Raw genomic sequence first — 66,291 nt, 5'->3', positions numbered from 1 at the left:
CCTATAGGATTTACACGGTGAAGAAACATGGATTTATTCACTCACTTCTATTGTTGGTTGTAAAAGCATATATAGTATGAAACATATGATATGATGTAGTTTTCTTTCAAAAAGGACGTATGCCTAATTTCAATATACCGTATAAATTTTAGTCTAATACTTGTCTTAGCGCATAACCCGAGTCCTCTCATTTGCTTGCTATCCAAAGTACCAAAGAGTATATCACATCTGACTAAACACAAGCTATATAGATTGTGGGTTATTCATGTATAGTTTTAACAAATAACAAAAACATTATCTTAGCCTAGCTAAGATAACATATATATATATATATATTTGTGTAAACCATCTCTAGATGCTACATAAACATCAAGGGACACAATGTTGCATATCCGCTCACTACCTAAGCGTTAGAGGCGATCGCTCATGTGAGTGAATTGATCTAAATCTGTCGAAATACATTGTTCACTATAACCTCCAAATTTATGGTGAATGTGTGTGCTCACTAAATGCTCCCAATCATACCACACGATCATAGAACACACACTATCATGTGTACGATGAGCAATATTATCTTACTATGAGGGAGAGAAATCACATGATCAACTATAAATAATTCAACCACAAATTTCAAGTGGTGCTTTAGGACAATTTCTCTCCAAGCGTAGTTTCATATGCAGTAACATTTAAACAACACGCACTCATCAAAAGACTCCACTTTTATATATAAAAATATTTTACACAACCATAAAAGTTAGTAATTTATCATGAATCTCATTTAGGATAAAACTCACAATACAAGCCTTAAATTTTAATCATCAAGCCCAATCACGATTCATAGGAATCCACAAGGTGATCATATATATCATTCAACAAACCTAATTTGCGACTTCATTGATTCAAATGAATCTTTTGTAATCAAACAATATGTGAGATAACTAAGGGGAAGCGATAAGGGCTTTTGCCCTCAAGGACAATCACAATAGTCTAGTCATTACTTTAATAATTATTCTAAATCACAACACAAACTCACTCAATTAATTAAGACATATTTACCCTTTAACTAAATCTTAACCTCTAACTCCCATGAGTAAACTATAATAGAAATACCAAATAGTATATGTTTTTCTATACAAAATATAGCTTCTTTGGTATTTATCATCTCAGTAATTGCGTGGATTTTGAACAAAAGTACTTAGAAACTATTTCTCTTGTAAATGGTCTCACAAGACATCGGGGATATTTGGACATAAAGAAGAGACATAGAATTTTAAAAAATTCTCATAATTTCATTCCCAAATATCACTTGAATATAAAATACTTTTCAATTTCAAATTTTTAACCTTTTCATCTAATAATTACTTAATTATTATCCAAATACAAAAATCAATACAACTTTTACAAACTTTAAAATAAAAATAATTACACAATCATTCAACCTCACTAAAAGGATAATGAACTTAATCTAACAGGTAAAATGTTTGAATTAATGTTGCAAAGCCATATTACATCAACTCAAGTCTGATGTATCAACTGCTTTGAGCCATAATTCAATTATAACTCAATTTTTATCAAGTTATAACATTGCAAGATAAATAATCTTATCATATACTTCATACAATTGCGATTCAGAAAATATTTTATTTGAAAAGTATATTTTCCTCTAGTTTAAAAATTTTTAAAAATAAATCATGGAATCACATTTATATGATGAGATAGTTTCTCTTGTTTTCTTTCCTTAGAAAATATTAGTGTGCATGTATAGGAATTTTAATGTAGAAAATGCTATTATTGCTTTTTCTCGTTGACTTTGCTAAATAAAGTATAGGGATCAAATTAGCGACAAAACTTTCAATTTCTTAAATTTCACACCCATTATCTTATACCTCCATGACATATTTTAGTATATCATCTCTCCACTCGAGAGATAATATCACTAAATCAAAAAGTGACTATATATCTAAATTCTAAACCTCTAGCTATGAATCTAAAATAGACTACATAATTGGAAGCGTCTCAATTAAGCAGCAAATCTCAAATTAGATGCGGTCGTTCCACGGATTTTTTTCATGGGTCTTGTTCGTTCGAAATCATCTTTGTTGATAGTGGAGTGTCCTACATGACAAGACCAGAGTAACAATACTCACTCACATATTCCACAACTTAAATATTGGGACTAAAGAGATCAGTAAATACTTAAGAGATAGAGAGTTAATTTCTAACTTGTGCCAAGAATCTATATACCTAAAGTAGGGAGGGACTATATAAATACTACTCATAAGTTTAATCCTAAAAGGCCAGGTATCAAAATAGTCCCTACAGTGTAACCCCATATAAAAGAAACCCATTGATTGAAGCCACTTCATATATGTGGCCATACTAAGGAGTGTCGATCGAGTACTATAGTCTATGGTGACCCTTTATTACAATACTGAAGCTGATATATACATATGATCCTCAAAAAGATGACCTTTGTCACTACGCGGTGAGTCGATATATGTACCCTTGTGACTGCAAGAGAGAGCTGCATGCACCCAGCCTTTTCCGTCCCCTTGCTGCACATATATATAGATTTAACATATATATATATAGTACCGATCATGAGCTTCGACACGTGCATAACTGCACATGATGCATGAGTTCACTACCTAGCTCTCTCTGAGCATGCAGTTAGATGCGCATGTTCAAAGTTGTGTCTGCTTGACGGCACCGCACTCATACATTCATACTCGGACCGCCAGCATTCGACACAAGTGGAAGATTCTGACAAGTAATGAAAATTAAAGAGTACTTACGTACGTACTACGGCATATATATATATAAACCACATCAACTATTTTCAGTACCTACCAAAACTTATCAAAAAAAGTATTTTCAGTACCTATCACACAGTATTACTATATATATATATATAGAGGAATCATTTAATTACTATTTTTTTTTAATTATAAATCAAATACTTCTCTAATATTTTAACTGCACTCACGGAAAGAAAATTATTTATTTATTATTATCTCTGTTAAAATAAATCTATTCTCATCGTAAATAATTATTATTTTTATTGTAAATAAATTATCATAGATACTCATTTGTCTTATGGTGACCATGCATCTTTCCTTAACCAGCTTTATGAGATTGATTAATGTATAAGAAATAATATTTTCAATTTTAGAATGGACAAATTTTGTGCACTTTTTTTGAATAAAAAGTTGGATAAATCCGATACGTAGATAAAAATTAAATTATGTTTTTTAATGATAGACTCTATTTTCTTTCAAATAGAGTAGATTTGCACACTTTAAAATTATATATAGTATTACTCTTAATATTATATATATTCTCGAGTTTGCGTGCAAGTATTTTTTGTTTTCTTTTCATGACTTACTCTATATAAAATTGAAAGAAACAAATTATCATATTCATGATCCATACCCGCACCCATGCAAATGTAAACTATGATATTATATATATATATATATATATATCATGTAGACCACATGATGTACGGGTGCGGGACATATGGACTGTCCATTCATTATTGCAATTGAAAATTAGTTTGGAAACATTCATTTAAAAAAAATAAATAAAAAAACAGAAAATAAAAGGAAGAAAAAACCCAGAAAGGCTTATTGGGACAAAAATAACAAGTAGTACACCCACTCCAAAATTCAAAGAAATGGAAAACCGTGATCGAACACTAGCCATATGAGTTGCCCCAATATTGAGGGACAGTCCATATGTTCGACGTCCATAATGCACACCATCCAACTGCATGCATGCCTCGACCTGGCCACCACTATCTGGACTATTTTTTTTCTTTTTTTTAACAAAGATTCTGGACGTACGTACAGCTTGATCTCATTAAATTAGGTCAACAACAAAATTAAGGACCAACCCTGATAGTAATTCGACGGACCCCACTCCATGCATGCATGATGCAAGTTGCAACATTATGCCCATTATTGCTAGCTATATTTTAATTTAATGCTGCGCGCGCGAGCAATTAATTATTAATTTTCTTGCCTTTAGAGAACAGTGAGATGCCCACGCGCTAGATCTCACAGACAACATGTCAAACTCCCCCTACTTCAATATTGATCAAGATCATGGTGGCCGGCCGGAGTCTTAATTGTCAGTTTCTTGGATTGCAAAAAACCAAAGAGCCATTAAACCGGCCAAGTTGCCAACCACTTTTTAGCTAGAGTTGGGCATTAATGAATTATTCGATCGATCGACGAAACCATTAATTCACTGATCATCAATATATATATATTTATTTAGGTACCTTGTATTTGGATATTGGATCACACGTTTTTGGACCATATATTAAAATCATGACATCATGTAACGCATATAGATATATCACCTGTAATGCATTTAAGTCACTTCAAATCTTTTTTCTTTTTTGGATGCTAATAGCTAGTCACTTAAAATCAGGATGTTGTAGTGGAAAGGGATGGAGACAAATTAGGAAACCATACATGCATGCATCCTAACTAGAGATGTGAACAAAGTGGGAGGCAGGGCGGCCTAGCCTAGCTGAAGGCTGCCCACCAGCCATGAAGAAGCAAGCTAACTAACAATGAGATGGTGACTCATATATAGAAGATTATGACATTTGTGGCATTACTCATATATACCTCTCTATCTATACCCTATATGATTGAACGCCAACAAATAACGTCGTGACCACACTCATCACGTATCTGTCATCATTCTACTCTCATTATAATTACACCTAATCTATTCTCCTATATATATATATATACACACACACTCGAACGAAAGTTTGTCCAATAACGTGTTGGTTCTTTGAGAAAAATATAAAATATAAAATTTTGAATAATGCTAAATATAATTTTAAGGTGTAAATTTTACTTACTCTATTTTAAAATGAGAAAACTCGCCATCTCTTGAGACTCGGAGGTGAGATTGAAACTCCTTAGTGTGGGATGGGGTGCGGGGAAGGTCGACCCCATGCCGCACCATGAGGGTTACCTCTTTCCCTCCTCTTTGCCTCACATGAATAATTTGGCGCGTAGAGCCCACGATAGTAAAAAAAAAAAAAAAGATTATTTGACTTTTGACTAATTTTTTTATTTATTTATAATTTTGAAGACGGTTTACCGTTAATTGTCATTTTCATCGTAATGGGAAGCAAATCCAACACGCGCGCAATTGATTAGGATATTCTACGGGTGTGTTTTGCAATCATTACGCTTTTTCAAAAATTAAAGTTTAGCCGCTAATGTTATGCACTATTATAGTAATAATAATAATAAGAAAAGACATGCTAAATGTCATGCGATAATTACTTGTCTCGAATTGATTGGATGGACCAAAATACCTTGAAGGTGTGTCCAAGACAATAGACATGGATGTCCGATCGAGTACAAACATATATGTATATTTTTATCTCCAAAATAAACGTTTCGATGATAGATTATTATTTGATTATGGCTTACAATTATGTTCCTACACTTGGCCTTTTCCACCCATAGACAATCTTAATTTGGTATCAATGTTGCCATTAGACATGTTAGAAAATGCCATAATTTCTTATTTGTTGTCATCCAATATAAATAAGACTAATCCACTTCTTATTGATCAATGATAAAAGGAGTGGATTGACCAACTTTAAGAGGAGTGATGATGTAAGTCAACTATCTGATTTCTCCTTTATAGATAGTTTTATTTTTTAACTAATCATATTAAAATATATTTATTTATAAAAGATAATTGTTACATCTACATAAAAATTACACAAAAAAATTGATACAGTTTCATCTGATCTGTTAAATCTACTTTATAATAAAAGTAACTTTATAATTTGATGAACTACATTAACTATATCAATTTGTAAGATTACTTTTATATAATTTTTTTATGACTAGAATATTTCTCTTTATAAAATATCTTTTATTCTCGTTTGTTTTCAGAAATGAAATGAGATAAGTTAAGATTAAAGTTGAAAGTTAAATAAAATATTATTAGAATATATTGTTTTAATATTATTTTTATATTGAACTTTAAAAAAGTTGAATTGTTTATTTTATTTTGTGTAAAAATTTGAGAAAATTATAATGATTAGATAAAATGAAATGAAAATTTTTGTAAAAGTGGACGATAAGTTTTTTTGTTTGTTTGAAAGAAGGGTGTAAAGTTTAAAAAAATATATAATTAACATTTTACTTTAGAGAAATACTTTAATTATAAAAAAATTATATATAAGTAAACTTATAAATTAATGTAATTTTATTAAATTATAATATTATTTTTATTATACAGTAAATTTAATAAATTATATAAAATTACATTAATTTATAAATTTATCACATATCTTTTATCAGAAGAAAGAGAGAAAAAAAAAAAAAAAAAAAAAACTGCCGCACGACAGAATTTGATCTCATTCCATGTACGTTTGTAGACATGAGACGAGAAGCTGAGAGATGAGATGTCTGGACAAATAGGGTTAGGGTGCGGTGCGGAGGCCAAAAAAAACCCTCCCCAGAAAAAGAAAAAGAAGCTTTTCTACCATGGACGTTGGATATATAGGAGTATCCCAGGTGTGGGCCCCACATGACCACTGATGTCCGTTTACCCCACAAGATGTACGCTCTTATCACCAACAAGAAGGCGATCAACGGTTGGGATCGAATGGGGACCGATATTCATATTCCCCAGTACTCGAATGTGTTATAACCGGCAACGCCTAAAAAAGAGAGGAAAAAAAAAAGAAAGAGAAGTGGACTCGGGAAAGCAAAGTACATCGGCTTGGGTACATACCGTCAAAAATCCATTTCGTCTGTTCTTCAGATTATTCGGGGGGAGAGAGAGAGACCTTATCTTTGTACTGCTGCTGCAAGTTCACAAGAGAGCAACACAGACAAACAGCCAACGTACAGGAAATTCTTCTTCCTGCACAATATTTTTCCCCATTTCATACTCTCTCACCTGCACAGATAATCACAGAAGAAAGAGAGAGTGGAAGAGAATCTTTAGAGTTTTCTAGAGGTGGAAAGAAATTACCGCAAATTTCTCCAAACGCGTTTACACTCAGAGTGGTGGAGGTCACTTCTGCTTGCGGTACTTTCATGAGCAAAAGTTAAATCCTCAATATTCGATCCGCTATGGCACCGTTACACTTCTGATGATGACAAATTAAACTTTTTCTGACGGTGAGCGGCTAAATAAAGCATGGTTTTTGCTCATCAATCGCAATTTTCTTTTTTCTTTTTCTTTTCTTTTCTTTTTTAAAATTTAATTTTCTTTGTATTGCTATTGGAGTTTTAGTTTCGGAAAATAGAGGATGTATCACTGCGTTCCTGATTTTGAAATGGATGACGATTACTCCCTCCCCTCATCGTCTGGCGCTGCTCGCCCCAGAAAATTGTCCTTGTAAGCGTTTTTCTTTCTTCTTCACTTTCTTTGTTCTTTTCAAATTTCAGTTATTTCGAATTTTTGAATGGTTTTGATGGAGATTAATGAGTACTCAGGCCCGAAGATGAGATCGTGGAGCTGTTGTGGCAAAACGGCCAGGTGGTGATGCAGAGCCAGAACCAGAGGTCGATGAGAATATCTCCACCTTCCAAATACGGCGACGCTGTGATCCCTGCAGAGCAATCAGCAGCCAGGGAGATCCGATCCTCACAACAGAAGCAAGAATCGGCCGCAAACCAACACCAGAATCTCAATCTATTCATGCAAGAAGACGAAATGACCTCGTGGCTTCACTACCCTCTTGTCGACGACGACCCTGCCTTGGAGCACAATTTCTGCGCTGACCTTCTCTATCCTCCGCTTCATCAGAGCTGTAACAATATCGGTAATAACAACACTAACCCTGCCATACGTACGAGCAGCGTCACGGAGCTCCGTCCAGCGGTGACGGTAGGGGTGGCGGCATCGAGGCCGCCGATACCGCCGGCGAGGATGACGGAGCTGGCTGGCTCGAAGATGCAGAACTTAATGCACTTCTCGAGGCAGAAGGCCAGGTCTATTGGAGGAGTTGACCAAACGGAGCCGTCAAGCTCGAAGAGCATGGTGGTGGTGAGGGAATCGACGGTGGTAGACTCAAGCGACACACCGGTGGCTGGACCAGAATCTTGGGCGAGGAGCGCGGCGGAGGCGTCCGACTTCGGTGATAGGGGTTGCGCGACCATGAGCTGTGGTGATGTGGCGGGCACGTCGTCCGCAGGAGCTACTGCGAAGGAGATGATGTCGTGTGAGGTGACCGTGACGTCATCACCGGGATGCTCCAGCGCCAGCGGTGAGCCGTCTTTGAAGCCGCCAGCTGAAGATCGCAAGCGCAAAGGAAGAGAAGCCGAAGAAGCCGACTGCTATTATGAGGTCAGCTCAGTCACTACATCCTCTCTCTCCCTCTCTCTCTGACACTCTCTGCGTTGGTCTCGGTTACCGTGCACAGGTGAGTGACGTCTATTAACGTGAGCACCCTCTATCTACGGGATGCTCACCTTAATTTGGTGCATGTTAGAATATGGCCATTTACGTGGTCTCCTCTGACCTTAAATCTTCTAGGGTACACGTGGCGGTGGTGGCTTACGCGTGTGTTGCCACGTGTGTGATGAAGTACTGAAGTTTATTTTGTGAAGAATTTAGTGACCGCTGATTGTAAGTGATGTAGGCTGCAGTGGCTCTAACTGACGGCGCGTATCTCGGGACTGGTTTCCTCGTCCCATTGCTTGATTTGGCATTTATTTTCGTAGTTAGGGTCATCCAGAGCAGTCCAGGATTAATAGTTTGGAAAATGTTCGGCCGGCCGAGCTAACCACGATTGTCGCGCATTTACTAGGTCACATGTCACAAGTGGAACTCATCCTTTATATGGATCCCCACATTTGTCCGAGTTGCGAACAATCCACGGAGATTTTTCCTATGTAAATAAGGTTTAGTTTAAGGAGAGATTATAATATAGGATTTACAGCATTGAACATGTAATATTGTATATATCTGGATTATAATATCTGATTCGAGTGGAGAGAGTCTCAATTCTCGTAAATAAATAGATGGAAGAAAATATTAGCATAGGACTTGAAGTGACACATTGTCTGGTGTAACGGGTATTATCATTCTATTAGTTTGGCTCAAGCAGTAAAGACCATGGGCTTAGGGGTATGCTCCTTAGGTTTAAGGTTTAATTCTCTTTGAGTGCAAATAATTTCTAGGGGTTCGGATGGGGAGATTTTCTTCTTAAATTACCCAATATGGCCTACATTTCACGTTCCAGTTTGGACCACTGGTTTCTATTCATGTGTTGATATTTTGGTATCTGTGTGCAAATACATGAACTAATTAATTGTGCAGTTGGGACCACTGCTGCCTCTTGCCATTTTTTTCTTCATTTATTTTCTTTTTTCATTAGCCGACATTTTTTGCCCACGATCTTTAACAAGTTTTTAGTCTAGAAAAGAACTCTTCTGGTAAGGCATTAAATAATAGGGCACCCTACTGAGTTGGGATCATAAAGAAGATCCAAAACATTAAGTTTAGGGGCAGGAGCCAGAGCTACTGTACTCTGAAGGTATTGAAAAATCAAGATAGCTTGTTGATTGGTGGTAGTTGGTGCCTGCCGTTCATTTGATCACTTAAACTAGAGCATAAAAGGATTTGAGGCTTGACTAGAATGATGTCTTGTCATGCCATAATGACCTCACAATATTTAGGTTTGTTTAAAGGTTGACATTTTGGATATAGATCCAGTCTTCTTACTTGATTTAGTATTAGATGATAAATGCATTTGTGCATCAAATGCTAAGATCTCAAATGTGATATTTGATTTCTGTGAGACAATTAAGTGGGAACTAGCTCACTGCCTTGACTCAACAATTGAGGAAGAATTGCGTTACATGCCCAACCAATTGACCACGTGACTGATTTATTTGAATAAAATAGATGAGACAATAATATGGATAAGATAAATATGCCAAACGTTTATTTTAGTTCCTATGTACATGGGCTTCGCCTATTTCATTCCTTTAATGAAATTGGCTTTCTTACTTATAAAAAAAACATTTTATTTTAGAGGGCACCATAAGCATATAGCTGTTAGGTAGTCGCTGCACGTTACTCATCTTCCCAGCTGCTTATCTTTGTTGTCGTCATATCACAAGTCTCCTTTATCATACAAATATCCGTCTTGGATGTGTTTATATCCGTTGGTTCTTCATGTGGCTTAGTTTGGGATTTGTCCTCTTCATTAATCTCCATGCACCCAACTGAGTTTCCCATGCAACCCTGCCATCTTGTGCCCATAATGTAATCTATGGAAAACAAGGGCCGTGTGATACCATCCAAAATGGAAAAAAAGAAAACTGATGGTGTACATAAGACAACCATAGTCAAAGAGGCTCCGGTAGTCTCTTGCAGATTTCAACACAAGTCTTTGTTCCTTCTGCCACATGACAGTCAAGGTTGCTGAAGCAAGTTTGCAAGGAATACCGGTTGAGGGAAGACAATGTTATGACTCAAGTTGGGAGAGTCTTCTCTTGGCGGCATGTGCTAAAAATTTCGGTCGGGGTGGAAATCCATTTACTTTATTAATTGCTTTATTGTTTGTAGTGTAGGAGTTAGACTTGCAGAAGGGTCTTTGTTTAAGTTGGGAGTTTTATTTATTCTTTGAATAAGTGGGTGATTTTGATTGTAGTTGTTTAGGTTGTTGGATTAGTATAGCTATGCAGCTAAAGGGTAGGCTTGTTATCCTTTAGAGTTGTATTTCGTTTCATTTAATTTTGGAAACATGATTTAATTGACCATGGTCCATTAATGAAATAAGCTTGAAGCATTAGTAATCAAGCCTTTGCATTTATTAATTGGGAGACCTTGAATCCTTGATGTGTTCTATCAAAGGAGACACCTGGATTCTCTGAATAACTCTGTCATTCCCATGCAACATGCTATTAGTCAAGCACATAACAAATTGATTTTGTTCTACCTATTCCTTTTTTCTTGGCTAGTAGTTCTACCTATTTATTTTATTCAAAAAGTTGGAATTAAACATGGGGCCATGATGATGAACATTTCTTTACTTCTCAGTTAAATTCTTTTGAGTCGTGCCAGGTCCACAAACCTCAAACTTACATGGTTTGACGTGATACATCAAATCTACTTTACAATAAAAAGAGCTCACAATCTAAGATACCACATAAGTCACATTAGGTTGTAAGCTAATTTTTTGTAATTCTTTTGTGGACTAAGCATTTATCTTGAGTTTTTAGAAGCAACATATAATCTGTCTGGAAAGCTGAATAGTGAGAGCCAAAGGAAATGCCTTCCTGCAATCAAGTGCACTGTAGCACTGCTATCTTCAAGAGGGTTAAAATGTGCTATTGTCTCAAAATTTCTTTGAGAATAGTTGTGGGGCAAAATATTTGAAAACTGATAGTTTATTCTTTGTAAATTATGGTGCAGTTTATGCTTCCAGTTTAAGAAACCCGTAACTTATTTTTCCTGTTTATTTTTTTCTGCTTAAAATGAACTTGTTTTGTTCTTTAATATCTTTGTTTCAACCTGGTTGACTTCATATAATGTTATTACGAAAGGATGCCGAGTTTGAATCTGGGGACACAAAGAAACAGGTTCGTGGATCAACATCTACGAAGAGATCCCGTGCCGCAGAGGTCCACAACCTTTCAGAGAGGGTCTGTATATTTACTATCATAGTAGAAACTTTGATCAAATCTGTCTCTATTTCTCGTGGTTATCTTCCGTCAAATAGTGAAATAGTGCATTCACGTGTAGAGACGTCGAGATAGGATAAATGAGAAGATGAGGGCTTTGCAAGAACTCATACCTCGTTGCAACAAGGTTGTCACACAATTATTTTCAGAAGTTTTTTGACTATTGAACAACCACCTCTTTTATACACACACACACACACACACACATATATAGGTGATTTTTTTATATGGTATAGACTAGTTATATACTTGTTCTTTTTAAATTTCAGTCTGATAAGGCTTCAATGCTGGATGAGGCGATTGAGTATTTGAAATCACTTCAGTTGCAAGTACAGGTATCTTATTGTTATCTGGATTCTTAAACTTGTTTCCTTGGATGGTCTATGTGCCTCATCATACTTTTACACGTGAGTTGTTATGCAACTTCAGACCTAAAGAAAATTGTTCTCACTGTATTGTGAGTTTTGTGTTCATATTACAAGTTTTTGTAGACAGAACAAAAGAGTCATAATCCTGTTAGTGCGACACTAAAGGCATAATAGGCCAGGCCTCTTCTTCCTTCTAAATGCTTGCATGAACAAAAAGGTGTGTTGTGATCCTTAAGGTCATGTGCTTGTCTTCCGATAGAAGAACACATGACAAAAGGCATATCAATGTGAACATTTTCTTCCAAAATTATTCAAATATCAATATGACAAAAGGCATACCAAGATATTGCCACCTAAAGACAGCTGGAGAATCTTCTATTTTCTTCTAAATAGGTTGAGTTTGTTTGAGGGAATGTTCCCGTGCTCCTGACTTGAGCTTCGTATTATTAGGAAATTATAAACTAGTTTCATCAATACCTAAGCTTTAAAGAACTCGATTGGTGTGACAATGGCTTGTGTGGGTGTTGTATCACCTTCAACCTTGACATATTAGTTTGCTAAAATATCTCGGTTTTGCTCCTTAATTCTTCTTTAGTCAGTATGAGATTCTCTTTTACTACTTGGCCCCTACTCTGGTAAATTGTCTTCCAAACTCCTCTAACTAGATAAGTAACATATGCGTTTCAGCTTCATCTGTTGACTCTTAACTGTACCAGAAGATGTCTAATTATGGATGATAAACAAGTGAAAAGGGCGAATTTTTTTAATAAGGTGTCATTTAAAGTTAGCAGGAGTCTTTGGTTATTAAATCTTGATCCCATCTAACAGTATACTTGAGCCTTCCAGCTCAGTGTTCCCTCCAAAGTAAAGCTTTCGGAGGTCAACATTTTGTCCCCTCATTTTCCTCATCCTTGAAAATTGAGTTTTTACCTTCTTTGGGCAGGGGGAAAAAAATTAGAGAATTTTAGTTTCCATATATTCAACCCATCCTATTCTACTCTTGAAAGTTTTATTTGAATTGAAGTTTATATATCCAGAATGAAGATGAGTTTTTAACAGCATGCTTATGTAAAAATGATTTGGTTCATCATTACACCTTGCACTTAATAAAGTCTTTTGGGTACAAACATGCATCTTCAATACTTTGTGCATCTTCAATACTTTGTTTTATTTCATGCGGTTCAATATCTTCACCAAGGAACATTATGACCTCATGCATTCATGACAAAGATTAGGTTGTAAACACTTTTTTGCAGATGATGTCTATGGGTTGTGGCATGGTCCCCATGATGTTTCCTGGTGTCCAGCAGTATATGCCGGCAATGGGGATGGGAATTGGGTTGGGCATGGGCATGGAAATGGGCATCAATCGTCCCATGATACCCTTTCCCAATTTGTTAGCTGGTTCAGCATTGCCAACATCAGCTGCAGCAGCTCATCTGGGACCACGATTCCCAATGCCGGCTTTTCATATGCCACCTGTTCCTGCACCCGATCCTTCCAGAATCCAAGCAACCAACCAGTCAGAACAAATGCTACACTCAATTGGTACACAGCACACAATCCAGCCACGGTTCCCACATTTTGTTGATCCTTATCAGCAGTATATTGCTGCCCATCAGATGCAGTTGCCAATACCACAGGTATTTATATCCTCTTAATTGTACCTCTGAATCAGAACTTGGATGTGTTTATAACTTCTTGCCACCTCTATATATTATACGACAATCACTTCCATAGTTCCGTTACTTCTCCAAAACACTATAGGTCCACACAAACCAATTGAAAGTTAGCATTACCTAAAAAATAGATCCATGCCATTGGACAATGAATCCATAGTTCTGTCGTTCTCTGAAACACTCTTGGCCCATGTGACCTTAATTTTTGATTTGGAATATATCTGGTTACAATCTTGTGTAGAGCAATTTACGGTTCCAGTTTGAGTTAATCATTTTTTTTTTTTTTTTTTTCAAATTTTATTGTTTCTCATTACCAAAAGTTTGAAGAAATTGTCGAATCCATTTTTAGCTTCCCACATGCTTGTCTCTTTTAAGGTTAATGGGCGCGGCTCTATTCTATCACCATTCTCATGGGATTGTTAGAAGTTGAAATCAATAACATTTAATTCCTTTTGCAGAATCAAGTGCTGGCCCAGCCAAGTAGTAGCAAGCCAAACACCAGTAGGGGACCTGAAAATCTTGAGAATCACCAATCAGGTAGGTTTATTGCATTAAAGATTTCGTCAATTATGTAGTTATGGGAAAACAAAAGGGTAAAAGTACTGGGATCTTTTACGAGGTTATTACGAGATCACAAATAAAAGTACAGGGATCTTTTATTTGTGATCGTTCTTTTGCGTTTTAGAAACACTAGTTGTGCACCTGCATTATTCACAGTTGATTGTGGAGCAATATGGACAGTCTTTTTTTATTATTAACTGTAATAAATTAAATAGAGAAGAAAGAAGGAACAAAGCTCAATAGGAAATGAGCAATATGAACAGTCTTTTTTGATTGTTAACTGTAATATAACCTTTCATATTATTTTGAGATAGACATTCACCATAAAAGTATTTAACTTAAGAATGGATTGGGTGGCTCAATACTAGTCAATAGGAAGAAAGCTCCTGCTTCGAAAACTATATATGTTACAGATTGGCTAGGCTCTCTTGACACACCTGTTACGCATTGATAATGAATGGGCTTCTCACCACATCTTGACTGGTGTGGCAGCTGCATGTTCAAGGGCTATCACAAACTATGATTCAAGTTGATCGAAGTGTTTGAATGACAACAATAATGGTTTAATCCAAGTAACACTCACCATCCAACATGGGATATCATGTCCTGACTCTTCTCTATTTTTCTTGATGATTTCCTTAGGTACAAGATAGGTCAATGGCTAGGAACCCTGGTTGGCCAGTGATGCACAAGTTGTGGCAATCCTTGCTTTACTTGGTGCCAGCTACTCTATGAATGGTAATTCCTTGTGATTTCTGAAACTAAATGAGGATTGCGTGGGCATGGCATGAAACTCAGAATATAGCAATAATGAGATTTTTGTGCATTACAGGTCGGCTCTTGGTCCAATGGATGACAGGACTCTTGCCTGCTAACTTTTGTAGTACAAGAGAAATAGCGCATTTCCGAGATAAGTTTTCCCGGATGGCCATCACTTATAAAGCAACTAACATGTAGTTATGGATACTCGTATGTAAATTAAAGTTCTATTTCTAATATAAGTTTTGTTGCCCTTTTCTCTCTCTTTTTCACTAGTTTATTCGAAGATATGAGAGATGCTTATAGTTTACACTTATAGTTAAAGAGTAATGCTATATACAATCTTGGAGTGTGTAAGTGTTGTACAATCACTTTGAAAAAGAGTGGAATTTACTATTAAAAAATTAATTTCTTTTCATGTGAGTCCTGTATTTATTCATTTTTTTTAAAGTGATTGTACGACACTTGCACACTCACAATTGTAAGTATCATTTCTCTAATTTAAATTTAGTGATTGCGATATGCCTATAAATGAGAGATGTGGCCTTGGGTCCAGGAGGAAGGATGCTGATAGAATTCTATCGTCTACTATGTCATTGTCTGCCTTCAACTTGCAAATGTTGCAAACACAGGACCAGTGAAGGAAAGCGAAAAAGGTGTTTACGATAACACTATATTGTTCTTATTGCTTCGGATTCGTGTCATCCTTTCATTAATTTTCATGAGTTCTAACCCATTAAACCAATGAGGTCGTCAGCTTTATCTGGCATCATTACGTATGTTAAAATGGCCATTAGTTGTGGGGTCTCATACCCAAAATTCTGGTTATTTTGTCTATCATCTTTATGAGAAGTTGAAAATAAGAAAGTGTGGATCAAGAACATATTTACAGCTACCATATATGCAAGGATAAGGTGGGGGAGTTACTTTTTCATTTTTGAAACATGAAAATTGTAAACTAGAAGATATTTTTTTATTTTATCATTCGACATGTCACATGCATATTGCATACAACATAAAAGGAAACAAGGAAAGCATGTGGGGGGAGTCGGGACAGTGGGTAGGCCTGACGAAGAAAGCCTCGCCTTTCATGTTTGCCGCATTACTTGATTTATACAAATTTCAAATAGACAAGCTTTATACAAATCCTTAAAAAAAAGTGAATCCTACCTAAACAAGTGTAAAAACAATTATTATTTATTAGTGAGACTCAATTATTTTTTTATAAAAAATTGTATTAGATTTGTCTATTAGAAACTTGTACCTAAATATTTGGAGGAAAAGATTGTATCTTTAAAACGAACGTTTCTAAATGCCAAATAAATAAAAGTGCTAAAGGTAAAGATTGGAGAATTCCGGCCACAAGTCCACTTGTGTTGCAGTGGTCAGCAGTCGCCAATAAAAGTGGAAGACGTACGGGTGCAGCAAGATAACAGTAGGAACAGCTACCAATGAATAGCATAATTCTTTTTCTTTTCATGATCCTCTTTCTTAGGGTTTGTGTTTGATTCAAAGACCATAAATTATCAGTTACCATGGGCAGGCAATGGAAAGCAATTTTGGAATTTGAAGCTGACACATAACTCCTACAAGGTAATATCTCAGTTTCTTCATTAATTCCTTAACTTTTTATTATATTAGAATTTACCCCCAAAATTGCTAGCCCAAATTGCTTAGCGGATCATGTGGTGCAGTAAGATTTTCTGCGAAACTATAGAGAGAGCGTGGTGGATTCCATAAATTGAATGGTTATCTTTTATTTATTTTTTCTTTTTTCTAAGCAACATTAAATCATTAGTATTGGAAAGAAAAATACGGAGGGGATGAGTGGGCAACAAACGACCCAAAATGATGTTGATGTGTGATGGAAAAAATCTTTTCAAATTGTTGCCCAAAGTTAAAAGGGCTTTAAGTTGGAGAGACATAAGATTCAATGGTGGGCCGATGACTACATATTGGACCACTCAAATACAGCAATATGGAGAAAAGGAGGATAAAGCTGGGAAGGGAAAAAAAATAAGGCCCGAGGGGAGAGAAGCCTTCTCCCTCCCTGAGAGAGAGAGAGAGAGAGGCAAAGCTTCCATCATCATCAAGGCAAGGCCGTTTAGAACCATGCCTGCAAAATAAATTCCAATTCCTTGCCGTGCACCTTACCTTCAAAGGTTTTAATATACGAAACTAGTTAAATCGTTGACTTTTCACTAGAAGTGTGATTCCAAAAAATTGTTTGTATTTATGATGTGTTGAACCTTGAACCTTAAAGGGAGTACTACCCCAAGACCAAGGCCTTCATCATCGTCATATTCTTATTTATTGATGATATTAGGCAAGAGAAATTGGAGCCGTTTTGCTCCTATCCCATCTACTATTTGTACAGAAAAATTGAAACTTGAAATGTACTTTTTAACCAGACCCTAAATTGAAATATTCTCAACCTATATATTACACCAGAGGACTCCTATCGATAGACTTGCATGAAGCGACACTCACGGAGCAAGGGATGTACTAGCTGCCAGCCAGATTGAAGTCAAACTAGAAGTTGATTTAACAAACTGCTGGCTTTGTAGAAGAATCTTTAACTTCCTGTAAAAATTTCATCTTCCTCCTTTAGTTATAGCTAGTTGGAGCTACGGGTTGATGATGGATAGAATCTGAGAAAAGCTAAAATTGAGTAAGACGCTTCAAGCTGGAGCACTAAGATTTCCTAATCACATTGCATGCAAACCTATTCTTATGAACGCTTTTGCATTTAAGGAGAGTACAGTTAAGGTAGCAACAGATGGCAATACCTTGTCGGTGAACATGCAAAACGCCTCCACTCCCATGGCTTTCTCAAGTTCCTACCAAGTGACAACAGATTTCAGCTGATTTAGCAATGATCACGGCATCAAACGAGTATTATCTAATGCAGAAAATACTGGTGTGCTGATTTCAGAATTGAACTTCTTACATTCTCAGCATCTGGGGAACAATCAATATTGCGGATGATTTTCTGCAGGTTTTCATCCTTCAAAGCATCACGGATTTCACCAGAAGAAGCTGCACAAGGATTTCCAATGAATTTACAACCCAAGGGAATTGATGATTTCAATCAGAAAACTTTCAAAAGAATTTATTTATTTTTGATACGTTAAGCAGATTTTTATTAATACGAAAAAAAAGACAGCCAAATACACAGGACGCATAGAAAAGAATTCTAAATAATCTCTTTTATCACAACAAATTCTATTATTGGTAAATGGTAAGTCACACACCAGTGGGTCTTGTATATAGGACCTCCACCTTCCATTTTAGAATTCCTTTCATCCCAACAAACTGTTATTGGAAAGTCACACACCAGTGAGTCTTGGATATAGAACCTCCCCTTCCATCCCATTCTTGTGAAAAAAGAAACGACATTAAAGCCATAGTTCCTTAACACAAAAAAAACTTTAATCTGTTCCACCATATGCCCATATACCATGTGGCAGGAGTTTCTGGGTCACATGGCTAAATGCAGCCACCCAATTAGCAGATACAGTAAAAGCACTATGACATAAACTGAACAACAGTTTAAATTCATGCCAGTGATGCCCGGCACAATATGTTGACAGAGAACCTAGCTACCAACATATACAAAAAAATATCTACCGACTTAAGCTAGCACAAATGACGAACATTTTAAACTATGAAAGAGACAACATGGGATACCAATAAAGAGTTCTCTATATACAATTGGATATTTTTTTAAAAAAGGCTTTCAGGGAAAAGCTAGGGCATAATTAGTACAAGTAATGAGACTGCTAATGCAAAAAATTGCACAACATACTGAAACGGAGGAAGGAATTACCCCCAGGCTCATGAAGATGATTCGGGCTTCGATACGGTACTTTTCACGTTCATATATAAAAATAAATAATAAATAACAGAGACAGATATATGTGGTTCGGCCTAATGCCTACGTTCACGAGTTGTTACTTGTTTGGGGGCAAAATCCATTATAACAGGTGAGTTTACAATCTCTCATGGCCTCACATATCTTACAACACAATGGAGGAATTTAGGATTTCGGGAGGTTGAAGAAGATGCCTCCCTTGAGAGAAGATTCTTTGGAGTCAATGTGCATAGTGGAGCCTGTATGTAGAAGCTTCTTTAGATTGGGGGAAACCTTCTCCTTATATAGAGGTCTATTTCTTTAGAGTGATTGAGTCCAACTTATCTTGTGAACCCATTTCCTTTTAGAAGTATGAGTCTCTTTTCTTTTAGGAGTCTAAATCTCTTTCCTTTTAGGAGTTTGAGTCAATTTGCCTTATCCTTCATTGGCTTTATCTCTGTGCTAGATTCTTGACTTTATCTCCTCTTGTTTTTTGTGATAGACTAGACTAGCTCAATTTTATCCCAACAGTTGCATGCGATTCTTAAGGTCAATTTGCTCAACAAGAGAGCCTTGAGAATCTTCACGTCAACAATCTGTATAAAAAATAAACTTTAAAAATTGGTCCTTGGTTTTTTTTATGTTTTGTGCTGAGCATTGAAGAGCTCAGCTTGGAGAGCTAGGCGGGAGATGTGCTTAACCAAACTAGAGGTAAGCGTGGAGCTTGGCTAGGGGTGAGCTTTGGCCGGTCCGGGCCGGAAAAACCGACTAGACCGGCCATTTTTGGACCGGACCAGACCTGACCGATTTTGGGAGAATCGAATTCATTCGGTTTGGTCCCAGTCCAGGGGTTTTTCACCCTGGACCGGACTAGACTGAATGAAAAATTAAAAAAAAAAATTATATATATATTTTGATAAGTAGTTTATATATATTATATAAATAAATTAATTGTATAAATAATTGTATATAAATAATTATTTATATATCAGACAATTATTTCTTTAAATAATTGTATAAATTAATTATATAATTTTTATATAATTATTAACTAATGTTAATATTTATAATTATATACTAATACTAATATTTATACTAAAACTAATAGTCTAATATGGTATCCAAAAAAAAAAAAAAATTAATACTTTTTTTGAGAAAAAAAAAAAAAAATTAATACTACTAGTCTGATATAGACTATAGTTATACTTATACTAATATAGTTATAATAAATCACTATAAGTAATACAAATATACAGGCTTACAGCTATACTAATAGTCTACTATTAATACTATTATATAGTTATACTAATCACTATAATTAATACTAATATATAGCTATACAATATACTTATATAGCTGTACTTATATACTTGTATGTATAATGCTATGCCGCTAAAGTTTCTCCGCTGGTTGTAGGTGCTTGCATCGGGCGGCGCTGCGTTGGAGTCTTGGCCGTCAGTTTGTTCTGGCCGTTTGTGGCCATCGGTGTCCTCCTATGTTTATTCTATCCACGTCCATTGTTATGCAAGTGCATGTCATGACGTGGTGGATCATTGCTAGCCATAAGTTGTCTGCCGTTCCCCTTGTGTGGCTCACCACAAGGAGTGGCGAGTTATTGCCCGATGTGAGACTGGCGAGATGTTTGTCGCCATGAAGGTGGTGAGCTGGGCAAGCAAGCATTCAGCTCATGTGCACGATTGCATCATGCGTGTTGCTTGAGTAGGCTCGTGGTGGTGAACAACAGGGCTTTGCCTGCCACAGGGTGGCGAGCTGGGTATGTTCAGTGTTCACCACCAAGAAGCTTCTTGCTCGCCTAGGGTCCATGGTGGCAGAAAACACTAACGGTCTAGATGCTTGGCACTGGTGGCTTCACTCGATCATGGGCGAGGAAATTCTCCATGATCCAGTGTGTAAAAGGTCGATGAGGGTGGCGAGGAGCTTCTGCGGTGTGAAACATTGGTGGGGTTGGCTAGGAGCTTCCGTGGCATGAAACCTTCTCCATGTTACTGCATGCTCGTTGCTTGCTGGAGGTGGTGTGCTTCTTGTCCACCACAAGGGTGGCAAGCTTGGGGGGAGTGTTGCTGACTACCAAAGGATGTGTTCCTTTAGGTGAGGCTGTTGCCCGCAATTGGGGTGGTGGGGACCGTGGGAATGTGTAGCTTTTTGGCATTGTTACTCATCTTTGTGGAAGTTCGCCAGTGACAGAAATGATCGACGCTGGTCTTTGTGGCTTCTCTTGGTGGGAATGTGGGTGCCCACGCCATCGTGTAGTCACCTGAGAGAATATAGCTGACGGGTGGTTTACCCACTGGCTTCCAACTCTTGCGGTGTGCTTGTTGCCTGCCACAAGGGTAGCAGGCCATAGGGAGCGCCAATGAGTTGGTAGGGGCTGTTGTGGCCAAGGACTTCCTTGTCGGCGCCAAGCCTTGTGTGATCGTCTTGGCGGCCAGATCTAGGCCACATCATGCACATAGGTTGTTGGCAACAATACTCCTTCGTAGAACTATGTATGGAGATAGAAACCATCGGGAGGGGCCTTCGTGGCTGAGTACTACCTCACCGGTGTGACAAAAAATGCTGGTGGGTTAGGAGGCAGCAGGTGGTGGCCTCGCTGGCTCATGGATGTTTGGCTCGCGAATACCTAGGGTGCTTCCTCTACATGCACTGTACACGGCGTGCACAATGCGCCACTGCGGCAAGGAATTGGTGGTGGAATTCTTGTCGCACATGTCTGGTCGTCTGCCTTTGTGGTCGGCCTTGGGCCGTGCTGTGCATGAAGGTGGTTGACCCTACACATGAAATAATTGGGTCTGCTGTGCATGGTGTGCATAGTGCATTTGTCACGTGCATAGTGCATGCCATGCACTCCACTAGTTTACTTCTTACTTTTTCTTTTTCTTTTTCTTTTTTCCCTTTAACAGGGTTAATGAAATAAAAGGAAAAATAACATATTAAAAACGAAAGATCTTATCTGTTAATTTGGAGACAATCTCATGAGCCGAGGAATCATCATTCTCTCATTTTCGGTACATATAAATAGTTGATCCCAAAGATGGTGCCAATTGTTAATGCCAAAAATTGCACAAGCAGCTGGAACGAAAGAATGAATTATCCCCGGACTCACAATCATGATTTGGGCTTCGATACGGCGTTCTTTGCGTTCATCCATGAAAATAAATAATAAATAAACATATAAAAATAAATATAGAGAGACAGAGATATACGTGGTTTGGCGTAACGCCTATGTCCACGGGTTGTTTGGGGGCGAAATCTACTATAATGAGTGATTTTACAATCTCTCATGATCTCACATATCTCACAATACAATGGAGGAATTTAAAATTTTGGGAGGTTAAAGAAGATGCCTCCCATGAGAGAAAATTCTTTGGAGTCATTGTGCATAGTGGAGCCTATGCATAGGAAGCTTCTTTAGATTTGTGAAAAACCTCCTCCTTATATAGAGATCTATTTATTTGTAGTGATTAAGTCCAACTTGCCTTGTGAACCCATTTCCTTTTAGGAGTCTGAATCAACTTGCCTTACAGCTATAAAACATGAATATTGACCTCTAGAACGTACATGCATGATGAAGTATGTTATAAAAAATAAACTGAATAAAATTTATTGAATGAAAGAAAAAAGAAAAAAGAAAACAAGAAGTGAAGAAACATGAAGAACTAGAGCACACTGGAAGCAATGAAAATGGTTCCCCTAAAGTAACAAAGTCACAATCTAAAGTTCAAAAGATCCAAAGATTCCAAGGAGAGGAAGATGGGATGCTGTCTAAAGAAATCTACCAATCAAAAGAAAGAACCAAGGGACAAGGTTAAGATTATCCTGAGATAACACTAACATCAAATGTTTGGCTCATCCCTTCACCCTAAATCGCCAATTAGACAGGGAACAACTATCCATAATCACAGTACTTCTAATACCATTAATCATTCATTTCCAAACACCGTGACAACTCCAGAACTCTCTTAGATATCACCCACCAGACCCAAAAGAGAGAACGCTAGAACACTGTGACCTAAAAAATCTATTACAACTAAGCAGTGCATCAAATTATGGGTCAACTGTTTTGCCACTAACTTTATACAAGAAATCATTCCACTGGTCTCCATAGGTGCCTTAGTTTGGGAATATTGTTTACAATATCTAAAGAAACCACCCAATGCAACATCATAAGAATAAAGGCACCAGACATACCACTGATCGTTAAACTATAGCAAATTCTATCTTGTCCTTCATAGACACCTTGATACGGAAAATACCGCATTGGATACCTAAAAATCACATGTTGCAACATCACAAGAAAGAGGGCATCAAACAAACCATCCCTTGTTAAACTCCAGCAAGTTGTATACTCTCCTTCACTATTTCCCAATTCAAATACAATCATTATAAAAGAGAAGCAACCAATTCAATTTCCAAATATTTAACCCATCTGACAAACTTGAGATTCCAATGTAGAGTTCCCTTGATATGCCTTGGTAAGCAAATATGAAACCTATCCTCAAAAGTTCAAAACAAGTCAGGGAAGAAGAATCACAATCGGTTCCAAACTAAAGATATGATTAAGTTGCAACCTCCATTATACGTTTTGAAGGGCCCAGGCATGAAATTCTTCCCTCCAAAGTGAAAGACCACTAACCGAAAATTTCTTCATATGTTTACAATTTTCATGTTTTACAGCCTATGCAACAACAAACCTTATCATCTATGATACCTCATATTGACTTATAAGTTATACCCCACATTGATTGTGAATGAGAAATTCTTGCCTTTTATAATGTTTTAATGGGGCTCCAATTGTATTATTGACTAATCATTTTGGACTATAGACCCATAGGTGGCTTGGGCCCCCTTGGGGGGGTTTGCATCATTTCTCATACTTTGAGGACTCTACGTTGTCTATTGACATCTGTATTCTAAGATTTAAAACCCTGCTCATACTAGTGTGCAGCAGCACACTTGCCCAATTATCACATTAGTATTGTATAAAGGAATATATATATATATATAAATTTATTGATAGGTATGAAACTGCAAAATGAGGAATATTTGAGGGGTAAGCCTCTAAGTGAGTCAGACAACTCATACCAATAGCCTCAAGTTGCAACTTTTGTAGCACATCATCTGGTTCTTCAACATTTAATGGTCTCTCTACATGTGATTCTGGATCGAGAGCTAATGAACATGAAAAACAATTCTCAGAAAATGGAAATAAACTAATTAAGTAATCAAATTTAAATGACAAAAATAGGTTTCACATGAAAATTATATTTTATATCGGCAAAATAAAGATTCTATTGATGAAGAATAGGTATAGGCAAAGTACACGGGACATGTACAAGAGCAACACCCAGACATGATTGACTAAGGATACAAGGAATTCATGAATATTCAAACCTGAAGTCTATTACAATTGGCCAATGGAGTAAAATGTCCTGAAAAGTATATATTTTTTTTATAAGTAAAAATATTATACATATCAATAGGAGTAACCAAGTATACTAACTGTATACAAGAAAACACCTAGCCCATATTAGAGAGCCCCTAATGACCCAAAAAGCCCGTGAAAAACAACCCAAAATACACCAAGCCTGAATTGGAAAGGAACACACCTCCCCGACCCCAACCCCTTGTTTCCCGTAGAACTAATACTCAACCCGAAACCCCAACCCCAACCCCTTGTTTCCCGTCTTCACAACGCCCTCTCTTTAGACTTCCCTCTACTTGAGCTTCCACCCTTAGCGTCGTAGTTGATTGCTCAAGAAAGACACTGTAACTCCGTATATCAATGAAGCAATCCAAGATTAACACCAGAATTTGCACTTATGTACATGTGCATTTTATGAACAATGAGTTCCTTTAAGATCAAATGATTGTCAAGAGTCAGAAGAAAATTAAAGGTCATAAAGAAGCTTGAATACCAAGTGTAAAGTGTATTTTCTTGCCTATATCATGATATCAAGAATAATTTTTTTATTGAATCTATCATTGTATCAAGGAGACTTTCATTTGAATAGTGAAGATGACATCATCTAGTCTGCAAGACTAGTACGTCACACTAGACTTCAAAGCAACGTATTTGAAGGTGAAAAAAGTAACAAAAGAAATAGAGGGAAATCGTAATGAAAGGTGAAAAACTGAGGGGTTAATAGTCCAAAGAAACAAATCTTCCACAGTTGAAAAGCCAACAAGCAACCTGTCTGTAGAAGGAAGAGGGGAGAGGAAGGAGGGAGGGAATTCCCTTCGTATAATACAGACTCCACAACTATTTCTAATAGCAACGAACAAGAGGTTATAAATCTACAACAAACCAAAAGCAACCAGAAATAAAAGAATATGTAGCCTATTAAAACGGTAGTCAGGACATGATTAGACTAATGTAACTCTTATTAATACAGAAACCACAATTTTTCTAATAGCAACCATCTTGTTATAAGTCTATAACAAACCAAAAGCAACTAGAAATAAAAGAATGTGTAGCCTATTAAAACTGTAGAACATCACAAATGTTGAATACGTTAGGCAAATGAAACTCTTACTTGACCTTTCAGAAGATACCGGCTTAGCACATGGGATTTCTGCACCATTCATATAAACGCACATTAGTCCTCATTACCAGAACCAATTCATACTTAATTTATAGGTGGTTGTTAAATTTTAATATTTAATTACGTTAATTACGTCTCTCTAGCTTTATCCAGCAACCAACTAAAGGACACCCTTTTGCTTTTCTCCCTTGTGATTCCTGGTATTACAGGCTCAAATTTACATAACCTCTAACTCTGGAGTAAAATAGTGCCGCAAATGGAGGTGCCCATTCTGAAACCTAACACTGCAATAAATTTGCGTGTTTGGACAACCAAGAGACATATTAATGACACAATCCAGCAATCAACTGGGGTTTCTAATAGGAAGACGACACCCCTATATAAGAGTGAGAGTAAGAGATACAGAATTTACAAAATCAGCAACTTCTAGTTCTTAAGATTTTCTGCTTAGAAACTTCCGCGTAATTCATTAACAGAGAAATAGTAGTAATACAAAAAAGTGACATACCTTTGTGCTTCTTGAAACAGACCACAGAACAACTGAAACCAGGAAAATCAAGAAAAAAAAACTATCAGTTGAGTCAGTGAAATTTGAAAGTATTTTACAACAAAAAAGCAAGAGGATTTTAGTGGCTTCGGATGGCTTACTAAGGTGCTAGACATGAGGGACACTTGTATTTTGATTGTGCTTCCTTGCAGACTCGACATTGTCGAGGGCCCATTTCACTATTCCCCTTCTAGCTATCAAAGAAAATATTTTCAGAGGAAACAAAGTAACAAACGCATAAGAAGATGAAAATCAGGCTGTTACGAAATCATGAAACCAAAAAAATCGAAGTTGGCTTTGGGCTTAAATATACAAAAAAAAAAAATCAAAATAAGGTTTTGATTTTTTTTTTTTTTTTAAATAAACCGTAATGAGAGACTGAAAGAGAGAGATACGAACGTGGAGCCGGAGGTGCTGGGACGTCTCCACTTGCGCGACTCGAGAGAGTTTTGGACGCCGTCTGGTCTGATTGAGCGACTCCCTTCCTGAAACGCAGCGCTTTGCCTCATTTGCAAAAATCTATTATGACGTGGCGAAATCTTGAGCGTCGACGTACTTCGAAGTGCAGAATATCATAATACATGTGTGCGTGTGAACTTGCGGAAGATCTCAAACGTCGATACCAACGCAAACCTTTTACTTCTCTCCCAAGCACTCTCTCTCTTTCTCACTCTCGCCCTCGCAGAAGGAAAGCATGGGTCAAGGAACTCCGGGCGGTTTGAACCGAGGTCTACCCGGCGATCGAAAGGCGGATGGCTCCGACAAGAAGGAGAAGAAATTCGAGCCCGCGGCCCCGCCGGCTCGAGTCGGTCGCAAGCAGCGGAAGCAGAAGGGCCCCGAGGCTGCGGCTAGGCTCCCGACCGTGACGCCATTGACCAAGTGCAAGCTCCGGCTCCTCAAGCTGGAGCGCGTGAAGGACTATCTCCTTATGGAGGAAGAGTTCGTGACGAACCAGGAGCGGCTCAAGCCGCAGGAGGAGAAAGCTGAGGAGGACAGATCCAAGGTAGACGATCTCAGGGGGTCGCCGATGAGCGTTGGGAACCTGGAGGAGCTCATCGATGAGAACCACGCGATTGTGTCGTCCTCGGTGGGGCCTGAATATTACGTGGGGATCTTGTCTTTCGTGGACAAGGATCAACTCGAGCCTGGCTGCGCCATCTTGATGCATAATAAGGTAACGGAATTTATTTTCTATTTCGTTGCTAATTGAGTGTTTGGTGCCGAGAAAGTGATGCGGGGTATGATAATAATTTGCTTTTATCTGGGCTGTTCAATGTGAAGTGCGTACTAACGAAAATAGAAATCTTAGATTGTAGTAACGTGGGGTTAGGGTTATGTGTTGGGGATTTTCTGTCTATTATGTGTGTGTATCCGCTCTTATATTAATATTATATTCGATATTCTGTATCGACTGTTTTCTTGCTGTGAATAGTTAGTATTGAAATAAGAGATTTGGCGTCCCATTTTTGTGTGTTGCTTAAAACAATTTAGGATTCTTGTGGGGCAATCTTAAAAGCTTGGTGGTGCATGGTTTAGGCACATATATGTGTAGGATAGAGGACCATTTTGTTTTGGGATAAACTCTCTACGCATTTAAGGTTTCAAATAAACTCTACACAAATTTAGGGGTGGCAAGAAGCAGGTTATTTGAGTAATTTGAACTGCTCTGCAGAAAATGGTATCGGTTAATTTTCTAATGATGTGAACTTATAAAAAAATATTAATGATGTGAACTGATACACCTGAATCTAGCGATTGAGTGAAGCAAGTGGTATTGGTTAGTTATTTGATGATGTGGACCCATTGGCACCTGAAATTGATGATTTTAATGAGATGTATTAGTAGTGAACCGTTGTTTATGAATCAGGAGACACCTGAGACAGCCAGCACCTCAGGTTTGAAAATTTTTGATTGATTTGGGGCTAGTGTACCTTTCTAAGCCTTAAAGGGCATAAAGTTTCTAATTTCGTTACAATTCTGACACAATGAAAAACTTATTAAAAATTACAAGGGAAAAAGCAACAGTTTTTGGTTGGTTGGAAATTGGCCAATTGTGTCGCTTTACCTTTGCTGCTTGAGACAGGTGAAATTCCAATTGCTTTGGGTTCGCTAATTTACAGTAAAAAAGAAAAAAAAATATTTGGGTACTTTAGTAGGCAGTTGGCGTATAGAATGTTATCTTAACATATTCATCATAGAGAAGTTTGGAAATCTGGAAGGCTTAAGGAATTGGGGGATTTGGTTGTCTTGAATCTATGAGGTCTGAATATTCAGAAGATTGTCGAACAATACGGTTAGACAGACCAAATCAATCTTGATGAAGTTCTAGTTCATCTTGTTACGCTCTCTATTCTCCCAAAAGTGAAAACCATTCGCCTTACTGTGTTATTTGTTTTCCTGTAATAGCTATGCCATTGGAGAAGGAAGAAATAATCTCACCTTCAATATCTTTGGTCCCTCTCAGGTTCTTTCTGTTGTTGGGCTTCTTCAAGATGAAGTTGATCCAATGGTGTCTGTAATGAAGGTTGAGAAGGCTCCTCTAGAGTCATATGCTGACATTGGTGGCCTAGATGCCCAGATACAGGAGATTAAAGAGGCAGTTGAACTCCCTTTAACGCATCCTGAATTATATGAAGACATTGGTATCAAGCCGCCTAAGGGGGTCATATTGTATGGGGAGCCTGGAACGGGCAAGACTTTGCTTGCGAAGGTGTGCACTTGTCTTTCCTTCTGTCTGCTACTTTCTGTTGATATCAATTACTGCTTTTTTTATGTTCCCTTCCTTTTCTCTGAATGTGATCTAGCTAGCACCATTAAAATGGACAAAAAACCGCTTAATTGAGGAGATAGTAAATGATGCCCATATCCTTCAACCCTTCATTGCTTGCGTTAGGTTTGTGCATCAAGTTGTGTATTGTTACAGTCTACATATCTAAATTGTTAAATGTACAGACACATCGTGTGAGCAAAATTTCTTCTCTTCAACTTCAACTTCCTAGTACCTAGCTTCTAATTATCCCGGAAATGGTGTTCTGTTCTTTATCTTTTCTTATAAAAGAAAACAACATTCAAAAAAAGAATAATACCTCCTTCTGGTGTGTACTTACTGATGAAAGCTAATTGCATTAGAACAGATATTGGAACAACAATTGGGAAGAAATGATGGAACCATGTGATCATTTTGGTGAAGCAACAAGTACAGTGATCCACCATATTGTGAAATATTCTGTACCAGGCAACCATTTTATATTATTATAGAGCTAATATATATTCTCCATTGAGGTGTATGTTTCCTCCGTAACATGCATTATGAATTGAAAATTGTGTTTCTTGGTCATTATGTAAATTTCTTGCTTTTATGTGCCACCTAAATGCAGGATGCCATGGACACCTCCCCCCTCCTTGCTTTTTTTGTACATAAATATCGGCACCTTATTGGATTAAACATTTCAAGATGTTTTTCATTTGAAATGTATGTGTAATATATATGTGGACTAAAATGGTTGCACTGTTGAATTTTGATCTGCACCATCATGCCTCCTATGGTTTTTCTTGTAATGGTTGCACTGTTGACGTAGTTTGAACTTGTAAGCTTATTGTGCTCTTTTCAGGCAGTAGCAAACTCAACATCAGCAACTTTCTTACGTGTTGTTGGTAGTGAATTGATTCAAAAATACTTGGGTGATGGCCCAAAATTAGTGAGGGAACTCTTCAGAGTAGCTGATGACCTCTCACCTTCAATTGTTTTCATTGATGAAATTGATGCAATCGGTACAAAGAGGTGAGTTAGTGAACTTTTAATGGTGGCTACTCAGGTGTGAGTGTTTCTGATCGGGCTGTCCCACAGGTATGATGCCCACTCAGGTGGAGAACGTGAAATTCAAAGGACCATGCTGGAATTGCTGAACCAGTTGGATGGTTTTGATTCAAGAGGAGATGTGAAAGTGATTCTTGCTACAAACAGGATTGAAAGTCTTGACCCAGCTTTACTTCGGCCCGGCCGAATAGATAGAAAGATTGAGTTCCCTCTTCCTGATATCAAGACAAGGAGGCGCATTTTCCAGGTAAATGTGATTGTGCGAAAGCAGAATATTGAATGTATTTTCTCCTAGTCTTTTCTATATTGAATCTGACATTTTTGCTTCATTATATGAATATTTAAACCTTGTATTTCTGGACTGCAGATACACACATCAAGGATGACATTGGCTGATGATGTCAACTTGGAGGAATTTGTTATGACTAAGGATGAATTTTCTGGAGCTGATATAAAGGCAATTTGCACTGAAGCTGGCTTGCTTGCTTTAAGAGAACGCCGTATGAAGGTGAATTCTGCTTTGATTCTTTATGACGTTTGGCAAAGAGGTTCTTTTTTGTTCTCTTATTGTACTAGACACTAACAGTCACTTCCTTAATCAGTAAGTAAAAGATTTTTTTTGTTTGTTAAAATAAATGCATGGTAGGTCAAGAAGGGAAGGGGGGGGGGGGGGGGGGGGGGGGGGCGGCAAAATAGAGGGGCATAGTAGCATTATTCTATTTTTAATGGAATCTTGTTACTCTCGCCCAGAAGTTTAATCACTTTAGTTTATACAGCCATATAGCTCCATTTTTTATTTACTCTTTTCCTTTGGGTGGAAGCTATGGGCTGAATTTCCAAGATGTTCTTGTCTGTCTTCTTCTCCAGTGTCCTTTCCCCCCCCCCCCCCCCCCCCCTCTCCTAATTAGGTGTTCCTCTCAATGCTTTGAATACTGTGCTGGATGTCGTACCGGTCAAGGCACTGGAACGAAATATTTCGGTACCGGTACCGTTTCGTGTTCCGTTTCGGGATAGTCAATATATAAATAAATTATATATATGAATATATATATTTTTTTATAAATTATATTTCAAAATAATAGTCTATATATGAATAAATTATACATGAATACATATATGTAAATTGTAAATAGTCTGGTCTGAATTCGGGGTCAAAAAATGAGATTACAGTTTGAAAAAATGAAAAAAAAAAAAGGTGAAGGCCAAAGTACTGGCTGGTACAGGCCGAAATATAGGCCGGTACGGCCAGTTCGAAACATGTACAATACCTGTACCGGACCAGTGGCCAGTACGGAATGTACTGGCCGTAACGGCCGGTACGGTACGTATTAAAAACAGTGGTTCCTCTTGTATATTGCATCTGTACTTGGACTATGCCTTTTGCATATTTTCATAAATTCTTCGATGACTTTATATATATATGTATGTATGTATGTATGTATTTATGCATGCATGTATGTATACTATGAACCTCTAAAAATGGAACCAATATTCTCCCTATCAAAAAACAATTTGGAGCCAATATTGCATATTGATAGAGGAACGAGTTGGAGAGTTGAAGCAGAGAGATGGACTTCTTTCAAGGGAAATAGAACATCACAGTCCTTTTAACTGTATAAATGTTGTCCAGATCTCACGTCTATGAAAAGGTTGTCGTGATCTAGTTTTATACTGTATACTTTAAAAGTCTTTTCTTCTATGTATCATGTTATTAGCTTGACCATGTTAGTCTCAGGTTATCTTGTTGGCTTGGGAATTGACCCTTTTTATGCTTTTAGCTTTTGTTATGTCAGTTGGCAACTTAGTAAGTGGGAGAAGACTACCGATTAAAAAAAAACCTAAACAAAACAGGAAGTGGGTGATGTCAATTTGCTGTTGAAGGGAAGAAACATACCAAAAGGAAAATATTTTGTTTTTTGACAAGCCTGAAGTCAAAGGCAGCTTTAAGTGTTTCAGTTATTTGACAAGCCTGTAGATCTTCTCAGATTTTTTTTTTTTTGAACAAGGATGATGTTATTTAGGGTCTCCTTGAAGTTATGTATGCTGTAGGCATATTTTCTGGAGTTGGTTAAATGGCTTACTTAACCTAATGTTCAAATTTTAATTATGTGCTTCAGGTAACACATGTGGACTTCAAGAAGGCAAAGGAGAAGGTGATGTTCAAGAAGAAAGAAGGGGTGCCAGAGGGACTTTATATGTGAAGATATAATTCCTCACACGTCGTACTTCACTGTATAATCTTTGTGTTTTGGATTTGGAGCTTATTTTTATTTATAATTTTGTTGTTTGAGTTCTAGATTATTCACTCAGACAATTGCAATCCTTTGTTGAAAGAAGGTGGTTCTCATTTTAATGTTTACAACTCAGTGTTGGTGCCTCCTTTGGGCAAAAGCTGACCGTTCATTTTCTTTCGAATACAATACACTATACGAGGGAAGTAGGAGTTATTTTTCATGTTGTTTAAGGAAATTATAGAAAGAACAAACATCGAACATTCCTCTCTTGGAAGGAGTCCAAAAAGTTGCTAATTGTCTGCAGTACCTCCTCTTCTTAAAAAGTTGACGCAGTGCAGCTAGCAGATTAAGTCTTCGTTTGTTATACAGTTTAGATAAGATATTTTGTTAATAGTTAGATAAAATATTATTATAATATAATTTATTCATATTAATTTTATTTTGAGATTTAAAAAAATTAAATTATTTATTATATTTTATATAAAAATTTATAAAAATTATAATGATTATATGAAATAAAATGAGATAAGATAGTTTAAATTTAGGTACGCAAACCCAGCCCTAAAGAAAAACTAAAAGCCTGTACCTCTTAATTATGGGCCGCTTTGCTAAAGTTGACATTTCGGTGAGGTGGATTACTAGCTATATCATATTTTCAAATAATCTGTCACATATTAAGCATCCTTTGTAAGTGCAATAATCTGTATATTTGTAAATAAAAATTATATGTACAGTTATTTTTATGTATTTTTTTATATATTTAATTAATATGATTAGTTGCGTATTAAAAAAAATTAATATAACTAAATATATCAATAGAGTGTACAGAAAATATATAAAAATGATTATATATAACATTGCTCATTCATAATTCAGAAAAACTCATTTCGATTTTTTTTTAAACAATGCTACTCTTCATTCTTACATTCTTAATTTTATTATCTTTAATCACATTTATTGAGGTAACATATTTTAATTGTTGGCATATCCCCACTCAAGATGACGTGCCACACATAAACAGTATGAGTGCATAAAAATGACAAAATAAAAGATGAAGAATATAATTTATCTTCTTTTTATGTATGGATGTAGTAACCATTCGAATAGTACCTACATGACTTCTTTCTAATCTATCTCATGCTGAAAAGCAAAGTTCCCCCAGACAAAAAATCTATCTCCGAGCTCAGAAGCACTGATCACAAGCTGCTCTTGAGCTCCCAAAAGTTCCTGTATTTTAGGGTCGAGTCCTAAGCTCGAGAACACAACTGGACGTTGTGATGTTTTTAGCCTGTTATTTTGTTATATATTGTTCATGTTGGATTTGTTGTAGCTAGCTGTGTTGCAGTATTATCATTGGCTATTTGCTGCTGAATGCAGAGTTGTCGGGCAGTGTCGTTGGAGGGTAGTCATTAGTTATATAGTACTGTGGTAGATTGATATCTGGAACTTGGGAAATTGATGCAGTTAGGTTACTGCCTGGCTGGCCGCGTGCTGCCATGTGGGATCGATGGACTTTATCTTGAAAGTAAAAAAATGCTATAAAACAGTTGTTAATCCGCGTGCAGTACTTTTATTAGTAAAAGTCTTTTTGAAAGTTTTTTATTTTAAAAAAATTATATAAAAATAAATTTATAAATTAATATTAATATATAAATTATAAAATTATTTTTATTATAAAATTAATATTATGTTTTTTATGAAATTATATCAATTTATAAATTTATTTTATATAATTTTTTTTGCATGGATGACAATTTTAGAACAGCACAAAAATTAATTAATTGAAACGGAGGAAAAAAAATCAAGTTCAACGTGACGGTCTACAATTTAATAGCTTTTTCCACACTTTTGGACCTTGGTCGGCTGGTAGGGTTTTTTATTTTTTATTTTTTGAGGCGTCTCTGTCAAAATTTTATATATCATTATAGGAAAAATCTTAGAGCTGGATGGGTGCCAAATTCATTTTTGCACCGGTCAATTAAAAAAGGCGACGTAAGCATTTTAAGAAAATTGAAGATGAGCCCGCACGCACCGGTTGCCTTCTTTCTCTCCCCTCCAAGCCCCCTGACAAATCCATCTGCATTCAACGAGCTCCATCTCCTCCATCTGCGTTCAACGAGCTCCCATCCCATTCTTTCTCTCCCACCTACAACCCCCCATTTGCGTTCAACGAATCGACAGACCTAGCTTTTTTCTCTCCCTCTCAAGCTCCCATCTCCTCATGTTTTCATCTATTGTATTCCTCACTTCTCTATACAAACTTCTCGGTGTGCCTCAAATTGGTTTTCGCTCGTGAATCTTGGCATCTCCAGGGTATGCCTTTTCTTTTCCTTCTCTCATATGCATATGCATAAGACCCAAATGAAATGGAAACACAATTTGTTCGAATTTGTACAAGTTCAATAAAAAATATACCCATTTATATGAAATCAAACCAAATCCGAACACAGTCTGTAATACATGTGTACATGTTAAAATAAAATTAATCCTTTTAGAAGATTCCAGAAACAGAGGGTGGGTATGAGTACAAATACCCAAACACAAACACAAATTAACCAAACCCAAACACAATCTCTAAGATGTTGGAAATTCTACAAGTTGAGTAAAATAATCATACCGATGTACACCAAAGCAAACCAAATTAAAAAACGATCAGTAATATGTGTAGATCTAAACAAGAAATGAAAAAAATTCCTCAGATGGTTACAGAAATAAAGAGTTGAAAAATCTTAGAGATCCTTACACCCAGACCTGAGGGCTGCTTTCATCGTCTTTGTTGAAACCACACACTGTTTTGTGTGATTTTCTACAAGGTTGCGATTACTCTTGGTGGAAAGCTGATAGACAGAGAGAATGAAGGAGAGATTGGGACTGAGTAACAGCGAGAGAAAAAACGAGAGAGAAACAGAGATAGATCGATAGAGGAAAAGTGTGACGGCTTCTGTTGGTGGAACCTCGATGAGCCGGTGATGCGAGAAGAGAAGAGGCAGTGCCGTTCAGTAATGAGGAGAGAAAGATGGCAACATTTGGTGCATGTGGGCTCATCTTCATTTCTCCTAGAGTGCCTACGTGGCTGCTTTCTCATTGGCTGGTGCAAAAATAAATTTTGTAGCGCCCCTAACTCCCATGTATGAAAAAGATGAGAATTGTGACATCCAAATAATGACAATACAGGTCACACGTGACAAAATGACAAGTGTTAAGTGTGTATACATATAAAAAGGGTACAACAAAGATTGTATGAGATAAATAAAAGATAATCAATTAAGTACCAAAATTTTAAATACAAAACCACTAAAATAAAAGCATTTTAAAAAGATTATACAGTTATCTAGCAAAATAAATTAAAAGCCAAAATATATAATCAAAAAGGGAAACAAATCCTATGATAAAAAGCAATCATAAGTCACTCCTCCGGTGAGCCAATTCCTCAGGTTCAATGTTATTCTCTGCATCAAAATCTACGATTCCATAAAATGAAACCATAAGATAGGAAAATCACATGAAATTATGAGTCTCAATAAGTAACCAATCAAACAATCCACGAGATAAAAACATATAAATATAACCAATGTGTATGCATCCACATGATGAAACATGCAAGAAATAAAACTATCATTTTCTCCGAAAATAACCATTTTTTCAATGCATGCCAAAAATCTCATTTGGCTCAAAACAGGATATTAAATACCATCTACCATTTTCTCAGAAAATGGCCATAACATAAATCCATCATTTTTTTAGAAAATGGTCCTCGTATCCATTTAATCATGGACCAAAAGACCTAACATATCTATTTATCATAAACAATTATTTTTTCAAAAAATGACCCATATAAATATACATTCATTCAGTCACTATACGTGGGAATCACATGTAGAACGTACCACCATCCTTACTTACCAGCATCCTTATAACTTGCACTGTAGGTGAGAATCACATTACAGGTGGGACTTACCACCATCCCTATAACTTGCAATGTAGGTGAGAATCATATGTGAGACTCTACTACCATTGATGCTTATCACCATTCCTATAGTTGCTTTTCCTTTCTTTCATTCTTTTCAATTCTTTCATTATGCATGCACCCAAAAATCATTTCTTAATATGAAAACCCAGTTTTCAAATATAACATATGAAAATGCATGCAAATAGTATATTTGATGTTATGGTATATCACACATCATATAAAAATACACCAATCACAGTCTAACTCCACAAATAAACTCATCCTCAAATCTGACCAAAGGCCTATAGTCAACAACAACCACAATCCATAAATCTACTATTCTCAGACCCAACGCTCGTCACAACCAATCAGATTACAGAAAATAAATTAGTGTAAAAATACATTTAAATCTCAATAAATACTTTGAAAAATTATTTACAATAATGGAAAGGCAATTTTGGAATATCAAAGGTGCGCAAGACTATGGATGACGCCACAAGTGACGGAGTAACGACAGATAGTGATTTTACAAGGACTGGCCGTAGGTTCAAAATAGGAAAAAATCAAAGGTGAGCTAATAGAGGCTTGGCCTGGGCATGAAGGAGCTTATGGTGGTTGGTGGAGTGGATGGTGGCCGTGGTTGGTAGTGTACAGTGGAGATTGTGCTAATGAGAGAGAGGGAAACCCATTTTTGGTTGGGTGTTTGATGGAGGAAGATGAACTGTCGTGAGAGGCTGGGTTTGGTTAAGGATGTTGACTGGTGAGAGGGAAAGTTGCCGTGATGAACCGTGACGTCGTGGAGTGGCACTCGACTGCACAAGGGGGAAGAACCTGAATGGGTCTCACACGTGCTACGAAGAGAGAGAGAGAGAGAGAGAGAGAGAGAGAGAGAGAGAGAGAGGGTTGGAGGCTGGGGTGGGAGAAGTCGCCGGCTTGTGGAGGAGGTGGCGAGGTGGGTGGTGGCGCTGCTGGTTGCGCATGTTGGCTGGCTAGAGGAGAAACACACAGTTGAGAGAAAAGGAGAGGTTGTCTATCGGGTGTAGGGGTGGGAAAAGAGAGAGCGAAAAATAAAAAGAGAAAAGAGTTTAGAAAAGGAAAAGAAAAAGGAAATGAAATTAAATTCAGGCCTTTCATTTTTGGGTCTTCAAACTGATCTAACGGTGAAGATTTAAAACATTAATTTAACTTAAAAACATAGGAACTAAGTAAAATAAAATAGTAAAATCTAACAATAAAATAATTTGAAATAAAGTGCCAATAAATATAGACAATGAATAATAACAAGAAAATGTCCATTAAAACAATTTGTACAACTTAATTAATCAGTAAAAACGATAAAAAATCATAACAATAATAATAATAACTAATTTAAGATAAGAAAACCCATATAATAATTAATAAAATAACTAATTAAAAACATTAAAAAAAAAAAAAAAAAAAAAAAAAACTAGGGATGTCACAAATTTGGCGCCCATCCGGCATTTAAGCTTTTCCCATTATTATAGTCTATTTCGATTGGAGCAGACCTAGCCACTAGCCAGCGACCTAGGGCTGTTAGAAGACAGTCATGAGGTACATGCACCAGTATTGTCACTTTATAATAGTATTTGATTTTTATTTATTTTGGGAAAGAATTAATAAATTGTATATATTTGGAAGGAGTTATGTTATGCGTAAGTTTTAGAGCGTATACTTTTTGTATATTTTATTTAAATAAAAATTAATTTTTCTTGTGTTATAAATTTATCTTTTAAATAAAATTTATGAAACTTATACATTTTAAAACTAAATATCATTTTTCGTTACGAATTGCCATGATGCATCATAAGTTTTACAAATCAATAATATATACTCTAGTCTCTAGCCAAACAGAATAAAGAAAAAAACTGTGTATAAACAAGGAAAAAGATTCTCTTTAATTTAATATGAAATTTGAAGATTTCAAGCATAGGACATGGACAAATGCATGAAGTAAGGCTTTCAACATAACCATAAATATATATTTATATATACTATTTGATGTCTCTACTTCATATATATATATATATATATATATATATATATCTCTCTCTATTTTAGGTCTCGATTGAGCAAACAAATATTATAACCAGCCCGTACAATGTTAGCATTAGACAGAAAATATATGGTCACGTGATCGATATATATTTATTAGGTGGTAAATTATCATGTACATGCAACATGTATACATATATATATATATACACACACATATATGTATTATGTCATGGCCTCAGTACAGAAAGAAGTAATTCATGTGTGGTCACCAATGTGGGACATTGTCTTTGACAGGCTTCTATACTTTTATGGCCTACGTTATCTTTTGACTGACTATTTCTCACTCATACTAATTAATTCAAAACCTAACAGCTAAGCGATACAAGGACAAAGTTGGTGTCATCTCTTTAATTACTGTGCGCATGCAGTACTACAGATCATCACCATGCAAGGAGTCCATTAATTCACTCAACTAAGCTGCCATTGCCGGACCTAGCTAGTAAATTATACATGCAGTTCTACCTGTATATATATATATATATATGTGTGTGTGTGTGCAGGCCATTTAATACCCACGCGTTGGGTCCTCCCATTAATGCTCTTTAATTCTGCTGTCACGCACAATGCATTCCATCGATATTCTTACATTATTATGGATACATGAAGGCTAGGGTTTCATTGAGCTCCAATATTATCGTAGAGAGCTGTTTTCGGGGGTGACTTTCAGGCATCAGCTTGGTGCTTTTACAAATGTCTTTCGTTTCAGGGAACAAGAACCGCGACATGATCCAGTTTACATAGCAGCACTGGTCCAAGAGAGGAACTTGTGGGATTTCGGTGGTCCTAATTGACGAGATCATCAGTAAGCTATGGACAAAGATATTATACAAATATACGTGACCATGCAGATAATATGGGTCCTAATTTATTGCTTTGTCAGTGCTTATGATCCGACGGTATGTGTGTGTGTATATATATATATAGCTAGCAGCTAACTCCTAATTCATGAAAAACAATATCTTTGCCAGTACAGGCCGACCAAAATTAAATGGTTTTAATGATCTTTAGGCTGGTTTAGTACTAGTTCCGTCATCCACGTGTCGTTTATTGCCATCGGTTTGAATTTATAACATGATGATATTTCAAAGCTCAGTTATTTTTATTTCAAAACACCACCAACCATTTCAGGGTTCTTAACTTATGTTACAGATGGTGGGTGGACTGCATTTACGACGTTTTAGCTAGGGTTTTGATTAGAACAAAACGTATGTACTTTAAAAGAAAAATTCTATATATTTTACAGTCATCACACTTGCATTTCATTAAATAAGAAGTAATATATTTATTAATATTAAATAATTATTAATTTATTAAATATTTTTTTATCATTAAATTATGATAAATATATCACATCATATATAATAAAATACAAATAAGATAATAGTGGTATTGTATATAACATTACTTACGTCAAAAACTTTATATAAGATTAAGATCTTGCATCAATACTAGTAGGTCATATGTAGGCCGAAGCCCTAGAACATTTCCACTTAATTAATGCTTGTTTTTATTTTTGTTTTTTCTCTCCCATTAATCAGGTGCATGGCATGAGTTCTTCGATTATCTTGGTCTAATCTTTTTTTTTTGGGAGTGTCGAATTAAGTCATCAGGGAAAAATGACACGTTGATAATTATATAATGACCATTCATTTAATTTCTATATTAATCTGCATGAAGTTCAATTGTGATGAACACGACCATTAAGTCAACATATTCTAATTTTATGACGACGATTATATTATTATTCGAATTTAATGGTTTCAATTTAATTATTTTTCATCAATGATATCTACGTACAGATTTAAAAATAAAATCTCATATAGGGCAGCGACGTCCTGCTACGATATACTTCCATGACAGAATCAACTTTGCCGTGCATGAAAACTAAGCTAAGCTTTCCGAAATATTGACATTTTGTCAAGTATATATTATAAGTTGTTAATAGTAATAAAATAATTTATAAACAGTAATAAAATAATATTAAAAATAGATTATAAATAATGATGAAGTGGTACGTTGTTTTAAAATAAACCCTCAAATAATGTTTTTTGGAATGTTATTTGCACAGGTGAAAAGAGCTCAACAATAGGAAGAAAATGACACACAAGTACCAAAAGTACATCAACGACGTAGAGAATTAATAAAAGTAAAGAAAAATGGGAACATTTTTTCTTAATATTATTTCTGGTTTCTAAGACATTAATTAGCAAACATAACCAAATACAAACATCTCACTGCCCAGAAAGACTGAAAAAAAAAAAGAAAAAAAAATTACAGAAAATGATCACACGACAACTAATTACTTAAGGACTGCTGCCAAACATTTGATAGGCTAATTAACTCAAATCCCATGCACACGTACGTACGTACGATACTTCAAGGATATGGAAGAACACCGGTACCGCCACCAACGCCACCGCCTACACCCCCACCAGCTCCACCGCCAACGCCGACACCGCCACCAATTGTCCCACCCAAGCCACCTGTTCCACCCAAGCCACCAATCCCGCCTACTCCGCCGAGCCCGCCAAGACCACCGCCAAGCCCACCTCCAAGACCACCACCAAGGCCGCCGCCTATCCCAGCAGCTCCACCTATTCCACCAAAGGGGAGCCCATTGCTACCCAGTCCGGAATAGCCGCCAACCCCTCCGTATGAGACGAAGTTCTTCTGGTCGTCGAGGCCAGCGCCTGCATCGCTGGGCACAGTTCTTGCTGTAGTGCTTTGAACTACTACAGCCAGAAAAACAACCAGCATTACGCTCCACCTTGCCATCTCTATTGGCTTTCTTACTTTCTCTCTCACTCACACTCACAGTACTCTCTGATCTGATCACTAGTCTTGCTAGCTCTTGCTTTCACTGTCGCTCTGTGTTAGTTCCGAAACCCGCGTCGAGGGTCACTTTATATAGGCAAAAAGAGCGGTGGGTGACAGTTGCGCGTAGTAAATGTGGTTAAATGCGAGTTCAGAGCTTCGCTCTCTCAACTCTCAACTTCGCGAGCGAGGCCCAGAGATTAAGCTCATCTTATAAGGAATTAAAACATGAGCTTTGGGAGACCAAATTATTCTGTGACTTAAAGAGTATTGTCACCTAATTAAAAGTAATATTTACCTGAAACTTTGGATGACGATCTGGGTCAATGATTAATTACCCTTAACATATATAGTAATCATCCGGTCCATGATTGTAGTCCACCTCCCATGCATGCATTCATCTGGGATATGTTATACTTCTCAGTACAAACGAAGGGTACATCGTATTGGTGTAGGTTGGAAAGAGTATCTTGATTACGATTTTAAAAGAAATGGATGAATGCATTCTTGCTTTTACTCATAATTCTTATACCACACACTTTTTTTTTTTTAAATTTTAAATTCTTGCTAAATTAAAGAAATTCTTCTACTTATTATTCATATACTAAATATTGATAAGGAAAAAAACATCACGCGCAGAGTGTGATGTAAAAATAATAGGTATACTTTTTTTATTCCTACAGCATTGAAAAAAACCTCTCATCTTGCAAGCTTTTGTTTAAAATAAGAATCTAATTAAATGCCTCGGACGACCAGCCACCCAATTCCGAAAGTTAATGTGGCTCCACCCAACAAAAACCCACAGTACCAATCGAGTCATTCTTAAAAAGCCTGAAAAGAATATTAACGGTCTGGAAACATAATTGTTCTGGTCAGATTACTTTAATTCTATTCATAAATAATTTATTACTATCTTATTACTATTTACAAATGATCTAATATAATTTTATACCATCCAACACTACAACAAAAATAGGTTTTAGTGACAGATAAAACTGTCACAAAAAATGTAAAAAACGTCACGAAATATATTTGGTGACGGTTTCTGACCGTCACCACAACTGTCACGTAATGTGCGTCACGGATTATATTTGGTGACAGTTTACTGTACAAGCGTCACTAAAAATATTTTTAGTGACGGTTGGAGATGTGCCGTTTGAAATAACGTTCGAACGTAAAAAAGACGAGCTGACATCTGAACGAGAAAAGCTAACGTTAGTTGATTATAGTTCGGACGTATAATGTAAACGTTCGAATGTTTATACGTGCGAACGTTACGTTCGAATCTCGAATCCAACGAAAATGAAATAATGTCCGAACGTTTGTATCATGATGTTCGGACGTTAATTCGAATGTTAAGAGAGTAGAGTTCGAACGTAAAGTGTACGTTCGGATGTTTATAATGTTAAACTTTTTTGACATTTGAACGTTTTTTTAAATTGGGTTTAAACGTTCGAACGTTTTGTTACTATTTTGTATGGTTACGTTCGAACGTATTTTCGAACATTTAATACTGTTGAAACGTATTTTTTTTACATTCGAACGTACATATCAGAAATGCTAAACTCATCCACTTAATAAACAAACCAATTGTTTCACATTACAGTACATATTTCACAACCAATATTGTTTGAAACTGTTTTCAAATTAGATGTTAAAAACGTAATACAGAAATAAGATTCATTTCTTTTTCTTTCCTCGCCCAGCGCGATTCTGTTGCAATGACATAACACGCTCCATTTGCAGCATCATCTCCCGCTACACCTGCTCTTGGACCTCACTACGGATTCTTTCCTCATGTTCTCTTTGTTGGTCCTGCAAACGCGTCTCTAAATGAGACTGCCGCTCTAAGAGGGATTCCAACTCTTGCTGTCTAGACCTCATATACTCATTCTCGCGTTGTGCAGCTTCTAAATCTTTGGGAAGATTATTAATTTGTGATGTCGATGAGGTTGAGGAAGATGAACCGGAATGCTTGAAAGATCGTCCCAAACCTCTTGCCATACTAGAGTTGGGCTCAAGCACCTGTGAAAAAATGTCCAAGTCACTAGGAGAGGAATCCCCAGAAGCTGACTGCATCTCCATCATTTTTTCCTGCAGATTGAAAGATCAAAATACACAATAAGTAACATATTAAAAGAAATACAAATAAAAAATAATTTAATCACATGTTACATAATTTATTCAACAAAAGGAACACCGCTTACATAATTAATTGCAGCTGCAGGATCCATCCACTCACTATGCTCATTAGTGTGAGCAACAGCATAGACAGGAATGAGGGAAAAGTTTTCAGGATCATCACGTTTCTAAGAAAACGACATTAGCAATTTGAAAAAGACAATATTAGTACTTATATAAAAGAATAATAAGAAAAAATATGACTTATTACGTTTATTAATTACCATTTTTTCAGCAAGACGATGGAATGATCTTGAACCAGCACGATGGTGAATAGTCAGAGCAGATATATTATTTGCATTTGTAGAACTTAAGTGCTACAAAAATAATTCTCACCGTTAATTGTAATATATGTAAATACATATAATATAAACAACAAATATAAATGTAAATAATTATAGAAAATAATTCTAGAATACCTGATATTCTGGAGAGGCAAAAAGATCACAACACTTTATCCAGTCGTCTAATTTCATCTGCTGGAAAGGGGACTGTGCAGCCTCTTCAAACGTCTCAAATTTCTTGAAATGGTCGTGACATCGTCCCTTGTGACGTCGGAATAGTGTAGCCATTAACTCATTCACAGTTCTCAAATCCTCGCTACGACCAAAGTCGAGGTCAAATTCATCCTAATTATAAATTAATTACGTTAAAAATATAATAAACTAATGTAGGTGAAAAAAATGATATAATAAGTAAACTCACCAGCACACGACTCCGAATGTGTTCCTTAATCTCATTCGGCACATCTCTCCAGGAGCGCACATAAAATGGAGCGTAAGCTCGAATTACTGTGTCAATATAGGAGGAAAGCGCTGCTGCACTATCATTCACTCCTCCAGTGGAATTATCAGGAATTGTGATTTTCAATTTACCATGCCTTCGATTTTTCTCAAGTGAGATGCCGCGTGTATAGCCACGATCGCGACGAGCCAATTGTTCATCAACTAATAGATGATAGTATAATTTTGAAGGTTATATATATTATTTATTGAAACAAACATCTTCAAGTATATATAGTATTAACGTAAACATTCCTTACTGGTAGGTGTCGACTGTGCATCGTTCTCTGTAATGTTAACTTCATCTTCGGGAACAGACTCCTCAGGTGGGGAGTCCTCAATGGGTTCAGGACTTGGACTCGGTGAAGGAGGCACATTTCTCCTTTGTCTTTTTGGCGGCATACTTGGAAATGATTATATATAACAAAAAAATATTATTAGAATAAATTTATATTTATTATAAAATTCTATAATGGCTGTATATGAATAAACTTTTTAGTACTTTTAGTCTTCATCTTCGGATGTATTTTCCATGTTTGTTTCAGAATCTCTCTGTATAACATCTTCGTCATCATCATCAAGCTCTTGTTCGTCATCCTTATCCACTTCCCCCTCGGATTCTTGTTCGTCTTCTTCTTCTGTACTTTTCTCACTTTCTTCAATTGAGTGATAATTTAGTGAAGACGGATCGAGATGGATGAGTGGGATGTCATCTCTACATAAGGGAAGCAACTCGAGTGCACCGAGGTCAACAAATAAGTTAATACCCCCTCCTCCATCTTCCTGGTAGGCCTCTACATTTAGAGTGTCATCTTCATCTCCACTATTATCGTAATCTGCACTCGTTCCTACTTCATATATATTTCGAGGGACAAATTTTTGTACAACTCGCCAAGTTATCTCTCCACTATCTTCATCAGCACTTTTCATTGGATCAATCAAGTAATAGATTTGAGTAGTTTGACAAGCCAGTACGAATGGATCATCTTCGTACCATTTAGATGCAATATTGACACTCGTAAAATGATTATCCCTATATATCGAATCCCGACCACCGCCTAGATCCCACCAATCACATTTGAAGACATATGTTATAGACCCACCCAGATATTTCAATCCGATAATATCACGAATGACACCATAATAATCAATATCATCTGTTCCATGACTCCCCTCGACCAAGACACCACAGTTTTGAGTTTTTCTATTACGTTCACGGTCCAGAGTATGGAATCTATAACCTCGAAGTGTGCATGCAGTGTATCGAAGTGCTTTGTTTGATGGACCACGGGCCAATGCATACAATTCAAAAGAGACTGATTCGGGATCACGAGCACGTTGTTCCAATATCTAACAATTTAAATAATGTCATTTATTAAATATTAGCTAGAGTTAAAACTTTCATCATGTAACATATAGTATAGAGTTTAGTTCATACACGTTGTTCAAACCATCCAGAAAATTCTGACTCGTGTCTTGCCACTATATCCTCGACGCCTTCCATCTTAAGTTTGTCCATGTGCTCACTATATAGTATATATTATCATATTATTTTACATAACAATAGTTAAAGTTGTATATAATCTTTAGAATTATTTAAACCTTGTACAACGACATACCTGAGATAGTGATCAATCTCCTGACAATTATTTAGTACGTACCACCGAACTTTACCCAACTCTGTATCAAGTAAATCGTAACCCGTTTGTGCACCCAAAGGTCGTACATTCTGAGAAAACACTGATAGCTCACGAGAAGGCGGAGTAGCAAGATCAGCATTTCGTTCTTGACAAATAAATCGTGTCTCAACACCACGAAGATATAAAGAGCAAAATGTTAACCATTCATCGTGTATATAGGCCTCTACTATTGAACCCTCAGCTCTGGCTTTATTCCCAACAGTGCGCTTCAGTCGACCTAAATATCTTTCAACTGGATACATCCAACGGAACTGTACTGGTCCACCCAACATGATCTCCCGAGGTAAATGTATTGCTAAATGGACCATGACATCAAAAAATGACGGTGGAAAGATTTGCTCAAATTTACATAGTATAGTAGCAATGTCTTCTTCCAGTTTCTGCAGCATATCTCGCTTCACTACCCGAGCACACAAATCCTTAAAAAACATACACAGTTCAGTTATGGCAACACGTACAGGAGATGTTAGCTTCCCACGAATTCCCACCGGTAATAACTTCTGTAAAAATACGTGACAGTCATGACTTTTCAATCCACCAATTTTCCAGTCATCATGATTTACGCATCTACTGATATTTGAAGCATAACCATCTGGCAACTTCACACCTTGCAACCATTTGCAGAAGTCCATCCTCTCCTCTCTTGTCATTGTAAAACATGCATGCGGCATGACCACCCTCTCACCATCCACTCGTAAATGCAAATTATGTTTAATTCCCATTCTCTCAAGATCTTTCCTTGTCTTAATCGTATCTTTCGTCTTTTTATTGATGCTTATCAATGTACCCAGTATATTATCACAAATATTCTTCTCAATATGCATTACATCCAAACTATGTCGCAACATGCAGGACGACCAATACGGCAACTCAAAAAAAATACTACGCTTTGTCCAATTCAATTCTGTTACGCCTCGTTTTCTCTTGTTCTTTCCCCGACCTTTGCCAAAATTGTTCGCTGCCACATGTACCAATTGTTCCAGGATCTCTTCCCCAGACAACTCATTTGGCGCAATTCTATCTTCTACGCGTCCATCAAACTTAGCGGATTCTGTTCTCCATGCATGATTAATTGGTAGATAACGTCGATGACCCATGAAACACAACTTTTGAGAATATTTTAACCACTCACTAGTAGTTTCTTTATTACACGTCGGACACGCTAACTTTCCTTTAGTACTCCAGTCAGAAAGATTCCCATATGCCGGAAAGTCATTTATCGTCCACATTACCGCAGCATGCATCTGAAAAGTTGTTGATGTGGATGCTTCATAAGTTCTGACGCCTGCTTCCCATAACTCTTTCAACTCTTCAATCAACGGCTGCAAATATATGTCAATGTCATTCCCAGGTGATCTCGGGCCGGGGATAAGCAAAGTTAACAGAAAGTTGGGCGCCTTCATGCACCTCCATGGTGGAAGATTGTACGGAATCAACACTACAGGCCAAGTGCTATAACTTGTACTCATATTTCCAAAAGGGTTGAATCCATCAGTTGTGAGTCCGAGACGCACGTTCCTTGCTTCTATCCCAAACTCTGGATACTGATTATCGAAAGATTGCCATGCAAGTGAGTCAGCAGGGTGCCTCATAAATCCATCATTTTGAACTCTTTTCTCTTTGTGCCACTTCATATCGTGAGCTATTTTCTTACACATGTATAATCTTTGCAACCGGGGTTTCAATGGGAAATATCGCAATACTTTAACCAGAACGCTTTTCTTATCCTTCCACCTCGACTCTCCGCATACAGGACATGCTTGTTTCTCCTCATTCTCATTCCAAAATAAAACACAATCATTCTTGCACGGATGTATGGACTTATACTCAAATCCTAATCCCTTTCTCAACTATTTCGCTTCATAAAAGTTCTTCGGCAATGCAGATCTTTCGGGAAGCACTTCGTTAAATAAGTCTAATACCATGTTAATTGCTTTGGTTGACATTCCACACAATGATTTTATGTGAAGCAACCGCACAATAAATGACATTTTAGAATGTTTTGTACAACCTGGATAAAGCTCACGCTTTGCATCTTCCCACATTTCTGGAAAATTATCTGAATCATTCCGTCGCCCACTTGAGCCATTGTCGTCACCCTCATCTATAAACATCCCAGCTCCAATGTCACTCAACATCTCCTCCATCTCATCTCGCTCATAATCATCATCCACGCTGTGCAAATTTTCCCGCTGACTGAATAAGTCATCCGCTGATTCAGCATACAGCTCACCATGCAGTACCCATCAAGTATAGCCCAAATCCATACCATTCACAAATATATGACTTTCAGCTTCATCCAATCCTATCGCACACAAATTTTTACAACCTCGACATTGACACTTAATGTAACCACGACTATCAGCAGACGCCTTTGCACAATCAATGAAGGCCCTTACTCCACGCGCATAGGGTATGTAATCTTTTCCAAGTTTATCGCGTAGACGCATCCAACTTTTATCCATTTCTAAAAACATCTAATTTTTTAGTAATTAAGGTAAAGTTAAATACACATGCATGTCATGATACATAATGTTCAAAGTACTCTTTCTCAAGGTAGTTGGTCCTATCCCATTCGATATTATATTCTCCATATTGCACAAGTCCCGTCACTCTACTACTTTGAACGTTAGTAAAAATTTCGGCAACACTTCCCCATAGTTCTCCAAGTATACATGTTCACATATAGGGATTATGACCCTAAGAACAGTATACCCGAAGAACAAATGAGGAAGACACCGAAACTTCATACTAAACGTTCAAAGTAAGAATAACGTTTATGTGCAATACAGATAATATAATCTCAAACTGTCCACACTGGACAATTCAGGAATTAATGTACACCTAAATGTACACTAATTCCCAAACGGGTCTAAGGTTATTTATGCAATGTTATACAATATCTAACAAAAAAGTCTACAAATAAATTAACGCACATTGTTTGAATTATACCGATGTACTAATAATATTTATATTATTAATGATTGATAACACTTAGAAATTATTTGTAGACTTATATAATTCCTAATTTATTATATTATATGTCATTTATCAGCTATATAATATATAACACTACTATAAAATATCTTATAATTATAAGTATAAGTTACTAATAACACTTATATTTTATTTGTTATTATATAGCATAAAATAACAATTTTTACTTATTTATCTCGTATTTAATATAATATATAGTAAATTAGATTATAATTACTAGTTATACTATATATTGATAACACTTAATTGTTATCAGTTATTATATAATTATTACTATTATTGCCAAAATTATTATAATTATTATAATAATTTTTATTATTAAATAAGTAATTATTATTATAATTATTTATCTATTTCTTATTAATCATTTTTTAATACTATACATTACATGATAATTATTATTATGGATTAATACTAATATATTCTATACTATATATTATTAGATAAAATATTTAGGATTATTGAGCTATTAGATAAATAAGTATTATTATTTTATAATACTTATTTATATTATAATTTTAGTAATACGATTTTTTATATATACTATATAGTTATGCCTTATAATTGACACTTAGGGTCATGTGATAATTTATTATATTAGTTATTTAACTAATTATATATATAATAGTTATAATTGTAATATTATAATTTATAATTATGATCATCCAATAAATTATATACAAAAATTCTTATTCTTACACAAATAATCACACTATTTATTTATTTTAGAAATTGTTATATATATTCTTTTATAACAACAAATTACTAAAATAGACACATAAACTAACAAATAATTATTATTCAAAAACATACACTATACTAAAACATTATCACATTAAGAATAAACATATTCAATAACAATAATTTTTCTTTTTAATTCATCCAAACAACACAAACTTAATCACAAATTATATCCACAATAAAATATAACAATAGAGTTTAGTATATATACCTTGTGCTTTAAATAAATTCTTCTTTAAAAATCACAACTTCTCAACAATTCACAACAAATAATCCTTCAAAAAATACACAATACTAGTTAGTTAAATATATATGAAATAAAACATTGATAATTATCATGTATATTACAAATAAAAAATGAGAAAAACCATTTACCTTAACTCTTTCAAAAATTACCTTTGCAAACATATACTCACTATAACCCTCCACTTCTTCTCTTCCTCTCTCTAAAACTCTCTCTCTCCCCACTGCTTTCCACTTCCCAGCTCCGTCTCTCTAAAACTCTCTCTGTCTCTCACTCTAACATGCACGGAGGAAAGCAGAAATGAATCTGCTTTCCTGTGCGTGAAAGTTTTATTTTCTGCTTGTTATGCGATTAACGTTTGGACGTTCATTAATGAACGTTCGGACGTTTGATTTTACGTGCGAACGTTTAAGTATTAACGTTCGAACGTAAAATTATCCCGCCCCATAATTATACAGTACGTTCGCACGTATGTACGTCCATCCAACGTATTCGTTAGTAACGTTCGAACGTTTATATAGTACGTTAGAACGTACTGTGCAAATTTGGTTTAAGCGGGAAATTTCCCTCCGAATTTATTATAACGTCCGAACGTCCTCATTTAAGTTCGAACGTTAATATTATTATTTACATATTATATAGTACGTATATTCCTCATAATGTACTTATATATTAAATTATAAATTATACAATATTAATTAATATATAATTTGTACCAATTATATAATATATAACATAAATATTATATAAGAATGTACTATATATATTATAACTTTATATAAATATAATATATATAAAATATATATTATATTATAACTATAATATATAATATACTTATTATATATTATAGTTATAACAAGTATATTATAATATATTATATTGGAAAAATTGTATATTATCCTAGTATAGTATACTTTAATATAGTATATCTAATAACTATATTAAAGTAATATAGTTATTAGATAATGTAGTATAAATATTATATAATATATTATCTATATTATAGTCTATAATATAGTATAAGTATTATATACTATATTATCTATATTATAGTCTATAATATAGTATAAGTATTATATAGTATGTTATCTATATATAATAACTATATAATATCGTATAATATATTATATAGTAAATATATTATAGATATAATATAGTACTAGTACTATGTTATATATACTACTTGTATATAATATAGTATATATACTACAAATATAGTGTAATATATATTATATAATATATATAATATAATATATAGTGTAAAAACGTTCGAATGTTATAACCAAAACGTTCGGACGTTTTGATTGACGTCCGAACATAATAGACACACGTTCGCATGTTAACACAACGTCCGAACGTAAAAGTTATACGTTTGCACGTATGCTTTTAAGTCCGAACGTAATATACATAACGTTCGCATGTGGAGTTAACGTCCGAACGTTAATTAATTAACGTTCGGACGTTAACTGTATATAAGGCCAGGCACGACGGTTTCCAGGCCATAACTTGTACGAAACCGGTTATAAAACTCAAACTCTCTCATCCTCTCCGCCACGCACGCCGCCGCAACCGTTGCCATCCACCACCGCAACCGTCACTAAAAGGTAATGTGCCCTCTCCCTCTTCTATCTCCTTGCTTTTAATCGGTGGGTTTCAAAAATTCGAAACCCACCGTAGCCCAATTATAAAACTTGCATTTCCGGCCACCATTCGCAGTAAAATGATAGAATATGACCGTAGAAACATTTCCCATCTTTTGAAATGCATATTTTGGTTGTTTGTGGCTTCGAAACATGCGTTTCGAAGCTTTCGGTAATGGCTGAGTCGACTCAGCGATTCCGTGTCGTAACGTTCGGACGTCAAGACACAACGTCCGAACGTGTGACCTTTTGTATTCTTTACGTTCGCACGTTATATTGTTACGTGCGAATGTATTAGTTTCACGTGCGAACGTTTTTATCCAACTCTTTAACGTTCGAACGTAATCCGTTGGTCTTCTTCGGCTAGTAAGAACGTCCGAACATATGACGGTTCAAATTCATTACGTCTGAACGTTTAGGTAATATGTTCGGACGTAATGAACTTATTCGCACGTTTTTATCGAACGTTTGAATGAAACGTTCGATAAAAACGTCCGAACATATCATCTTTGTATATTCGGACGTATTTTAACGTGCGAACGTACATTGTATTAACGTTCGAACGTTTCCTATTAAAATTTTTTTATATTGTTTCTTTTAGGTATTATTATTTTATATATTGAAAAAGTGAGTTTCTTTAAAAGTTTTACTTGCAAAATTATGTAAATTTATAAGGATGATATTTTAATTTTTAGTATAATCCATATATGTCATAATACATATGTATCTGTGATTATAATCATTTTTTTTAAGTGTTATAACTTATATATATTTTTTTTATTTTCAAGATATGGCTTAGTATATGACGACAAGGAAGCGAGGGAGGGATGGAGGCAATCCGGACATAGCTCGACTGGGGGCACAAACTGTTATGGGGGAACGAGAAATCCTCATTAATGAGTTTGATGAGCTCAGCTGGGAGCAGAAGATGCTGAGAGACGTCTTCGTCACCAGAGGCTGGGGCCCCATATGCACATTGAGGGGAAAGATTTACCCCACAATGGTTCGAGAGTTTTACATTGGGATGGCCACCATGCCTAACGATGCATCATCCCATACTCTCAGTGTACGCGGTGTGACGCCCCCAAATTCCGTTTGGGATCGGACAGACATTTGAAGCGTCGAGACATGCAACACAAAGTTACCTGCCCCCGTTCATGACATATAAGATGCAATAATCCTAACATGCATCTAACATTATGCAATATTCACAGCGGATAATTTTTTTCTTTAGCAATACTATGCACCAAACTAAAAATATCCCAATACTTAAAACATACTTCATACATAAAGATCCATTGAATAACTAAGATCTCAGCACTATTCCAAAATAGTTATGATCCAAAAATACTGAAGATGCAACTCCATCGTACAAGTAGTAATTTAACTACTATATTAACATTAACGACGCACCGCCGTTCAGTCGACTGTGTCAAGTTGGTCAGCTCCTGATCCTCCTTCAGGTCCTGTAACAAGATCTACCATTCGGGGGGAATGGTAGTTGGGACTACCACAGTGAGATTTGATTACAAATCTCAGCAAGTTAACAAAAAACTTCCATACAGACTAATGATACATGTATGACAGTAAAAGCATAAATGCATAATCAAATTCATAAGTAATTAAAGCATAACTTAGCGTACAACATAGCATAATTGACATAGTTTAAATTGAATCATGAACTGAACTTGACTTGACATGAACTTGATCTGAAACTTGACTTAGCATGAACTTGCTTTGAAACTTGAATTAACATGAAAAATACATACTCCACAGTTGTTGTGGCCCCATGTATTTTACGTGTAAATACATACTCCACAATTGTTGTGGCCCCATGTATTTTACGCAAACTTGACTTAACATGAAAAATACATACTCCACAGTTGTTGTGGCCCCATGTATTATACGTATAAATACATACTCCACAGTTGTTGTGGCCCCATGTATTCTACACAAACTTGACTTAACATGAAAAATACATACTCCACAGTTGTTGTGGATTCATGTATTCTACGTGTAAATACATACTCCACAGTTGTTGTGGCCCCATGTATTCTACGCAAACTTGACTTAACATGAAAAATACATACTCCACAGTTGTTGTGGCCCCATGTATTATACGTATAAATACATACTCCACAGTTGTTGTGGCCCCATGTATTCTACACAAACTTATTCTTTAACTGCTTAAATACATACTCCATAGTTGTTGTGGCCCCATGTATTCTACGTGTCACAATTGCTGTGTCTCACGTAGTGTATGCGTCACAATTGCTGTGACCCCATACATAAGTAATCAAGATGAAACGTGACTAGAATACGAAATGACTGAAGCCCTGACGTAACATAACGTGACTTGAATATAACTTGAAATACATGACCAACTTGAGATAGAAATATTTCATAACATTGCATAACATATAACAGACAACATATTTAACATGACATACTTGCAACAATGAATATTACATGACTTGACATACATTGAAAGGACTGAAGCCCTGACGTAACATAACGTGACTTGAACATAATTTGAAATACATAACCAACTTGAGATAGTAACATTTCGTAACATGGCATAACATATAACAGACAACATATTTAGCATGACGTACTTGTAAGGTACAGTAATACATGACAGAATATATTGTGTAACAGATAAAAATTGACGACAGAATAAATTCTGTATAATAGACAATTACATGATAACTTGGCATGGCATGACATATATGATAACACACATACATACACTGTAATTCCTTTACTTAGCACACATACACAGTAGATTGCTAGTAAGTTAAAAGCTAACTTACCTCGATCTCCGCGTTTCTTATAAAACTTCAAGTCCGATCACTAGGAACTGTAATTAGTGATTCTAAAAGTTAGAACTAAATCACTAATAATTTGAAATACGGAAAATACTAACTTAAAGAGTAAAATTTTTATTTTACTCTCTACATGTGGGAAAATGACCGTTTTACTCATAACTTAAGGATTTTGCATACTAACTCCAAAAGTTTCCAACCAATCAATTACTTTAAACGTTAATAACTATAGATAGAGGTTTATACCATCACGATGCACATCACACGGTGCATCGCCATACAATACAGAGTACACTCCACGTGTACTCCCTTCCTTCTACGCCACACATCACTATATCACACGTCACACGACGCGTCGCTGTACTACACAGAATACTCTCCACGCGTACTCTCTTCACACATCATGCCATATCACAACTACGACATCCATCTCATATCCACACTTCATGGTACAATCCACAATACTACAATTCAAGCCCAACACTTCACAACTACGCAGCGAACTCCACAATTATTAATTACGCAGTCTACGATCCAACCAATCAACTACTTTAAACATAAATAACTAAAGATAGAGTGTTATACCATTGACGGGCTAACCCGTGCGTCGCTCGCTGCTCGTCACGGTTATGCGTCGGAGGAGCGTACGTGGCGGTAACACCGCGTACGTTGGCTGTCCACCACGTAAAGTGGTAGTTTGAGCTTGAGAAAAGCTAGGCGTGGCCTTGGAAGGCTCATGGTGGCCTCGTGGTGGTCAAAGGTTGCGGAGCACGTCGGCATCATGCTGTGAACAGTAAATACGAAATGCTAGGTGTTCGCTTGAGGTGGATGAAAGCCATAGAACTTCATGGGAAGCTAGGGAAAGGTAGAGGAACATGTGGTGAAGCTGTGGTGGCGAGGTGGTGGCCATACGGTGGCTGACGGCGGCGGATCGGCCGTTTGAAGCCATTTTCGGCCTTGGAGAGTGAGGGAGAGTGAGAGCTCCACATAGCTCCGTTGGCCATGGAATTTCTTGGGGAAGTTCATGGTGATGAGAGGAACAAAGTAGTGGTGGTGAAATACCATGGGTGGCCGTGTACGGTGGTGCACGGCGGTGCAACCGAACGTGTGTGTGTGAAGACCCATCGGAGAAAAAGTGAGAGTTAGGGGAAAAGAAGGACATGGGGAGGAAGCTCTTGACATGGTGGTTCCATTGGTGGTGCTTGGTGGCCGTTTCGGCTGTGTATGGTGGTCCAAAGAGGAGGAAAAAGGGTTAAGACCCATTTCTTTGGAAGGAGATAGAGAGAGATCGGGTGGCCGGAAAAGCACACCACCGGTGCAGTTGTGGTCGCCGGTGAGAGAGGGTCACGCCGGTGTGGGAGGTGAGGCACGGCGGCCGGAGGTGGTGCCGGCTGGAAACTTCAACCGAACGGGCATGGAGGAGCACATGCACGTCGGCCATGAAGAGAAAAGAGAGGAGAGAGAAAAGAGAAAGAAGAAGAAGAAAAGAAAAAAAAGAAAAAAGGAAAAAAGAAAAAGTGAAGGGAAAATAATAGGAGCCTGGGTATTTAATCTCAATCCTACACTTCGGGATCCTCAAAAGGATCTAACGATGAGTTTAAACACTGATTTGAAAACGCGTAAGTATTTTATTTAAAATAACACTTTAATAAAACACTAAGAGAAATTAAGATAAAATATTATTTTATAAACTAAAGTTTATAAAATAATATTTCTTCATCATTATCTAAATTGATAATATATCATTAATCACTCAAAGTGGATAAAACCATTTAATTTAAATAAGAGTTTTTAACGTAAGGTTAAACCTTTTAATATTTTAAAACAACTAAAATATTTAATATAAGATATTATCCACAATTATAATATTTTCAGAGCTCATTAAAATATTATAATTATGCTACATTAAAACATACTTATCTAATAATACTGAAAATATATTCTATAGATATTTTCATAATATTTAAAATATTCGTAAGCATTAAAATATCTATCTTATTTTGAAATCCGCAAGATAGTTTTCAGAACACGCCATCGAGATACAGTACGTAGAATAAGTTTCAATACGTAGATCGAGGCTCATAAAGAAGAAGAAGAAAGGAGCGGATATTACAATAAGCTAACTTATAGAGTTTTCACGGGGTTTCCAATAGAAATTCCTTAAATTAAATTTCTAGCGGGTTGTTACACGCGGTGTACAGTTTCAGTTCTCGGCGGATGTTCTCTCCGACTTGCTCCAGATTCCGCGTATGCTACCTGAGTCGACAGCTGCTCAGGCTGATGACATAGCAGCTGCATTTTCCCCGGGCATATTCGAGGCAGATCCAGCCGCTTCTGCTTCATCTTCGGGCCCTGTTGAGTTTATGCCCAGTCATGAAGAAGATCGACCCGAGGGCGATCCTATTGCTGCTGAGGTTGGTGACGATGAGCGGGACCAGGATTTCTACATCCTCACTGGCACGGACCGCACAAAGCTCGATAGGCCGAACTCCTTCAGCCAGAATCAGCTGCTGCCTTTCTTTCGCATGTTGCACATTTTTGTTGCAACAAATGTAGACCCGGTGGCACATAAGAGCACATTCAGTCGGGCTCGTGCACAGTTCCTGATTGGCTTGGCACGTGGTGAGTCCATTGACTTGCCCCTTGTTATATTTGAGCGGATCCGTTACGAGGCCAGCATCGTTACCACGGATAATCTCTCGTACGGAGTCATCATCAGCCGCTTATTACTAGCCCGGGGAGTGCCACGACAGGCGGAGGAGATGGTGATAAACCAGATGAGCCCTATCGACATAACCACACACCGCCGGAGCATTGGACAGGGGAGAGGCTCAGCTCGGCGTCAGTCTGGTCCTACGCCAGATCTTGTTCCCCCGACTGAGTCTGGGGCCGATGTTGCTCACCCGTCGGCGAGTACTAGTCAGCAGCCGGGAGTTACATCTGCTGGGGATGTGCGACCTGCTTGGGTTGATACAATGATGACAGATATGAAGGCGCATATAGACTGACAGATCGATAGACAGATTGCACATATAGATCAGGCTGTCGCACATCTTGCACATCATGTAGATGTGCTAAACAATAAGGTTGAGACATTGACTGAGGAGTTTCGATCTTTTGTAAACCAGCAGTTCTGAAAGTGATTTGTAAAAATTTATCATTCGATCGTTTTTTATTTTTGACATATGTAATGGACACAAATATTTAATGTATGTATTGTGTAGCTTAATTTCTACTCTTAATTTTTTTTAATATAACGTTACTCATCCTTACTATTAAAAAAATATATATTATGGTTAATTTATGTAATTTAACATATAACGTTCGAACTTTATCACATTAATGTTCGAACATTGGCGCTAATATATTTACGTTCGCACGTAAATAGTTAAAACGTTCGAACGTTCGCGCTAATTTTTTTACGTTCGCACGTAAATATACATAACATTCGAACGTTACTGTGACGTGCGAACGTATTATGTGAAACGTCCGAACGTTTTGAAATTCTTGCCCAACATTTAGTGACAGTTCTCACAAACCGTCACAGTAAATACGTTTTAGTCACAGTTTGAAAACCGTCACTATTTATAATCTGTCACTAAAAGCCATATTTGTTGTAGTGCAAACAGAGCCAAAGAGCAACCCCAGGAGAAAAAAGACTTTGCAAACATTGGTTCGAGCATATTGTACCGACCATTCCCAAATCTTGTATAGGGTTTGGAACTCTCACCCTTTGGCCATACTCCACTACCAAAGACACCAATCTCGTGACATCTTTCCCAAATTCTGTAATAGACTATATGCTAACGGGAGGATTTGGAGAGATGAATTCAGGAGAATGAGGGGTATTAAGCTTTAAAACCTTGTCTATTTACATTGAAATGAAGGTCGGAGACTTCTTTAGAGACTCTAGTTCATCTAGAGAGAGGAGCTTTAAAACCATGAAGAACATGATCATAGATATATATATATAAGTAATGAGGAGGATAAATGACCACCTCATGATCATAGATATATATAAAAGAAAACTTATTTTGGCACAATTTCTGGTTTTTGTGTCTAAATTTGAGCGAAGTAAAAAAACTAAAACTTAATTTTAGCTTTCTGCTTCCAAAATATTTCCTCCTTTTGAAAATTAATGTAAAAATAAAATATTTGCATCGTTTCTAAAGTGAATGCTAATATTCGACGCAACTAGTGCTGAACGGTTATTCGAATAATTATTATAGCTTTAATTATAAGTTCTTGGATCTAAATTCGCGTGACGCACAAAAGAAAACTTATTGTGACATAATTTGAATTCTTTGCATCTAAATTCTCACAATGCAAAAAGAAGACATTTGCGTCATTTTTAAAGTTGTTACTAATTTTCGCTGTGACTAGTGCCAAACAATTATTCTCTTTTCGCAATGAAAAAAATGATTATTTGGGGAGACAAAAAGTCGACGCAAATAAAACTGCTAGATGAGACACCAAAATGACTTGTTAGTATTTGCGGAAAGGAACTACTCCACCACTGCACCTTGCTAGCAATAATATTGAACAACTACAAATAGTTTTAAAAACTCTTCTTTTCCCCCTTATTTTTTTCTTCCCCAATCCGATACTTTCTCTCTATTCTCTCTTTTCTTTTTCTTTTTCTTTCTTTCATCTTCCCCCCACTTGCATCGTCTCCCCTCTTGTGAACCTCCAGCAAGCGAGTGTCGCTACCACCGACAATGCCACCACCACCATTGCACCTTGCTGGTAACTACCTCTCTTCCCTCTCTTAGCCCCTTAATCATCATTTGCCTCTCTCGGTATCTCCCTCCAAGCGCTGCCTCCTTTTCTCTCTTCGATTTCTTTACCCCTCACAGACCTTCCCACCACCAACAGCTATGAACATGCTGCCTCCCTCCTCTAAGCACAGTAAATGGTCAAGCCAACTTGCAATGCCTCTCCCTTCCTCTCAAACCCTCTCTTTATCTAGATCTCCCTTTTCTCCCTCACTGCTTCTCTTCATCTCAGCCATGGACGATGGAAGCTCAGCCACCAGCCACCGTGAATAGCAGCCAAAAACCTCCCAACGCCTCTGTCCCCCTCTCTGTTTCTCTCTCTCTTCTCTCATCCCTCAGCCGACTGCCAGCACACACAATCTCTCTCTCTCTCTCTCTCTCTCTCTCTCTCTCTCTCTCTCTCTCTCCACCGTGCACGTTAAGCCCAACAACCACCAATAGAGCCTCACTGCTAGTCACCTCCCCACCACCAAACTTCTCCATACTTCACCTCACAGTCCCCTATTTTAGCAATCCAATAATAGAATAGAGCACCACCTACTCAACCTTGAATCACCATGGACTAGTAGGCAGCATTTGTTTTTCCTGTCTCAAGTCCCTAAAGTTTTGGTATAACCTCTATTTCCCTATCTCATAGATTAATAAGCACACTTGATTAAATGATCTTGTATTTGAATGCTTGGACATAGGCAAGTTGTGTTATAAGGGGTTGGAATTGACAGATTTAATGTATGGGCTCCAAGATATTTTCAGATTTGTGTTATGTGAATTTGGTGTATGGTTTTATGTTTGAATATATGGACAGATTTAATGTATGTATTGAATGTGTTGGTTGTGATAAGTGGAGAATTAGTGGGGATGGTTTGTGATGGGGTTATATGTTGTGAAGTAATGGGACTAAATGTGGAGTTTGTGATTGGGTTGTGTGTTGTGTGAAGTGATGGGATGATTAAATAGTGGTGAAGTGGACGGATGCCATGTGTAGTCTCGGAATGGGACTATGTAGTTAGATGTGCCATGTGAAGTGAGGTTTGGTTGGGATTGTAATGGAGTTGTAAGTACTGTGAAGTGAGGTTTGGTTGGGATTGTAATGGAGTTGTAAGTACTGAAGCATGAAGATTGTGAAGTATTGGGGTTGTGTTGGTTTGTTTTATGTGGAGTTTAAATGGATTATGGATTTCGTATGTGTATTTAGTATTGGTTTGCGTATATTGAATTTAAATGGATGATGAATTGAATATGTGTGTTTTATTTATTGTTAATAGGCTTATTGATTGAATGTAGTAACTTTGAAGGTTGAGATTGTGTGGAGTTGTCAATGAAGCATATTAATCTATGTGGATTGTAATTCCGTTGGGTTGATGTACATGGGCATCAAATATGTTAGTACTATGTTTTATAAATTGAGTCATATATGGAAGCGTGGAGTAGAAAAATGTAAACTGATACTAGATGTTGAAGTGATATGTTGATTAGATTGTTGGTGGTGGTGTGTGTTTGAAGCTGGAAAGGCCAGTTGTGTGTTGGTTTAAGTGGCTGGACAGATTATGTTTAAATTGGTTTTCTTGCATATTATGTTTGTGTGTAGTATGTATGATATACAGTTGCAAGATGGTAGTCTTTTGGAAGTGCATAAGTAGCATAAGAATTTTCTAAGGACACTCTTGAAAGAATTGGACAGATTTGATTATGTTGGGTGTGCTTTGCATGAAAGATGGATTTAGGTTGGGCTCAAGTGATAAATGAATAGAGTGTGTATTTTGATGTTTGTGGTATTAATTGGACAGATCTAATAGTTAATCTTTAAATTTATTTGTATTTGATGATTGAGTATAAAAGTGGTTTTGTAATTGGATGATTATGCTTGATTTTTGGATTATGCTTCCTAATTGATTGTATTGAGGTGTTGTTATGAATGCATGAAGTTTGGATTGAAATGGATTGTCTTGAAGTGTTGGGATTAAAATGAATTGTCTTGGTTTTCATTTTTTTCTTCAATTATTATTGTGATGTATATGAGATAGCCTGCCTTTATCACCAATTTGCTAAATAACAATGGATGAGAAAATGTATAAAAAATCTTGCCATGGAAAGTTATAGATATTAATGATGTAATAGCATAACTTAGAATGTTAAATATGGGACATGTTCAATGAATTTTTAATGTTAAATCTAGTACAACATGGCAAAGAAAATAAATGCACGACAAGGATATTTCACTATGAGGAGGAATCTTTATCTTTTAGTGATGATGATTTGCATGATGCCAAACACAATGATAAATACATTGATGACGTTGATGTGATGTTAGAAGATATTTGGGCTGGAAAATTCATAGATGTTGCTTCAATCGAGTCATTTCATGCTGGGGGTTTCATGTCGGTCAAAACTAAATTAACCAAATCTTTTGACTAGCTGTTGGTTGATGCCTAACGTCCTCTTCATGAAGGTTGTTTGAAGTATTCAAAATTTTAACTCACAACCAAGTTGCTACACATTAAAACAATTAAGGGTTGGAGGATAAACTCATTCAACATGCTTCTTCAATTGTTGAGGTCAGCTTTTCCCAACGCTCTTCAGCCTAACTCATATCAAAAGTCACGTAACTTGAAGGGAGGCCTGTGTTTTAATTACACCAAAATACTTGCTTGTCTAAATGACTGCATACTTTTGGAACGAAAATGTAAAGAAAAAAGAGTGATCTAAATGTAAAGTGTCAAGGTGGATCTTCAACAGAAGTAAGCAACGACGGATTCCTTAAAAGGTTCTACGATATTTCCCATTGTAGCGAAGGTTACAAAGATTGTTTATGTCATAGAAACTAGTAGTTGATATGAGATGGCATAGAGACAAACGTGTCAATGGTAAGATATGCTAAGGTACCCTGTCAACTATAAGGTGTGGATGACATTTGATAAAGAGTATGTCTGGTTTGTGGAAGATGCTCAAAATGTGGGGCTTGGTCTAGCAAGTGATGGTTCCAATCCATTTAATAATTTGAGTAAATCTTACAACATATGGCCAATTATTCTTGTCCCTTATAACTTGCCTCTGTGGTCATATAAGAAAGATCCATTTTTTATGACTTCACTTCTTATTCCTGGACCAAGATCACCAGAAAATAAAATTGATATTTATTTACATCTGCTAATAGATCAATGCATTGATATATGGGAAAATGGTGTAGATACATATGATGCAGCAGTAGCCTAGACATTCCAATTGCATGCAGACTTTATTGTGGACAATCAACAACTTCCCCGCATATTGAAACTTCTTCAAGTAGAGTTGTCACACCCCAATTTTTTTAAATATTAGAGTTGTTAAAACCAACTCAAAATGATCTTAATTATTCCATAGACGACACTTATTACATCACTCTTATTCTAAATCTCACACATGTTCTTCAAGCCTTTTTTTTGGCATGCTCATCTTTAACATCTGTAAAATTAGAAATTTTATAGATAGAATGTAAGTCCATAGCTCGGTAAGTAAGATTGATTAAACTAGGTGTACCATAATAGCCATATTATAAATTAAAAAAATAAACTAATAATAAACAATGATAATTGAAATCACGATATTAGCGTAAAAGATCTTATACCACGAAAGAAGCTCTTTCGAAAGGAAAAATCTACTCAAAAGCCGGTTTATTCCTTCACACTGCACACCCTCATACGTGGCAGACCTGGTTTAAGAAAAAAAGGACGGTTTGAGAAAGTAAATTATCTTTTTTGTCCATAACTCATTTTCTCCTTCTCTTTCACGTCGACCCCTTTTCTCTATCTCTTTCGGCCTGCTTCACCTTCTCAGGCAACCAAATCAGCATGAGCAGATTTACTCAAATCATCACCAACATGATTCTCATTCTTTGGTTCTTCAGGTTGTGGCACTAAATTAACCTCTAAATCTATTTCTAGGTCTAGTTTGTGGGTTAATTTTATGAATTTTTTGGCTTTAAAGAAACTCATGTTCATCTGCCATATTTTTAATATTTTTGTAGATGAAAATTTTATGACTTCAACACAATAGTAAGAATCTTTACAGATGAAATTTTTTTAAATTTAGGAATAGAATCTACTTTTATCCCAAACATTTCATTGAGCTAATGTGCAATATTGTTGCTATCAAAATCCGTCTGAGTAGATTATCTACAAAAAAAACTCAGAAGTCTTCCGTGAAAAATCTATTACGTACGCTGGAAACGTTTTATGCCAGAATCTGATGAGTGAAAAACCCTTTGAAATGCAAATCCATCATCACCAAAAGTTAGCGATACAATACCGAAACAATCCACCCCCGATGACCCCCTCCGAAAACCCTTCTTCAACTTTTTAGCAAAATTCTATTTGGACAGAGTATCAAAAAATAAACAAAAGGAAAACACGATTGAAGAAGACCGGAGATGAGCTTGGTGGCAGTACGAAATCAAGATCCAAGTTTTGGGTTTTTGATTTTGTTTTCTTTGAGATGGATTTTGTGCTTTCTGTTTTATTTTTGTTATTTAAACTTAATCCACATCACTACAACATGGAGGGTGTGTGGAGTGCGTTAAAAACCAAGGCTTTTGTGTAGCAAAATCCCTTCACATAGGGAACTACCCCTTCAATGCTAGCTATCCTTCCCATAAACTTTTTTTCATTGGGATCTAATTCTTCTCAATATCGCTCGATGTAGTTATCATTCACTTTTATTTTTTGATTTAGGGTCTACAAAATGTTAGTAAAGTTTTCAACCCCCTATATTCTCAATGAACAGGTCTACACCTTCTCCAAGTCCTTCAGTGTATTTATCCTTCCCATATGCTTCTCATTGAGTGGGTCTACACCTTCTCAAAGTCATTTAGTGTAGTTCTCATCCCAACCATAATTTAGTATTGGTACTGTATTAACATAAAATTTATATATCATTTCATGTAACCATACTATAGTGCACATGAAGTTCCTAGAATAAATAATCATCCATGAATAAGCCACAACTACCTATGTAAAAGTTTAGGCTCAAGTCACACATTTCATGATCAGATCATAATTTGCTTTCAAATGTTCTAATATTTACATGCAATGCAAAAATAATTTTCTGAGCAATAACACTTATAACATGCTTAAGAAAAATAAAGTGCTTAGAAGCTTTTAATGAAAATGTTAGATTAATTAGACCTATTTACCTCAATACACGAAATACCACTTGTCACTTGAGAAAGACAAGTACTGTATTACTCAGGATCTAAATAATGTAAACCAAACGTAAAGACAAACTCACCGTAAAATCAAACCCAACGTAACATCAACCGAGCATAAAAACAAGCCTAAAATAATACTAAATGAATGTAAAATTAACCAATATCAAAACACATTCAACCATGACTTATAAACTAAAGTCATAAATGTAATAACTCTTGAGAGTCTATCCTACTGTATGAGCATTTATATGGCGCTTACGGAAAAACATGTGGAGGAGAGTCAAGCATATTATGCACTCCATAAATGACATCCTCACTTCATAAAGAAACTCATTGCAAGGATTAATTGTTTCTATGAATTTAAACCTGTAATCCTCACACTTCCACAACATTGATTTTCATCAAAACTAATTTCTGCAAACTCAATGATAAGTCTCTTATTTTATAAATTTCCGATAACTTGAGATCATTTAAATATCTACCAACCAAATAGAAACCTATCACATCTAACATTCAAAACACCCAAAGTTCTAGCACCCCCACCACATTTTCCATGTACGTGAGACCTGCTTGCAGGGCCAATATGGGTGGATATATTCTTTCGATATGTATCTTGGCAAATTTTAGAAGTGAGTTAAGAATAAACCCTGCCCAGAATGTTTAACTTGAGGAGCTAAATCTTCGTGCATAAGAGAACGCCCATAAATACACCACCAGTTGCTACATTGAATCTTAGAGACGATACTTTATCAAGCTCGTATTCAACCGAGCCACTCAAGTTTGACCCGATGTTAGAATCCATTGAGGCCAAAGCCAATTCACCTAGAAGTACAAATGGTATTGGTAAATATAATTTATCATCTATAGATACCTATATAAAATATATGGATTCATTTAGGGAGGTATTTAATTGATTGTTCATTTTTATTATAATATGGTGGTTCATAAAATTTTAGTATCACCCATGCGAAAATGTGGGCATGGACCAATTAAGTGCACATCTTTTGAGAAGCTTCGACAAAAGATCAAGGATGATGAGACAACACCATGTTATGGAAATGATATGGTTTTTACAACAAGTGCTACATAGATATTGAAGCACTATAGTGACTTGAGTCCCACTAGCTGGCACGACATGCCAAATAATGAGAATGATGATTTGGCTACTCGTGTTTAGGTAATACCTCACCAGCTCCATTGTTGTTCTAAAAGAGGAGTTGAATTGAAGATGCCTCCTTTAAGTATTAATTTGGAGTCACATTTTATTAAATATTCATATGATTTTTCTATAGGTTGACTTCATCCTTGACTGTTGATAAAAAAATCATCGCTCAATAGTAAAAAAAACACTTCAAAAGAGATTTAGTGTAATTCAGTATGATCTATATAAAATGTATCTGCAGTTTAATAGTCATGAAGAAGTACTTGCAAATGAGACTGGGTTGATGAACCTATAAACTTGGCTGAAGTTATGTGCGAGATGGTCAAGCGATGACCTTAAGGTAAGGACAATACATTATTATTATCATAATGTGGCTCACTTGTAAATTATTTTGTACTAATACAATGATCTAGTATTGGATTGTCCCTTCTGAGTTTCATGTTGAATATGATTATTCAAATAATACAATGATCTAGTATTGGGTTGTCCCTTATAAGTCGCAAATAATATTGGATTGAAATAAATGTAATAAGAAGAAGCAACAAACTAACCATACTATTGGGAGAACCTCATTTGTGCGTCTAATGGAAATGATGATATTGGTTGGTAGATTTACATATTGGTCTTAACACTATACATTAATGCTTGGTTTCCATGCAATGAAATTTTATTTGCAATCTAAGACTAAAAGTTATTTTATTGATTTCTTTAAAGACATGCGATGGTCAAAGAAAAATGAAAAATTTGTGACTCCTATAACTGAAGAGATTTATGTGAGTGTATATAAATTTGGTAAGAAGTGTAGCCATTTAATTCCATTTGATGTCAATACTAAATCATTTTGCAAATTTGCATATAGAACCTGATAGTCGCAAAGTTGTTTGAGTTGGAGTTTGAGAACCACACTAAAGAAGCAACAACAACACTATTTAAAGAGGTCTTGGGTTAAGTGGGTTGGGAGAGATGATTATTTCCAAGTCATCAATAGATAAAACTGAAGAAATAATTGCAGAATTTGCAACAATCATAGAAAGGCATGAGAAAGATATTCAATATTACAAGAATCAGCGAAATGAATTAAGAGGACGTAAGGGAACTCATGGAGAATCAAGACGAATATGATAAGTTTATGAGTACATACATGTA

General features: G+C 36.3%; 4 protein-coding genes across 22 annotated transcripts; 2 read left to right on the top strand and 2 right to left on the bottom strand.

Moving 5' to 3' along the window:
* The first annotated feature begins 6,709 nt into the window (after positions 1-6,709).
* On the top strand, positions 6,710-18,197 carry LOC122303730 (transcription factor PIF1-like). Of its 6 annotated transcripts, XM_043115638.1 has the most exons (12): positions 6,710-7,178; positions 7,294-7,398; positions 7,497-8,349; positions 11,559-11,657; positions 11,758-11,823; positions 11,966-12,031; positions 13,300-13,707; positions 14,202-14,280; positions 14,947-15,042; positions 15,137-15,273; positions 15,620-15,719; positions 16,607-18,197. In XM_043115638.1, the coding sequence occupies exons 2-9, from the start codon at positions 7,310-7,312 to the stop codon at positions 14,955-14,957; spliced, it is 1,671 nt and encodes a 556-aa protein (XP_042971572.1). In that variant the 5' UTR covers positions 6,710-7,178; positions 7,294-7,309; the 3' UTR covers positions 14,958-15,042; positions 15,137-15,273; positions 15,620-15,719; positions 16,607-18,197. The 6 variants fall into 6 exon arrangements, with proteins under 6 accessions (XP_042971572.1, XP_042971571.1, XP_042971570.1 ...); XM_043115637.1 differs by lacking the exon at positions 16,607-18,197 and having other exon boundaries at positions 15,620-15,997; XM_043115636.1 differs by lacking the exons at positions 15,620-15,719; positions 16,607-18,197 and having other exon boundaries at positions 15,137-15,328.
* LOC122303732 (zinc finger HIT domain-containing protein 3-like) lies at positions 17,274-26,603 on the bottom strand. 14 transcript variants are annotated; one of them, XM_043115654.1, is made up of 8 exons: positions 26,426-26,603; positions 26,128-26,220; positions 25,988-26,019; positions 25,479-25,509; positions 24,020-24,108; positions 18,014-18,102; positions 17,853-17,903; positions 17,274-17,724 (listed from the first exon to the last, which is right to left on the bottom strand). In XM_043115654.1, the coding sequence occupies exons 2-8, from the start codon at positions 26,199-26,201 to the stop codon at positions 17,671-17,673; spliced, it is 420 nt and encodes a 139-aa protein (XP_042971588.1). In that variant the 5' UTR covers positions 26,202-26,220; positions 26,426-26,603; the 3' UTR covers positions 17,274-17,670. The 14 variants fall into 14 exon arrangements, with proteins under 14 accessions (XP_042971588.1, XP_042971587.1, XP_042971585.1 ...); XM_043115653.1 differs by having other exon boundaries at positions 17,274-17,714; positions 24,020-24,106; positions 25,476-25,509; positions 25,988-26,048; positions 26,426-26,577; XM_043115651.1 differs by having other exon boundaries at positions 24,020-24,106; positions 25,471-25,509; positions 26,426-26,575.
* Positions 26,604-26,720: 117 nt separating this feature from the next.
* LOC122303731 (26S proteasome regulatory subunit 4 homolog B-like) lies at positions 26,721-32,295 on the top strand. The gene is made up of 6 exons (XM_043115643.1): positions 26,721-27,200; positions 28,491-28,736; positions 29,638-29,807; positions 29,874-30,090; positions 30,211-30,351; positions 31,961-32,295. Exons 1-6 carry the CDS (start codon positions 26,721-26,723, stop codon positions 32,042-32,044), a joined length of 1,338 nt encoding a protein of 445 aa, XP_042971577.1. The 3' UTR covers positions 32,045-32,295.
* A 7,948-nt stretch (positions 32,296-40,243) lies between these two features.
* Positions 40,244-40,990, bottom strand: LOC122303728 (acanthoscurrin-1-like). The gene has a single exon (XM_043115635.1). It carries the CDS (start codon positions 40,875-40,877, stop codon positions 40,479-40,481), a length of 399 nt encoding a protein of 132 aa, XP_042971569.1. The 5' UTR covers positions 40,878-40,990; the 3' UTR covers positions 40,244-40,478.
* Positions 40,991-66,291: the final 25,301 nt, after the last annotated feature.

Source organism: Carya illinoinensis, chromosome 3, assembly GCF_018687715.1.
Source record: "Carya illinoinensis cultivar Pawnee chromosome 3, C.illinoinensisPawnee_v1, whole genome shotgun sequence".
NCBI classification, from domain to species: Eukaryota; Viridiplantae; Streptophyta; class Magnoliopsida; order Fagales; family Juglandaceae; genus Carya; species Carya illinoinensis.
This window is presented reverse-complemented; position numbering and strand designations above follow the sequence as displayed.

Excerpts from the sequence above, each read along its gene's own strand:
- LOC122303732 (XM_043115644.1), bottom strand. The coding sequence starts at position 26,201 with ATGGGCCCTCGACAATGTCGAGTCTGCAAGGAAGCACAATCAAAATAC. Across the intron at positions 24,107-25,475 it reads AAGCCGGTATCTTCTGAAAG|CTCTCGATCCAGAATCACAT; the intron begins GTCAAGTAAGAG and ends CATGTTCATTAG. Across the intron at positions 18,103-24,019 it reads GTTGCAACTTGAGGCTATTG|CTTCTTCTGGTGAAATCCGT; the intron begins GTATGAGTTGTC and ends ATCCTTGTGCAG.
- LOC122303730 (XM_043115638.1), top strand. The coding sequence starts at position 7,310 with ATGTATCACTGCGTTCCTGATTTTGAAATGGATGACGATTACTCCCTC. Across the intron at positions 7,399-7,496 it reads CGCCCCAGAAAATTGTCCTT|GCCCGAAGATGAGATCGTGG; the intron begins GTAAGCGTTTTT and ends ATGAGTACTCAG. Across the intron at positions 11,824-11,965 it reads TCATACCTCGTTGCAACAAG|TCTGATAAGGCTTCAATGCT; the intron begins GTTGTCACACAA and ends TTTAAATTTCAG.
- LOC122303731 (XM_043115643.1), top strand. The coding sequence starts at position 26,721 with ATGGGTCAAGGAACTCCGGGCGGTTTGAACCGAGGTCTACCCGGCGAT. Across the intron at positions 27,201-28,490 it reads CCATCTTGATGCATAATAAG|GTTCTTTCTGTTGTTGGGCT; the intron begins GTAACGGAATTT and ends GGTCCCTCTCAG. Across the intron at positions 28,737-29,637 it reads GCAAGACTTTGCTTGCGAAG|GCAGTAGCAAACTCAACATC; the intron begins GTGTGCACTTGT and ends TGCTCTTTTCAG.
- LOC122303728 (XM_043115635.1), bottom strand. The coding sequence starts at position 40,877 with ATGGCAAGGTGGAGCGTAATGCTGGTTGTTTTTCTGGCTGTAGTAGTT.